This window comes from Oncorhynchus tshawytscha, linkage group LG10 (genome assembly GCF_018296145.1).
Source record: "Oncorhynchus tshawytscha isolate Ot180627B linkage group LG10, Otsh_v2.0, whole genome shotgun sequence".
NCBI classification, from domain to species: Eukaryota; Metazoa; Chordata; class Actinopteri; order Salmoniformes; family Salmonidae; genus Oncorhynchus; species Oncorhynchus tshawytscha.
In genome coordinates, this window is record NC_056438.1 from 75,978,693 (window position 1) to 76,039,640 (window position 60,948).

A 60,948-nucleotide genomic window follows, 5' to 3' on the forward strand; every position below is an offset into this window, starting at 1 on the left:
CCTGTGTGTAATCAAGTCTCCGTATAAATGCACCTGCACTGTGATAGTCTCAGAGGTCCGTTAAAAGTGCAGAGAGCATCATGAAGAACAAGGAACACACCAGGCAGGTCCGAGATACTGTTGTGAAGAAGTTTAAAGCCTGATTTGGATACAAAAAGATTTCCCAAGCTTTAAACATCCCAAGGAGCACTGTGCAAGCGATAATATTGAAATGGAAGGAGTATCAGACCACTGCAAATCTACCAAGACCTGGCCGTCCCTCTAAACTTTCAGCTCATACAAGGAGAAGACTGATCAGAGATGCAGCCAAGAGGCCCATGATCACTCTGGATGAACTGCAGAGATCTACAGCTGAGGTGGGAGACTCTGTCCATAGGACAACAATCAGTTGTATATTGCACAAATCTGGCCTTTATGGAGAGTGGCAAGAAGAAAGCCATTTCTTAAAGATATCCATTAAAAAGTGTTGTTTAAAGTTTGCCACAAGCCACCTGGGAGACACACCAAACATGTGGAAGAAGGTGCTCTGGTCAGATGAAACCAAAATTTAACTTTTTGGCAACAATGCAAAACGTTATGTTTGGCGTAAAAGCAACACAGCTCATCACCCTGAACACACCATCCCCACTGTCAAACATGGTGGTGGCAGCATCATGGTTTGGGCCTGCTTTTCTTCAGCAGGGACAGGGAAGATGGTTAAAATTGATGGGAAGATGAATGGAGCCAAATACAGGACCATTCTGGAAGAAAACCTGATGGAGTCTGCAAAAGACCTGAGACTGGGACGGAGATTTGTCTTCCAACAAGACAATGATCCAAAACATAAAGCAAAATCTACAATGGAATGGTTCAAAAATAAACATATCCAGGTGTTAGAATGGCCAAGTCAAAGTCCAGACCTGAATCCAATCGAGAATCTGTGGAAAGAACTGAAAACTGCTGTTCACAAATGCTCTCCATCCAACCTCACTGAGCTCGAGCTGTTTTGCAAGGAGGAATGGGAAAAAATGTCAGTCTCTCGATGTGCAAAACTGATAGAGACATACCCCAAGCGACTTACAGCTGTAATCGCAGCAAAAGGTGGCGCTACAAAGTATTAACTTAAGGGGGCTGAATAAATTTGCACGCCCAATTTTTCAGTTTTTGATTTGTTAAAAAAGTTTGAAATATCCAATAAATGTCGTTCCACTTCATGATTGTGTCCCACTTGTTGTTGATTCTTCACAAAAAAATAAAATTTTATATCTTTATGTTTGAAGCCTGAAATGTGGCAAAAGGTCGCAAAGTTCAAGGGGGCCGAATACTTTCGCAAGGCACTGTATATTGATGTGTGTAATTTATGTCATTCAGGGCTCATCTATAAAAGAGACCTTGTTCTCAGTATGACTCCCTGATAAAATAAAGGTTAAATAAAATAAATACCTCTTTTTGCACTTGACGCCAACTGTCCTCGTCACTCTGCCTCCCTCTAAATTCAGCTTCTTCTCAACAGTCAACACTGCACCTGCAACCACATCTAATTTATCCTCACTCTCGTCACTCTAAATTTTCTCAAGTTCTTCCAAAAGTTCTGTGAAATGCATGCATATATATATATATATATATATATATATGCATATTCCCTCATAACCATTTCCACGGTTCTCCTTTTTTGTGTGGAGATAAACTACTAGTTAAAGTATTTACAAAATGATGTGCACTCACCTCACCTCAACATTCCCAGAACAACCATATGGAAACCACTGTTATGTAAAAGGTGCAATTCACCCCCCCCCTCCCAAAAAACAACAACATTTTATGAGGTTATTTGAACGTTCTTAGAACAATGTTTTTCTACCTCACCGAAAATAGCAACGCTCCCTAAAGGTTCTCCTTTGTTTCTTAGAACAATAACTTTCCCACAACGTTCCCAGAATGTTCTGTGAAATATATATATTCTCAGGAACCTTTAGGAAACGTTACAGGAACGTTCTGTGCTAGCTGGGTCTGCAGTTTAGTAGAGGAGGAGGAAAGGAGGACTTGTCTGTTACTCTCTGGAGAAGGAAGTAACGGTACACACACACACATACACACAGTGTCTATTTGTACAGTTCCACCACTATAACATTCCCGAATTAAACAATTCTGAGAGATTGCTGTTGAATTTTAAAGCTCTGATGTTAACCATAGTTAACCTCACAACCTAGAGTTTCTTTCTGAAGAGTGGATGAACCGTGATGACCTGTCATTCACACATTGTGAGTGTTAACGTGGTGTGTTTTCATAGAGGTCCCTTTGTCACTGTGTCTCTAGGGATCAATCCCAGTGAGACAGACTCTCCTGCACGGGACATCAAGAGGGATTCAAATAAACAGCAGAGATGAGCTTCCATTCATGTATTGGGATATGCTGCATCATACTGTATGTATACAGTGCTTGACTTGGACTAAAATACATGTTGGTACTCATTTTGAGTGCCGGTACTGTTTATATTTGCGTGCAGCGACTCCACAATACTTAAAGCTAATAGTCAATGAGGTGCAGGAACTCAAGGAGTAGAATAATTTCAGACTTGAGTTGCCCTAATGAAAAATGTATCAACCCCTACAAAAAATGTCCATTACTTAATAATCCACATAATAAATAATCCACAAATGTCCTGTTGTTGCTGTATTATTTTCCTGCTGTAGCAAACTGGCTCAAATTAAGATCCTACATCTGTAAGTCCTCTTCGTCCCGGGGGGACATAAGACAACAACAATCTTTGCAGCATAGGATGGAATATTTACGATAGATTGATATGAGAGATGAAGATGTAGAGAAGAAGGAATCTCCTCCAGTCATCCTGAATAGACTTTAGTCACTGTAATAATCTGCTAGGAATAACCTTGATGCCTGCGCATCATTTAAAAATTAAAAATTAAAAACGGTTGATGAATGTAATCATCCAAACAACAGAAATACATTTTGGTCTCAAATCTTCCCCGGTCATCCTTTCATATGAGTTGAATTAATTGTGCAGACTCTGTTCCAGACACAGTGTTCTGTTCTGTCACTGAAAGCTATCGTGTACCCAGATAATATCTGCGTCCCAACTTGTACCTTATTTCCTACATAGTGCACTACTTTTGACCCTGTGGTTCCTGGTAAAAAAATATCTCTCTACATAGGAAATAGGGTTTCATTTGGGACGCAGGTAATGTGAGCCCTTTACAGAGCGTCGTTATATTTGTGTCTTTGTGTCTCTCAGGCCCTCAAGATGATTCTGGTTCTCATTGTGTTGTGTCCTTGTGTGTCGTTGTCAAATAATTACCCCTCCCACCCCCTTCTCTGGGAAGCTCTTCTTTATGTCTCTCTCACTCTCTCTCTCGCTCTCTCTCTCAGTTCAATTCAATTAAAATGTCATATACGTATATACAGTGTACAGTGTGAAAACAATGTGAAAATGTAACAATGTAGTAATATGTAACAATGTATTTTAATATAATATGGGTTGTATTTACTATGGTGTTTTTTTCTTCACTGGTTGCCCTTCTCTTGCTGCTGTAATGGCACACTGGTTGCCCTTCTCCTGCTGCTGTAATGGCACACTGGTTGCCCTTCTCTTGCTGCTGTAATGGCACACTGGTTGCCCTTCTCCTGCTGCTGTAATGGCACACTGGTTGCCCTTCTCTTGCTGCTGTAATGGCACACTGATGGTGTTTCACCCAATAGATATGGGATTTAATCAAATTTGGATTCGTTTTAGAAATCTATTTTTTGTGTTTAATTTTTTTGAAGGGGGTGATCAGCTTTAATACTGCAGATAGATAGGGGCTTCCGTCAACACAATTGTCTGAATCATTTCCAATACCCCATTTCTTTTGTAAATACTGTATATACAGCGCATTCGGAAAGTTCAGACCCCTTGACTGTTTCCACATTTTGTTATGTTACAGCCTTATTCTAAAATGGATTAAATAGGTTTTTTTCCACCTTCATCAATCTATACACAATACCCATTTAGGTGCCTTTTGGCAAACTCCAAGCGGGCTGTCATATGCCTTTTATTGAGGAGTGTCTTCCTCCTGGCCACTCAATCATAAAGGCCTGATTGGTGGAGTGCTTTTATATATTTTCCTTTATTATTTCCCTGTAACCCTACATGCTGTCATATAATGAAACCGGTATGCTTGTTTATTTATCACAATTTTCTTTAGCCAATGTTGTTGTTTTTTATGCAGGGACATAAAAGTTCCTTACTCTCCCTTTTTCCACTTGCCTCTTCCATTTTTGAGGTAATGCTGCAATTACTGTAGTTTTTTTGTAATTTTGAGTAGAGCAGACATTTCCATATATTTTTGTTAGCTGCATGTGTGCCATAACTCCACCAGTCCTATTTATGATATCATTTACAAAGATTATACTTTTTTTTGTATTCTAAATTTTTTTTTTTTTAATTTAAAAAAAAAAAATCTACTAGTATATTTGAGTTTAACCATAATATTTCTTATAATATTTGTTTAGTCTTTTCTGGTGGATTAAACTGAAATTGCAACCAAATTTCTATGACTTGTTTTAAAAAGAGTGATATTTTGGAGATGATCTCATTTTCAAAACCTGAAAGTGAGAGGTTGTAATCTAAATAAAGGGAAGAGACCATTTTTGAACATGGGCTGAGACATTCATACTAATCTGCTAGAGAACCAGTTCAGATTTAAGTAGAACTGTTGTATGCCTGGAGCCTTTAGTGAGAGGTCCAATACTTTAATATTGAATAATTACTGCCCTCCATATTCATTATATAATAGGCCCGTTTGTCTTGCACGCTGTTCCAAATCAAATGGAATATTTTTAGCTCATATAATGCTCCCCGTGTATCATACAGTCCATCCATACTGCAGAGGGAGACACATTCATAACTAGAGTGCAGAGGCCTGCCCGCTGTCCCACCATAGATGGAGCCCCATCTTGTGCAAAAGTCCACCATTCGATCCCATACGGAATCTGTTTTTTCGACAATATTTCCATGCAGCACACTGAACATTCCCTATGCCGTTCATGCTCAGGAATCGTGAGATAGAACAATATGTCCTTGTGAATAGCATCCCCCGACAAAAGTCAATGCATGGGCATCTCGGCCCTCACAGCTAACGTCCATTTGGAGAGCATCAGCTGGGGAGTTTCTGAGTCGTTCAGTCACAGCATAAATGAGTTGTTTAACATGGTTAGGTATTGATGTGAATTTCTCTGCCTCCCCACACATTGTTTTCACCATATCAATTGCGGCCGGTAACATCAAATTCTCTGCAATAGTATGTGGTTTCATAGCGTAGCAGGCCTAGCCGTTCACTGTGGGAATGATTCAACAGTCAAGTGTGGCCTTTTCCCATGATCTAAGGGAGCTCTCTGCTTAAATTTGATCTTTAAGATTTGAATAACTTCTGTTTCAATTTTTAAAGTTAACCACATTACAATGATTTTAAGATACCAATGATGATATTATAATATACCGTACCAGTCAAAGGTTTGGTCACACCTACTCATGCAAGGGTTTTTCTTTATTTTTTTTATTACTATTTTCTACATTGTAGAATAATAGTGAAGACATCAAAACTATGAAATAACACAGTAACCAAAAAAGTGTTAAACAAATCAAAATGTATTTTCTATTTGAGAATCTTCAAAGTAGCCACCCTTTGCTTTGATGACAGTTTTGCACACTCATGGCTTTCTCTCAACCAGCTTCATGAATAAGTAGTCACCGGGAATACATTTCTATTAACAGGTGTGCCTTGTTAAAGGTTCATTTGTGGAATTTATTTAGTTCTTAATGCGTTTGAGCCAATCAGTTGTGTTGTGACAAGGTAGGGGTGTTATACAGAACATAGCCCTATTTGGTAAAAGACCAAGTCCATATTATGGCAAGAACAGCTCAAATAAGCAAAGAGAAACGACAGTCAATCATTACTTTAAGACATGGTCAGTCAATCTGGAAAATGCCCAAAACTTTTAAAGTGTCTTCAAGTGCAGTCGCAAAAAACATCAAGTAGAGGATAATAATAATAGAGTTAGCAGCCTCAGAAATTGCAGCCCAAATCAATGCTTCACAGAGTTCAAGTAACAGACACATCTCAACATCAACTGTTCAGAAGAGACTGCTTGAATCAGGCCTTTGTGGTCAAATTGCTGCAAAGAAACCACTACTAAAGGACACCAATAATAAGAAGAGACTTGCTTGGGCCAAGAAACACGAGCAATGGACATTAGATCGGTGGAAATCTGTCCTTTGGTCTGATGAGTCCAACTGTTTGATTTTTGGTTCCAACCGCCATGTCTTTGTGAGACACAGAGTAGGTGATTATCTCTGCATGTGTAGTTACCACCGTGAAGCATGGAGGAGGATGTGTGATGGTGTGTGGGTGCTTTGCTCCTGACACTGTCAGTGATTTGTTTAGAATTCAAGGCACACTTAACCAGCATGGCTACCACAGCATTCTGCAGTGATATACCACCCCATTTGGTTTGCGCTTAGTGGGACTATCATTTGTTTTTCAACAGGACAATGACCCAACACTCAACCAGGCTTTGTAAGGGCTATTTGACCAAGAAGGGAGTGATGGAGTGCTACATCAGAGGACCTGACCTCCACAATCACCTGACCTCAACTCATTTGAGATGGTTTAGGATGAGTTGGACCGTAGAGTGAAGGAAAAGCAGCCAACAAGTGCTCAGCATATGTGGGAACTCCTTCAAGCATTCCAGGTGAAGGTGGTTGAGAGAATGCCAAGAGTGTGCAAAGCTGTCATCAATGAAACTCTCTGTTATTATCTATGCATAAGTCACTTTAATAACTCTAACTACATGTATATATTACCTCAATTACCTCAACTAACTGGTGCCCCCGCACATCGACTCTGTACCGGTACCCCCAGTATATAGCCTCACTATTGTTATTTTACTGCTGCTCTTTAATTATTTTTAATTATTTGTTACTTTATTTAATATTTAATATTTTTCTTTAGGTATCTTTAGGTATTTTTCTTAACTGCATTGCTGGTTAAGGGCTTGTAAGTAAGCATTTCACTGTAAGGTAAACACAACACCTGTTGTATTTGGTGCATGTGGCAAATACAATTTGATTTGATTTGAAAGCAAAGGGCGACTACTTTGAAGAATCTCAAATATAAAACACATTTTGAACACTTTTTTGGCAACTACATGGTTCCATATGTGTTATTTCATAGTGTTGATGTCTTCACTATTATTCTACAATGTAGAAAATAGTAAATATAAAAACCCTTGAACGTGTCACGCCCTGATCTGTTTCATCTGTCCTTGTGCTTGTCTCCACCCCCCCCCCTCCAGGTGTCATCCATCTTCCCCATTATCCTGTGTACTTATACCTGTGTTTTCTGTTTGTCTGTTGTCAGTTCGCCTTGTTTGTCAAGCTTACCAGCGTTTGTCCTGTCAGCACCTGTCTATTCCCAGCCTCTCTATTTCTCGTTCTCCTGGTTTTTGATCCCTGCCTGTCCTGACCCTGTACTGACCCGCCTGCCTGACCACTCTGCCTGTACTGACCCTGTCCTGACCCGCCTGACCACCTTTACTCCTACTCTGGATAATCGACCCCTGCAGGCCTTGACCTGTCGTTTGCCTGTCCCTATTGTTATAATAAACATTGTCCCTAAACCAGAATGGAGTGATGACCCTGTACCCGCCCGCTGACCACTCTGCCTGTCACTAACCCTGAGCCTGCCTGCCGTCCTGTACCTTTGCTCCTACTCTGGATAATCGACCCCTGCCGGCCTTGACCTGTCGTTTGCCTGCCCCTGTTACAATAAACATTGTTACTTCACACAGTCTGCACTTGGGTCTTACCTTGATCCCTGATAGAATGAGTAGGTGTGTCCAAACTTTTTACTGGTACTGTATATATCTTTTTTTTCTTCAGGATTTTGAAAATTGTCCAGCAACCCCACATGGCCCCTGGTTTGGGAACCGCTGAACTAAGTACAGGCAAAATCCTAAAGGAAAACCTGGCCCACTCTGCTTTCCAACAGACAAATTCACCTGTCAGAAAAACAAAAACCTAAAACACAAGGCCGAATATACACTGAAGTTGCTTACCAAGAAGACATTGAATGCGCCTGAGTGGCCTAATTAGGTAGCCTAGTGGTTAGAGTGGAGGGGCGGCAGGTAGCCTAGTGGTTAGAGTGGAGGTAGCCTAGTGGTTAGAGTGGAGGGGCGGCAGGTAGCCTAGTGGTTAGAGTGTAGGGGCGGCAGGTAGCATAGTGGTTAGAGTGTAGAGGCGGCAGGTAGCCAGTGGTTAGAGTGGAGGGGTTAGAGTGGTTAGAGTGGAGGGGCGGCAGGTAGCCTAGTGGTTGGTTAGAGTGGTTAGAGTGGAGGGGCGGCAGGTAGCCTAGTGGTTAGAGTGGAGGGGTGGCAGGTAGCCTAGTGGTTAGAGTGGAGGGGTGGCAGGTAGCCTAGTGGTTAGAGGGCGGTGGCCTAGTGGTTAGAGTGGCGGGGCGGCAGGTAGCCTAGTGGTTAGAGTGGAGGGGCGGCAGGTAGCCTAGTGGTTAGAGTGGAGGGGCGGCAGGTAGCCTAGTGGTTAGAGGACTAGTGGTTAGTTGGACTAGTAACCGGAAGGTTGCAAGATTGAATCCCTGAGCTGACAAGGTAAAAATCTGTCGTTCTGCCCCTGAACAAGGCAGTTAACCCACTGTTCCCAGGCCGTCATTGAAAATAAGAATTTGTTCTTAAATGACTTGCCTAGTTAAATAAAGGTAAAATAAAAAAAATATGTAGTATTGTGTGTAGATGGGTGTGATTTTTAAAAAAAGAAGGTTTTTATCCATTTTGAATTCCGCTTGTAATACAACAAAATGTAGGATAATTCAAAATGTATGAATAATATTTGAAATGGTATGATAAATTGTGCCATTGCTCATTATGCAACTTGTTCCCTGGCCTGAATATGGTAATTGCCCATTAATCCCTCTCAGCAACAATCCATTCTACTGTGTTGAAGATGAAGGAACACATTGAGACAGTGATATAGCACGCTACACCATGTGGGTACAGTATATTTGCATTTCAAATGACATTCTATTCTCAATATTGTGCACTACTTTTGACCGGATCTCTATGTTCCATGGTCAAAAAATAGTGCACTATGTAGGGAATAGGGTGCCATTTGGGATGCACGACCTATGTGTCAGATCAACAGCCTAGCTAGACTTGACACATCCTGCTACTCTGACGGCAGTGTAGATTTAAAGGGATTCTACTAGGCTTTGGTTTAGAATCTCAGACAGGTTTCTTTCCAGAATCAGATCCTAGTCAGTTATTATGACTGCCATTCATATTCCGTTCACCTAGCTCAATGTAACAGCGGCAGGTTAGGCTACTATATGATATTTAAAGTTTCCCCTGCTACAACCTAGCCTACGAATGAACGTTTGCAAGGAAGGTGCACAGGTCAAGAGAATTTTGACCTATCAAGGTGACAGACAGTGACACTTTCAATACCACCTTGCACACTCTTGCCTGCATCTAGCTGATCTAGGGTGTAATCATTCCAACAGTTACAAATGAGAGTTTCTAATGGACAAATTCATGTATGTTTTCTCAAGGTTTAGTTCTGTTTAAGAAACATTTTTCAACAGAATCAGTGGAATGAATAAATCAAATCAAATCAAATTTATTTATATAGCCCTTCGTACATCAGCTGATATCTCAAAGTGCTGTACAGAAACCCAGCCTAAAACCCCAAACAGCAAGCAATGCAGGTGTAGAAGCACGGTGGCTAGGAAAAACTCCCTAGAAAGGCCAAAACCTAGGAAGAAACCTAGAGAGGAACCAGGCTATGTGGGGTGGCCAGTCCTCTTCTGGCTGTGCCGGGTGGAGATTATAACAGAACATGGCCAAGATGTTCAAATGTTCATAAATGACCAGCATGGTCGAATAATAATAAGGCAGAACAGTTGAAACTGGAGCAGCAGCACAGTCAGGTGGAAGTTGAAACTGGAGCAGCAGCATGGCCAGGTGGACTGGGGACAGCAAGGAGTCATCATGTCAGGTAGTCCTGGGGCATGGTCCTAGGGCTCAGGTCAGTTGAAACTGGAACAGCAGCATGGCCAGGTGGACTGGGGACAGCAAGGAGTCATCATGTCAGGTAGTCCTGGAGCTCAGGTCCTAGGGCTCAGGTCCTCCGAGAGAGAGAAAGAAAGAGAGAAGGAGAGAATTAGAGAACGCACACTTAGATTCACACAGGACACCGAATAGGACAGGAGAAGTACTCCAGATATAACAAACTGACCCCAGCCCCCGACACATAAACTACTGCAGCATAAATACTGGAGGCTGAGACAGGAGGGGTCAGGAGACACTGTGGCCCCATCCGAGGTCACCCCCGGACAGGGCCAAACAGGAAGGATATAACCCCACCCACTTTGCCAAAGCACAGCCCCCACACCACTAGAGGGATATCTTCAACCACCAACTTACCATCCTGAGACAAGGCTGAGTATAGCCCACAAAGATCTCCGCCACGGCACAACCCAAGGGGGGCGCCAACCCAGACAGGATGACCACAACAGTGAATCAACCCACTCAGGTGACGCACCCCTCCAGGGACGGCATGAGAGAGCCCCAGTAAGCCAGTGACCCAGCCCCTGTAATAGGGTTAGAGGCAGAGAATCCCAGTGGAAAGAGGGGAACCGGCCAGGCAGAGACAGCAAGGGCGGTTCGTTGCTCCAGAGCCTTTCCGTTCACCTTCCCACTCCTGGGCCAGACTACACTCAATCATATGACCCACTGAAGAGATGAGTCTTCAGTAAAGACTTAAAGGTTGAGACCGAGTTTGCGTCTCTGACATGGGTAGGCAGACCGTTCCATAAAAATGGAGCTCTATAGGAGAAAGCCCTGCCTCCAGCTGTTTGCTTAGAAATTCTAGGGACAATTAGGAGGCCTGCGTCTTGTGACCGTAGCGTACGTGTAGGTATGTACGGCAGGACCAAATCAGAGAGATAGGTAGGAGCAAGCCCATGTAATGCTTTGTAGGTTAGCAGTAAAACCTTGAAATCAGCCCTTGCTTTGACAGGAAGCCAGTGTAGAGAGGCTAGCACTGGAGTAATATGATCAAATTTTTGGTTCTAGTCAGGATTCTAGCAGCCGTATTTAGCACTAACTGAAGTTTATTTAGTGCTTTATCCGGGTAGCCGGAAAATAGAGCATTGCAGTAGTCTAACCTAGAAGTGACAAAAGCATGGATTAATTTTTCTGCATCATTTTTGGACAGAAAGTTTCTGATTTTTGCAATGTTACGTAGATGGAAAAAAGATGTCCTTGAAATGGTCTTGATATGTTCTTCAAAAGAGAGATCAGGGTCCAGAGTAACGCCGAGGTCCTTCACAGTTTTATTTGAGACGACTGTACAACCATTAAGATTAATTGTCAGATTCAACAGAATATCTCTTTGTTTCTTGGGACCTAGAACAAGCATCTCTGTTTTGTCCGAGTTTAATAGTAGAAAGTTTGCAGCCATCCACTTCCTTATGTCTGAAACACATGCTTCTAGCGAGGGCAATTTTGGGGCTTCACCATGTTTCATTGAAATGTACAGCTGTGTGTCATCCGCATAGCAGTGAAAGTTTACATTATGTTTTCGAATAACATCCCCAAAAGGTAAAATATATAGTGAGAACAATAGTGGTCCTAAAACGGAACCTTGAGGAACACCGAAATTTACAGTTGATTTGTCAGAGGACAAACCATTCACAGAGACAAACTGATATCTTTCCGACAGATAAGATCTAAACCAGGCCAGAACTTGTCCGTGTAGACCAATTTGGGTTTCCAATCTCTCCAAAAGAATGTGGTGATCGATGGTATCAAAAGCGGCACTAAGGTCTAGGAGCACGAGGACAGATGCAGAGCCTCGGTCCGATGCCATTAAAATGTCATTTACCACCTTCACAAGTGCCGTCTCAGTGCTATGATGGGGTCTAAAACCAGACTGAAGCATTTTGTATACATTGTTTGTCTTCAGGAAGGCAGTGAGTTGCTGAGCAACAGCCTTCTCTAAAATTTTTGAGAGGAATGGAAGATTCGATATAGGCCGATAGTTTTTTATATTTTCTGGGTCAAGGTTTGGCTTTTTCAAGAGAGGCTTTATTACTGCCACTTTTAGTGAGTTTGGTACACATCCAGTGGATAGAGAGCCGTTTATTATGTTCAACATAGGAGGGCCAAGCACAGGAAGCAGCTCTTTCAGTAGTTTAGTTGGAATAGGGTCCAGTATGCAGCTTGAAGGTTTAGAGGCCATGATTATTTTCATCATTGTGTCAAGAGATATAGTACTAAAACACTTGAGCGTCTCTCTTGATCCTAGGTCCTGGCAGAGTTGTGCAGACTCAGGACAACTGAGGTTTGGAGGAATACGCAAGTTTAAAGAAGAGTCCGTAATTTGCTTTCTAATAATCATAATCTTTTCCTCAAAGAAGTTCATGAATTTATCACTGCTAAAGTGAAAGTCATCCTCTCTTGGGGAATGCTGCTTTTTAGTTAGCTTTGCGACAGTATCAAAAAGGAATTTCGGATTGTTCTTATTTTCCTCAATTAAGTTAGAAAAATAGGATGATCGAGCAGCAGTAAGGGCTCTTCGGTACTGCACGGTACTGTCTTTCCAAGCTAGTCGGAAGACTTCCAGTTTGGTGTGGCGCCATTTCCGTTCCAATTTTCTGGAAGCTTGCTTCAGAGCTCGGGTATTTTCTGTGTACCAGGGAGCTAGTTTCTTATGAGAATTTTTTTAGTTTTTAGGGGTGCAACTGCATCTAGGGTATTGCGCAAGGTTAAATTGAGATCCTCAGTTAGGTGGTTAACTGATTTTTGTCCTCTGGCGTCCTTGGGTAGGCAGAGGGAGTCTGGAAGGGCATCAAGGAATCTTTGTGTTGTCTGTGAATTTATAGCACGACTTTTGATGTTCCTTGGTTGGGGTCTGAGCAGATTATTTGTTGCAATTGCAAACGTAATAAAATGGTGGTCCGATAGTCCAGGATTATGAGGAAAAACATTAAGATCCACCACATTTATTCCATGGGACAAAACTAGGTCCAGCATATGACTGTGACAGTGAGTGGGTCCAGAGACATGTTGGACAAAACCCACTGAGTCGATGATGGCTCCGAAAGCCCTTTGGAGTGGGTCTGTGGACTTTTCCATGTGTATATTAAAGTCACCAAAGATTAGAATATTATCTGCTATGACTACAAGGTCCGATAGGAATTCAGGGAACTCAGTGAGAAACGCTGTATATGGCCCAGGAGGCCTGTAAACAGTAGCTATAAAAAGTGATTGAGTAGGCTGCATAGATTTCATGACTAGAAGCTCAAAAGACGAAAACGTCATTTTTTTTTTTGTAAATTGAAATTTGCTATCGTAAATGTTAGCAACCCCTCCGCCTTTGCGGGATGCACGGGGATATGGTCACTAGTGTAGCCAGGAGGTGAGGCCTCATTTAAAACAGTAAATTCATCAGGCTTAAGCCATGTTTCAGTCAGGCCAATCACATCAAGATTATGATCAGTGATTAGTTCATTGACTATAATTGCCTTTGAAGTAAGGGATCTAACATTAAGTAGCCCTATTTTGAGATGTGAGGTATCATGATCTCTTTCAGTAATGACAGGAATGGAGGTGGTCTTTATCCTAGTGAGATTGCTAAGGCGAACACCGCCATGTTTAGTTTTGCCCAACCCAGGTCGAGGCACAGACACGGTCTCAATGGTGATAGCTGAGCTGACTACACTGACTGTGCTAGTGGCAGACTCCACTATGCTGGCAGGCTGGCTAACAGCCTGCTGCCTGGCCTGCACCCTATTTCATTGTGGAGCTAGAGGAGTTAGAGCCCTGTCTATGTTGGTAGATAAGATGAGAGCACCCCTCCAGCTAGGATGGAGTCCGTCACTCCTCAGCAGGTCAGGCTTGGTCCTGTTTGTGGGTGAGTCCCAGAAAGAGGGCCAATTATCTACAAATTCTATCTTTTGGGAGGGGCAGAAAACAGTTTTCAACCAGCGATTGAGTTGTGAGACTCTGCTGTAGAGCTCATCACTCCCCCTAACTGGGAGGGGGCCAGAGACAATTACTCGATGCCGACACATCTTTCTAGCTGATATGCACGCAGAAGCTATGTTGCGCTTGGTGATCTCTGACTGTTTCATCCTAACATCGTTGGTGCCGACGTGGATAACAATATCTCTATACTCTCTACACTCGCCAGTTTTAGCTTTAGCCAGCACCATCTTCAGATTAGCCTTAACGTCGGTAGCCCTGCCCCGGGTAAACAGTGTATGATCGCTGGATGATTCGCTTTAAGTCTAATGCTGCGGGTAATGGAGTCGCCAATGACTAGAGTTTTCAATTTGTCAGAGCTAATGGTGGGAAGCTTCGGCGTCTCAGACCCCGTAACGGGAGGAGTAGAGACCAGAGAAGAATCGGCCTCTGACTCCGACCCGCTGCTTAATGGGGAAAACCGGTTGAAAGTTTCTGTCGGCTGAATGAGCGACACCGGTTGAGCATTCCTACAGCATTTCCTTCCAGAAACCGTGAGAAAGTTGTCCGGCTGCGGGGACTGTGTCAGGGGATTTATACTACTATCTGTACTTACTGGTGGCACAGACGCTGTTTCATCCTTTCCTACACTGAAATTACCCTTGCCTAACGATTGCGTCTGAAGCTGGGCTTGCAGCACAGCTATCCTCGCCGTAAGGCGAGTACAGCGGCTGCAATTAGAAGGCATCATGTTAATGTTACTACTTAGCTTCGGCTGTTGGAGGTCCTGACGAATCGTGTCCAGATAAAGCGTCCGGAGTGAAAAAGTTGAAAAAGTTGAGGAAAAAATAAATAAATATATGAACGGTAATTAAAAAGTGAAAACCGTAAAGTTGTCAGGTAGCAAAACAGGTTGGCAACAAAACGCACAGCAACTCGAAAACAAGCCTGATCACCCCTGATCACACGCAAATACAGTTCACTTTCATAACAGTCACATAAAACAGCATAATCACTTTGCTCATTGTCTATATAATTCCTTCTTGCATCTATCTACGCGCTCTCCTCCTCTCACATTTTCCCTTCGCTTGTGGACTTCACTGCACAACACATCAGCTGTCTGTGACCAGGTGAAAAAACCCTTTCCAAGCCAAACCTTCATATCATGACCGCTAACCGCTACACACAGCCTACATCGTTGTCACGACATAGTCAACTAGAACTACTCGAACTAACGCGTTAGTAAACCTGCTACAATCATGCAGTACAGTTTACCGTCAGAAAGCAGTTTAGCAATAAATTAATAAAACCAAAAGCTTACCTTGACTTGGAAGAGTTCCAGTGTTGGATAGCCATAGCCAGCTAGCTAACATAGCATCCCTCTCTGTTTGAGCCGGGTGTTTGAGTAGGCTAATCTAGCTAGCTGCATTTGCTAGCTAAGTGAAAGTTTTAAAAAATACAACCAAATACAGTTATTTCTCTCTCTCTCTCTCTCTCTCTCTCTCTCTCTCTTCTCTCTGTTTCACTCTCTCTCTCTCTTACTTCTTCATTTTTTAATAAGTTAATTTGTTCAAAACTGTTCAACTGTTGTCTTTCTCTTTGAATCAACTACTCACCACATATTATGCACTGCAGTGCTAGCTAGCTGTAGCTTATGCTGCCAGTACCAGATATTTCGATTGGGTGAACAACATGTTAGTTCATGCTGCAAGAGCTCTGTGGGAGGACATCCTCCGGAAGTTGTCATTATTACTGTGAGTCTATGGAAGGGGTGAACAACTAGGTTTTGTAATGAAGTCCATTCAGCTGTCCTGCTACACCATAGTGCTACCCTACAGACTGCTGCTGAGGCTACTGTAGGGCAAAACAGTGTGTTGTAATCAATCATTTGGTGACTTGCGAATATATTTAGTATAGTTTTAACTAAAAAAAAAAAAAAAAAAAAAGAATTCACTATTTTTATTTTTATGAAATTCACTGAGGAAGATGGTCCTCCCCTTCCTGCTCTGAGGAGCCTCCACCGGTGAATGCTGTAGTTAGTGATTGTTTTATGTATATATATATATTTATTTATTTTATTTGTATTTTTATTATGTTTATTTGGATTTTTGGACAAATTGATAGACTTCCCCCCCTACAATTATCCTGTAAAAGTAAAATAGTTCAGTAAAGTTGGTGGTTGTTGAATGCCATATAGTTGCTCCGTCATGGCTCCTGACTCTGTCTGACTCACCTTTGGAGAGGATGGTTACCATAGGTACCTGATTGTACAGTGTGACACTGATGACTCGCACCTTTACAAATACCTTGAAATAACCACAATGGCCAACTAGGTTATCCTGACCCTAACTAGGACATTGCAGTAGTTAAGTGTTCTTCACATCCATCTCCCCTCTATCTCTCCCAGCAGTTCAGCCATGTGGGAACCGACCGACTCAAAGCACTGTGATGTAAGAGCAGCATACATAGCTTGAGGGGGGACTTTTTCTTTTTGACTCTTTCATGCAAGTGTGTGTGTGCATGTGTGTGTGTGTGTGTGTGTACATGCCCTTTAAGACTAGAGCAGACAGATCCCTTTACAGTGTGTGTGTGTGTATATTAGTTTTAGAGACTAAGAAAATGTGGCTGGGGTTATGGTTGGGCCTGTTTAGTTTAATCTGTGGTTATGCATGGGCCTGTTCAGTTTAATCTGTGGTTATGCACGGGCCTGTTTAGTTTAATCTGTGGTTATGCATGGGCCTGTTTAGTTTAATCTGTGGTTATGCATGGGCCTGTTTAGTTTAATCTGTGGTTATGCATGGGCCTGTTTAGTTTAATCTGTGGTTATGCATGGGCCTGTTTAATCTGTGGTTATTTAGTTTAATCTGTGGTTATGCATGGGCCTGTTTAGTTTAATCTGTGGTTATGCATGGGCCTGTTTAGTTTAATCTGTGGTTATGCATGGGCCTGTTTAGTTTAATCTGTGGTTATGCATGGGCCTGTTTAGTTTAATCTGTGGTTATGCATTAGTTTAATCTGTGGTTATGCATGGGCCTGTTCAGTTTAATCTGTGGTTATGCATGGGCCTGTTCAGTTTAATCTGTGGTTATGCATGGGCCTGTTTAGTTTAATCTGTGGTTATGAATGGGTCTGTTCAGTTTAATCTGTGGTTATGCATGGGCCTGTTTAGTTTAATCTGTGGTTATGCATGGGCCTGTTCAGTTTAATCTGTGGTTATGCATGGGCCTGTTTAGTTTAATCTGTGGTTATGCATGGGCCTGTTTAGTTTAATCTGTGGTTATGCATGGGCCTGTTCAGTTTAATCTGTGGTTATGCATGGGCCTGTTCAATTTAATCTCTGGTTATGCATGGGCCTGTTCAATTTAATCTTTGGTTATGCATGGGCCTGTTTAGTTTAATCTGTGGTTATGCATGGGCCTGTTCAGTCTACTTTTTATTTCCAACAACAGCTGTCACAGACTCCTAGAATGGTTCCTGAATTGTTCCTCTCAGTTTAGAAGGATGAAGCTCCTCTGAGTTCCTTCTGTGTTTATTTTCAGCACAGCTAATTTCAGCCTATTGTCTTTAAAGCTGCAACTGTTTTCTTTGACTCAAATAGCACCCTGTTCCCTATATAGTGCCCTACTTTTGACTAGGGCCCATAGGGGCCCATAGTGCACTATAAAGGGAACAGGGTGCTTTAAAAAAATAAATACCTCAGTCAAAGAGCAGCAACACAATTTAACTATTTTTTTCAGAGCGAACACTCAACATGTTGATCTCATCCTCAGGCTTTCTAAATGTGAAAATATGCAAACTGGAGATGGTTTTTAAGGAATGTTTTTTTTTGTGTCACAAATTATGCATGTCTATACTTACTTATCTTTTAAATTATAATGTCTGTTGCAATGCTGTCTTTCTCCAGTTTTGTTCCGAGAGAGAGAGAGAGAGAGAGACAGAGAGAGAGAGAGAGAGACACAGAGAGAGAGAGAGAGACACACACACACACACACACACAGAGACACACAAAGAGAGAGAGACAGAGAGAGAGAGAGAGAGAGAGAGAGACAGAGAGAGAGAGAGAGAGAGAGAGAGAGAGAGAGAGAGACAGAGACAGAGAGAGAGAGAGAGAGAGACAGAGAGAGAGAGAGAGACACACACAGAGAGAGAGAGAGACACAGAGAGAGAGAGAGACACAGAGAGAGAGAGAGAGAGAGAGAGAGAGAGAGAGACACAGAGAGAGAGAGAGACACACACACACACAGAGAGAGAGAGACAGAGAGAGAGAGAGACACACACACAGAGAGAGAGAGAGAGAGAGACACACACACAGAGAGAGAGATAGAGAGAGAGAGAGAGAAAGAGAGACACACACACAGAGAGAGAGAGAGACACAAAGAGAGAGAGAGAGAGAGAGAGAGAGAGAGAGACACACACACACACACAGAGAGAGAGAGAGAGAGAGAGAGAGAGACACAGAGAGACACAGAGAGAGAGAGGGACACCACACACACAGAGAGAGAGAGAGAGAGAGAGAGAGAGAGAGAGAGAGAGAGAGATCTTCTTGAAAGAATTGTGCGCATAGCTGAACTCAACATTGGGGTTTGGCTCAGCCCCTCAGATTGCATTTGGCCAGAGATTTTGGCCAGAGATGTAATGCCCAAGGTATGTAAGTGAAGTCAAGGGAAATATACTATACTGTCCACACCGTATGTTTCAAACAGAGTTTCATTTAGTTGAACTGTGAAGATGTACATTGTTGCTTTACTGTAAACTCAGACCAGAGAGAGACATCAATAGAAAGAGAGGGGGAAAGAGAAAGAGAGAAGGAAAGAGAGCGAGAGAGAGAGAAAGAGAGAGAGAGAAAAATAGAGAGACAGAGTTGTGTTAAAACCCTCCCTCTACAGGAGTGTGCCTCTGTCTTTCTACTCTGAGGCGTTCAGCCATGCAGTGTGGCTGATGAAACCCCTCCTTTCTCAGCCTCCTCCTCCTCCTCACTTGGCGGAGGATTCCCTGACTGGCTCTAACCAGGCTGCGTTTAATTGACGAGTGCCAGGCTGTAGTCGCCGAGCGAGGAGGATTAATGAGCTTGGAAAGCTCTGACGTTCTGACATTGACGACAGAAACACAGAGAACTGGATCTCAGGTGGAGGAGAGAGACAGAGGTAACATTCAGGTACAGGCGACTGTGTGAGAGAATGAGATAGAGTGAGAAACAGCACTGAGACTCAGAGAGTGAAAGGTGTAAAAATAGGAGAAGGGGAAGGGAGGTAACGAGAAAAGGAGGAGGAGAGGAGGGGAAGGAAACGGGAAATGGACAACCAAGTTAGGGAGAGAGACGGGAAGCCTTCAGCAGCAGATGAGACTGAGGAACGAAACGAGGGAGAGGTAGAGAGAAGGAGAGAGAGCGAGAGAGCGAGAGAGCGGGGAGGGAGGTGGAGAAGAAGGGGCCCCCGAGCAGGAGAGAGGGCTGCAGGGTGAAGAAAGAGTGGGAGAAAAGTTGGAAAAGTAAGAGAGGGGTCAAGGGAAAGAAAGGAAAGAGAAAAACAAGTAGAGGAGAGAAAGAGAAACAACAGGAAGACTAAAGGGGGAGGGGCGTCGTAGGTTAAAAAAAGAGGCAAAGCTGAAGAAAAGTGTGGGGGGCGCGTTTGCGGTGGAGTCAGTCGTAGCTAGATGAGGAAAACAGTTAGAGTGAATGACTAGGTTGGAGTTAGAGAACAGCAGGGAGGAGAAGGAAACCAGTTGTGTTTTTATAGGTATTTTCCACAGCAGTCAGACTCTACTCCGGACGGACCGTTTTAATTCTGAAATGTACTCAGACAGCACACGGACGGGACACTATGGACTCATTCATCAAAACAATAACGACTACTGCTACTGCCGCCACGGTGTCCATTACGGACCCACGTTGTTCCAGGGAGGACCAGGGGGAAACAGACCACCACCCACACGCCCAGACCATCCAGACCACCCAGCATCACTGGACCTCAGGGAAGACTTCCAGCTTCCTCCTTTCCCTGTGGAGACCGAGTATATAGAGCCTGGACTAGAGAATGGTGAGAGAAGTGGAGGAGGAAGAGGTGGTGGAAGAGGAGATGGAGGAAGAGGTGGAGGAGGAGGAGGAGGAGGAGGCAGACAAGAAGGTGAAGGCAGAGGAGGAGGAGGAGGTGGTGGAAGAGGAGATGGAGGAAGAGGTGGAGGAGGAGGAGGAGGCAGACAAGAAGGTGAAGGTAGAGGAGGTGAAGGGAGAGGAGGAGGTGAAGGCAGAGGAGGAGGTGGAAGAGGAGGAGGCATTGAAGCTGAAGCTGGTCACACTCACAGGGCCCCACAGAGGAGGCCAGTGTTCACAGGGCAGGGTCAGAATGCCCAACCTCAGCCAGACCTATTTAGCCCTAGCCAAACCTATGACTACAACCCTGCCCAGTGGAGCTGTCCAATGGAGCCCTCAGGCCCTGGTCTGAGACACTATTCCCCTGTGAGAGAACAATGTGGCTGTGTGGGACAGGGTGGAGGTGACGCTGTTGGGACGGCGACCGGGACACACCCCTTCAACAGCAGCAGACATGCGTCAGCCTTGTCACTCCTGGCGGACCCAGAGCCGGCACACAGACAGACTAGCTACAACTACGATCCAGAGGGGCGCAGGCAGGCTAGTTATGGAGTGGAAGAACAGATCTGGGGTCAGTCAAAACACAGACAGGCCAGCTGCAGTTACAGTACAGAAGACAAACCGATATGCAGGCAGGCTAGTTATGGAGTGGAAGAACAGATCTGGGGTCAGTCAAAACACAGACAGGCCAGCTGCAGTTACAGTACAGAAGACAAACCGATACGCAGGCAGGCTAGTTATGGAGTGGAAGAACAGATCTGGGGTCAGTCAAAACACAGACAGGCCAGCTGCAGCTACAGTTTGAGGCTAGAAAGACAGACTAGCTACGGTCCACAGGGACTACACAGACAGGCTAGCTACAGCTACAGTCCAGAATGCAAGCCAATACATGGACAGACTAGCTACGGTCCAGAAGAACAGATCTGGGATCAGTCGAAACACAGACAGGCTAGTTATAGTCCAGAAGACAAACCGATACACGGACAGACTAGCTATGGTCCAGAAGAACAGATCTGGGATCAGTCGAAACACAGACAGGCTAGTTATAGTCCAGAAGACAAACCGATACACGTACAGACTAGCTACGGTCCAGAAGACAAGATCTGGGATCAGCCGAAACACAGACAGGCTAGCTACAGTTACAGTACAGAAAGGCAGGACTGGAGATTTACTGCTGGTGGTCAACACGATCATTTGGACAGGTGTGTACCACTAGAACAAGGAAATTTACACTCCCACATGCCAAATGGATGCTGTGGCATTGGTGGTCCAAGTCCCAGGCCTGTGTCCTCTCAGGGCAGGGGAGATAGAGCTAACCACCAGGAGAGGACTACTAGATTAAAGGCTGGAGGAGTTGGAGGTGGGATAGGAGAAGACGGCTGTAATGGACGACATGTCCCTGCTGGCTCTAGCTCTGAGGGTTTGGTCAGGAAGAACCAGGGTTTGCTCCAGGAGAAGGAGGGTTCAGTCAGGGAGAAGAAGGGTTCGGTCCTGGAGAACCAGAATTCGATCCGGGAGAATGAGTGTGCGGTCCATGAGAACCGCGGTTCAACCCAGGAGAACCAGGGTTTGATCCAGGAGAAGGAGGATTCAGTCCAGGCGAAGAAGGGTTCGGTCCGGATAAACCAGGGTTCGATCCGGGAGAAGGAGGTTTCAGTCTGTGAGCAGATCAGACAGGTGGTGTCAGACCTGGAGGGGGTCCTGGGTGGTCTCAAACAAGTCCACGTGGAGATGAAGGAGGTAAGAAGCCTCTACTGTATGTTAACCTACAGTGAGCCTGGTCCCAAATCTGTATGTGTTTTAGCCAACTCTGACTGTTGTAGTAATTTTTTATTTTTTATTTTATTGAACATGTATTTATCTAGACAAATCAGTTAAGAACAAATTCTTATTTACAATGACGGCCTACCCCGGCGAAACCCTCCCCTAACTCGGACGACGCTGGGCCAATTGTGCTCCACCCTATGGGACTCCTGATCACGATCTGTTGTGATACAGCCAGGGATCGAACCCGGGTCTGTAGGGACGCCTCTAGCACTGCGCCACTTGTACCTTGGCGAGCCTTGCGAGCCACACTACATAACGCATGTTTATGTAAGCTTGGAAGGTCAGTGTGGCTCGCGAGGCTAACTAGTTGTCATGCTGTTCATGTAGTCTGAGAAGTTGACTAAAGCAAAAAGCTGATGAATCAATAGAAAATGGAATTAAATGGACAGTACTCCATTAAGCTTTGATAATTCATCACTTTACCCTGCATAAATGCAATGAATGATTGAGGCATATCAATCTGAGTTCTGTCCATATCTAATTTTCTATGGAGTGTACTTAGGGGATCATACAACCAATTTTAAGGACAAGTTTTCGAGTGAGTGCCTATTATGAATGGTCATTGATGAATGGTATGACAAAAACAAACATGACAACAATAGTCAGAGGAGTTGGCTGAAACACACACAGTGATCTGAGGACGAGGTCATGTTTGCCTTGAGTCCATGTATATGTTTCAGTAGGGTTGTTTCAGCATGCTTACGTTAACATTTGAAGTAAAGCAGATACTGATGGACCTATGAGTGTCCTCTTTCTGTTTATGGGCAATTCCACAGTAACAGAATGATGCTCAGACTCAGATGATTCTTCACTTTAAAATGGCAAACAAAAACCAATGAAAACACATTTACTTGAAGAACTGGGCAGAGGCAAAGTTTGGTAACAAAACAACGGTTTGTGCTGTTTGTGCTGTCATTCTGTTACCAAACTTGGCATCTGCACAGTTCTTCAAATAAATGTGTTTCCATTGGTATTTGTTTGGCACACTGTACATTATAAAGGGAAAAATCTGAGTCACAGCATTATTCTGTTACGGTGGAATAGCCTTCATGCATTCAGCTCTGTAGAAAAAAGGAATGATGCAGGCTGACATGGAAGGAGATACTGTGGCACTGCTCATAATTTGAGTCATTTCTTGCAGTTGCATTGATTGAAAGCGATTCACATCGACCGTTTGGCTAAAAACCTGCTGCTGGAATTGATAGAGAAGCACATTAAAGAGCCTGTCTTGAGACAGGTTCTTACCTATGCTTAGCTTTAATGGTGTCAATATGCAATATGCATTTTAATATGCTGTAAATTGTAAAACATTGTGAATGGCTCAATTGAAAGACTTGCGTTGTAAAAGAGACATGGTCCAGTATAACATAATGTTGTATAATGTATTAATATACTGTAGTAATGTAGTGGTAACAAATGTAGTAATGTAGTATAATGTATTAATATACTGTGGTAATGTAGTATAATGAATTAATATACTGTAGTATAATGTAGTATAATGAATGAATATACTGTAGTATAATGTAGTGGTAACAAATTTAGTAATGTAGTATAATGTATTATTATACTGTAGTAATGTAGTGTAATGTATCAATATGCTGTAGTAATGTAGTATAATGTATTAATATACTGTAGTAATGTAGTATGATGTATTAATATACTGTAGTATAATGTAGTGGTAACAAATTTAGTAATGTAGTATAATGTATTATTATACTGTAGTAATGTAGTGTCATGTATTAATATACTGTAGTAATGTGGTGTAATGTATCAATATGCTGTAGTAATGTAGTATAATGTATTAGTATACTGTAGTAATGTAGTGTAATGTATCAATATGTTGTAGTAATGTAGTATAATGTATTAATATACTGTAGTAATGTAGTATAATGTAGGGGTAATGCAAGTAGTAATGTAGTATACTGCATGAATGTACTGTGGTAATGTAGTATAATGTAATGCTAACTAATGTAGTAATGTGGTATACTGTATCAATATACTGTAGTGATGTAGTATAATGTATTAATTTACTGCAGTAATGTAGTACAATATAGTGGTAACTAATTTAGTAATGTAGTATAATGTTTTAATATAGTGTAGTAATGTACTATAACGTAGTGGTAACTAACATAGTAATGTAGTATATTGTGTTAATATAGTGTAGTAATGTAGTATGGTATAGTGGTAACTAATGTAGTAATTTACAATAATGTATTAATATACTTTAGTAATGTATTTAATGTTGTGGTAACTAATGTAGTATAACGCAGTGGTAACTCATTTAGTAAGGTAATATAATGTATTAATGTACTGTAGTAATGTAGTATAATGTATTAATATACTGTAGTAATGTAGAATATGTAGTGGTAACGAACGTAATAATGCAGTGTACTGTATTATTATAGTGTAGTAATGTAGTTTGGTATAGTGGTAACTAATGTACTATGTAGTATAATGTTTTAATATACTGTAGTGTACTGTATTAATATAGTGTAGTAATGTAGTATGGTATAGTGGTAACTAATGTACTATGTAGGATAATGTTTTAATATACTGTAGTAATGTAGTATAATGCAGTGGTAACTAATGTAGTATGTAGTATAATGTATTAATATACTGTAGTATAATGTGTAATAGTGGTAACTAATTTAGTAATGTAGTATAATGTATTAATATAGTGTAGTAATGTACAATAATGTAGTAATATACTTTAGTAATGTATTATAATGTTGTGGTAAGTAATGTAGTAGGTAGTATAATGTATTAATGTACTGTAGTAATGTAGTATAATATATTAATATACTGTAGTAATGTAGCATATGTAGTGGTAATGAAAGTAGTAATGTAGTATAATGTATTAATATACTGTAGTAATGTAGTATAATGTATTAATATACTGTAGTAATGTAGTATAATGTATTAATATACTGTAGTAATGTAGTATAACATATTAATATACTGTAGTAATGTAGTATAATGTATTAATATACTGTAGTAATGTAGTATAATGTATTAATATACTGTAGTAATGTAGTATAACATATTAATATACTGTAGTAATGTAGTATAATGTATTAATATACTGTAGTAATGTAGTATAATGTATTAATATACTGTAGTAATGTAGTATAACATATTAATATACTGTAGTAATGTAGTATAATGTATTAATATACTGTAGTAATGTAGTATAATGTATTAATATACTGTAGTAATGTAGTATAATGCATTAATATACTCTAGTAAGTACGGGTTAATCAACGAGGGGCTGTGGAAAATAATGAATGATGTGGAAGGAGTGAAACACTAAGTGCTAGCGGAATGGAATGAACCTTCCACAGAGTTACATTATTTTCCAGAGAACGCATAGAGCCCCAAGTTGTTTATCCCTTTTATACCTTGGCTATAATTGAACACATTTGCTACTAGAAATGTGTTTGTCTGCAGGTAGAAATGTGTTCAAGTAGATAACACGTTTACTCGATAGCTAGATATACAGTCCTTGATAACTAAACAAACAGACCTGCTAGTTTAGCTAACCATAAATAACGCATGCTCTAGAATGCCATTCAAGCCAATCAGAAACATGGTATAATGTAATATAATGTACTGGTAACTTATGTAGTATAATGTATTCATATACTTTAGTAATGTAGTATAATGTATTAATAACCTGTAGTAATGTAGTATAATGTATTAATATACTTTAGTAATGTAGTATAATGTATTAATATACTTTAGTAATGTAGTATAATGTATTAATAACCTGTAGTAATGTAGTATAATGCAGTAATATACTTTAGTAATGTAGTAATATACTGTAGTAATGTAATATATTGACTCACTGTACTGTCCAGTAGATGGTCCAACAGATGTATTGTCTGACACCTAACAAGAGAATTCTGTTCTAAAATATAATAATTTCTACATTGTCAAACAAAATCTAAAATTGCATGACTCTTAAAAAACATATGGTATATGGTGACTATGTTTATTGACTCTGGGTCATCCTTTAGGTGGTCCAACAGATAGATCGTCTGACAGCTAACATTGACCTGGAAGAGAAAGAGGGATCATGTAACAAGTCCCCTAGTCGTGGTGACGGTCACCTCAACCCCAGAGACTGTAAAGGTGGTGACGGTCACCCCAACCCCAGAGACTGTAAAGGTGGTGACGGTCACCTCAACCCCAGAGACTGTAAAGGTGGTGACGGTCACCCCAACCCCAGAGACTGTAAAGGTGGTGACGGTCACCCCAACCCCAGAGACTGTAAAGGTGGTGACGGTCACCCCAACCCCAGAGACTGTAAAGGTGGTGACGGTCACCTCAACCCCAGAGACTGTAAAGGTGGTGACGGTCACCTCAACCCCAGAGACTGTAAAGGTGGTGACGGTCACCCCAACCCCAGAGACTGTAAAGGAGTCCTGATGTTCAACCAGGGAGACCAGAGACCACACTACAGAGACATGGACCGTATCGTCAACCAGAAGACTACTAGGGTCCAGGTACACACCCACTGGACTGGTACAGGGGACCTGGTCCACAACCATAAGACTCCTGGGAACCATGGACCACAGTGCAGCGACATGGATCATACTGTCATCATGCATGACCCTCCTCCCGACCCCAGAGACGTCCCTGGGGTCCTGGTGGACAGACAGAAGACTAGTGGAGATCAGGGAGTCTCCCTACTGTACAGACAACCTGACCATACTGTCACCATACGAACTAACTCCCTGTCTCCTGTCCTCACCGCATCTGTCATCAAGACCAACCGGGTTGGGCTCACAGCCCTGAGCCCCATGGGCCCTCTGAGCACCTCCAAAGACCCCAAACAGGACAGACGGGGACTCAACGGACACCCTCCTCTACCCGGTCCAGGTAGAGAACTGAACCATGTGGCCCCCCAGACCCCCCCAGAGCTAGAAATGACCCCCTCCCTACCCCTGCCCCTATGGACTCAACTGTCTGATCCCACAGCCATGGTCGGATACAGTGTCCCCACTCTTAGGATCCAGAAATCTCCACTGTACCCCCGCCACAACGGACGGGTGGAGAGGCTCAGTAAGAGTCCGGCTCAACCAACCTACCCTGCCCACCCAGCACTGCCGGTCCTGCCCCACCTGGCCCAGCCACCCTACCCTACCCACCCAACCCACCCTGCCCTGCCTCCCAGTGACTTGAAGACACCCCCCTACAACATGGTATGAGGGGACAGCCTCACTGCCATGGGGCCCTGGAACATATAATACAAGGACAGAACTACACCGATAAGTAGTCTGAGAAGGAAAGCTTGCGGTAAGTGTGTGTGTGTGTGTGTGTGTGTGTGTGTGTGTGTGTGTGTGTGTGTGTGTGTGTGTGTGTGCTAATGTTCATGTCACGAGTTCCTTCCTAGCAGTTCTTAGTCATGACTTCAGAGAAATAGAGAATTACATTTACACAGATTGACTCGTGGTTTACACAACCTGACTGCTGATGACGTGCGCGTCATGGTAGTATAACAGTTTGATTATACAAAAATAACATTTCAGCAGCCATATCTGTGAAGATGCAAGATGACTGTGTGTGTGTATCTGTGTGTCTGTGTGTTTCTGTGTGTGTCTGTGTGTGCCTGAATCTGTTTGTCTGTGTGTGTCTGAATCTGTTTGTCTGTGTGTTTGTGTGTCTGTCTGTGTGTTTGTGTGTCTGTTTGTCTGTGTGTGTATCTGTTTGTCTGTGTGTGTTTCTGTGTGTGTCTGTATCTGTTTGTCTGTGTGTTTGTTTGTCTGTGTGTTTGTGTGTGTGTCTGTGTGTGTCTGAATCTGTTTGTCTGTGTGTTTGTGTGTCTGTTTGTCTGTTTGTGTGTCTGTGTGTTTCTGTGTGTCTCTATTTGTCTGTGTGTGTCTGTGTCTCTATTTGTCTGTGTGTGTGTGTCTCTATTTGTCTGTGTGTGTCTGTGTGTTTATTTGTTTGTCTGCTGATGTTTATGTCACATTAGTTTCTGCTTCTTGCTATAACTTAGTCATCATGACTTCAGAGAAATGGAAAGTTTAAAAAAAATAGAGTTTAATCATTTATTGTAATGAGACACCAACCATCTGGGATAGATATTGGATACAACTGCCGCTAGTCTACCCTCTCTTTCGGTAAGTATTTATAGGATAACAGACATGACTATCTATCTGAGTCATTGGCAGGACTACAAAATAACTCCCCCACTCGTTTCTCCAGTTAGGACAAGATAGCGCCGACAGACACGGTCGCACTGTTTCCAGTTCCTAGCCAACTTTGCAGTATTTTTTTTTGCATGTGTTACTTCTTACATTATTTGTTCTTGTATTATTACCTACAGCCCGGGAAATAACATTTGGATATTAGATTGATGGTCACTCACCAGATATTTGAGCAGATATCAGACTTCAAATCAAATCAAATGTTATTGGTCACATACACATGGTTAGTAGAAGTTAATGCGAGTGTAGCGAAATGTTTGTGCTTCTAGTTCCGACAATGCAGTAATAACCAACGAGTAATCTAACCTAACAATTTCACAACAACTACGTTATACACACAGTGTAAAGGAATTAAAGAATATGTACATAAAGATATATGAATGAGTGATGGTACAGAACGGCATAGGCAAGATGCAGTAGATGGTATAGAATACAGCATATACATATGAGATGAGTAATGTAGGGTATGTAAACATTATATGAAGTGGCATTGTTTAAAGTGGCTAGTGATACATTTTTTGCATCAATTTTTACATTATTGAAATGGCTGGAGTTGAGTCAGTGTGTTGGCAGCAGCCACTCAATGTTAGTGGTGGCTGTTTAACAGTCTGATGGCCTTGAGATAGAAGCTGTTTTTCAGTCTCTCAGTCCCTGCTTGAATGCACCTGTACTGACCTCGTCTTCTGGATGATAGCGGGGTGAACAGGCAGTGGCTCGGGTGGTTGTTGTCCCTGATGATTTTTATGGCCTTCCTGTGACATCGGGTGGTGTAGGTGTCCTGGAGGGCAGGTAGTTTGCCCCCGGTGATGCGTTGTGCAGACCTCACTACCCTCTGGAGAGCCTTACGGTTGTGGGCGTAGCAGTTGCCGTACCAGGCGGTGATACAGCCCGACAGGATGCTCTCGATTGTGCATCTGTAAGAGTTTGTGAGTGCTTTTGGTGACAAGCCAAATTTCTTCAGCCTCCTGAGGTTGAAGAGGCACTGCTGCACCTTCTTCACCACACTGTCTGTGTGGGTGGACCAATTCAGTTTGTCCGTGATGTGTACGCCGAGAAACTTAATACTTACTACCCTCTCCACTACTGTCCCGTCGATGTGGATAGGTGGGTGCTCCCTCTGCTGTTTCCTGAAGTCCACGATCATCTCCTTTGTTTTGTTGACGTTGAGCGTGAGGTTGTTTGAACTTCCAGAGTTAGCTCTATTCATCCCGCGGGCTGCACCAATACGCTGACACCGGAGAAGACGAAGAAGAAGTGGGGCCCGAGACTCAGGCGGTGTATTACTCGCTAACGGTCAGTCCCTAGTCGACGAGCTCAGGGCAAAGATCTCCGTCCAGAGAGATATCCGGGACTGTAACGTACTCTGTTTATACAGTGCCTTTGGAAAGTATTCAGACCCCTTTCCACATTTTGTTTGGTTACAGCCTTATTATAAAATTGATTAAATAGCTTTCTTCCCTCAATCTACACAATACCCAATAATGACGAAGCAAAAACATGTTTTTATAAAAAAGAAAAAACTTAAATACTGTATTTACATAATTATTCAGACCCTATTCTCAATATTTTGTTAAAGCACCTTTGGTAGCGATGACAGCATTGAGTCTTCTTGGGTATGACGCTACAAGCTTAGTACACCTGTATTTGTGGAGTTTCTCCCATTCTTCTCTGCAGATCCTCTCAAGCTCTATCAGGTTGGGATGTGAGCGTTTCTGAACAGCTATTTTCAGGTCTCTCCAGAGATGTTCGATCAGGTTTTAGACCGGGCTCTGGCTGGGCCACTCAAGCACATCGGAGACCTGTCCTGAAGCCACTCCTGTGTCGTCTTGGCTGTGTACTTAGGGTCGTTGTCCTTTTGGAAGGTGAACCTTTGGCCCAGTCTGAAGTCCTGAGTGCTCTGGAGTAACTTTTCATCAAGGATCTCTCGGTACTTTGCTCCGTTCACCTTTGCCTCGATCCTGACTAGTCTCCCAGTTCCTGCCGCTGAAAAACATCCCCACAGCATGATTCTGCCACCACCATGCTTCACCGTAAGAATGGTGCCAGGTTTGCTCCAGACGTGACGCTTGGCATTCAGGCCAAAGAGTTCCATCTTGGTTTCCTCAGACCAGATAATCTTGTTTCTCATGGTCTGATAGTCTTTAGGTGCCTTTTGGCAAACTCCAAGTGGGCTGTCATGTGCCGTTAATTGAGAAGTGACTTCTGTCTGGCCACTCTACCATAATGGCCTGATTGGTGGAGTGCTGCAGAGATGGTTGTCCTTTTGGAAGGTTCTCCCATCTCCACAGAGGAACTCTAGAGCTCTGTCAGAGTGACCGTCAGTTATTGGTCACCTCCCTGACCAAGACCCTTCTCCCACGATTGCTCAGTTTGGCCAGGCGGCCAGCTCTAGGAAGGGTCTTGGTGGTTCCAAACTTCTTCCACTTAAGAATGATGGAGGCATCGGGTCTCCCGAATGGCACAGTGGTCTAAGGCACATCGCAGTGCTAGCTGTGTCACTCGAGATCCTGGTTAGAGTCCAGGCTCTGTAGCAGGCGGCCGCGACTGGGAGACCCATGGGTCGGCGCACAATTGTCCCAGTGTCGTCCGGGTTAGGGGAGGGTTTGGCCGGCAGAGATGTTCTTGTCCCATCGAGCACTAGCGACTTCAGTGGTGGGCCGGGCGCACTAAGCTCAGGGTCCTGGGTCTGAACACCTCCCTGTGCAACTGGGTCATGGACTCCTGACGGGAGTGTGAATTTTTGTGTGAATTTTACCCCGTTTTCTCCCCAATTGTTTGTTAGTAGCTACTATCTTGTCTCATCGCTACAACTCCCGTACGGGCTCGGGAGAGACGAAGGTTGAAAGTCATGAGTCCTCCAATACACAACCCAACCAAGCCGCACTGCTTCTTAACACAGCGCGCATCCAACCCGGAAGCCAGCCGCACCAATGTGTCGGAGGAAACACCGTGCACCTGGTAACCTTGGTTAGCACGCACTGCGCCCGGCCCGCCACAGGAGTCGCTGGTGTGCGATGAGACAAGGATATCCCTACCGGCCAAACCCTCCCTAACCCGGACGATGCTAGGCCAATTGTGCATCGCCCCACAGACCTCAGAGTCTCTGGTGGCACAGCCCTTAACCACTGCGCCACCTGGGAGGCCACCACATACTTTCCCCAACCTACACTGTGAATGTTTAAATGATGTCTTCAATATAGACAAGAAAAATGCAATCATTTGTGTGTTCTTAGTTTAAGCACAATATGTTTGTCTATTCTTGATTAAGTTAAAATCAAATTTGATGACCAATTTATGCAGAAATCCAGGCAATTCCAATGGGTTCACATACTTTTTCTTGCCACTGTATATATACATTGCTAATTTTGATCATTTGTATTTTTTTCTTCTAGATTATGTGTGTATTGTTTTTATATTTATTATTACTAGGTATTACTGCACAGTTAACATTAGAAACACAAGCATTTAGCAAGGTATTACTGCACAGTTAACATTAGAAACACAAGCATTTAGCAAGGTATTACTGCACAGTTAACATTGAAAACACAAGCATTTAGCTAGGTATTACTGCACCGTTACGGCTAGAAAAACAAGCATTTAGCTTGGTATTACTACACCGTTAGCATTAGAAACACAATAATTTAGCTAGGTACTACTGCACTGTCAGAGCTAGTAGAAACATAAGCATTTAGCTAGGTATTACTGCACTGTTAGAGCTAGTAGAAACATAAGCATTTAGCTAGGTATTACTGCACTGTTAGAGCTAGAAAAACAAGCATTTCACTAGGTATTACTGCACTGCTAGAGCTAGAAAAACAAGCATTTCACTAGGTATTACTGCACTGCTAGAGCTAGAAAAACAAGCATTTCACTAGGTATTACTGCACTGCTAGAGCTAGAAAAACAAGCATTTCACTAGGTATTACTGCACTGCTAGAGCTAGAAAAACAAGCATTTCACTAGGTATTACTGCACTGCTAGAGCTAGAAAAACAAGCATTTCACTAGGTATTACTGCACTGCTAGAGCTAGTAGAAACAGAAGCATTTCACTAGGTATTACTGCACTGTTAGAGCTAGAAACACAAGCATTTCGCTAGGTATTACTGCACTGTTACGGCTAGAAAAACAAGAATTCAGCTAGGTATTACTGCACTGCTAGAGCTAGTAGAAACAGAAGCATTTAGCTAGGTATTGCTGCACTGTTAGAGCTAGTAGAAACAGAAGCATTTAGCTAGGTATTGCTGCACTGTTAGAGCTAGTAGAAACAGAAGCATTTATCTAGGCATTACTGCACTGTTAGAGCTAGAAACACAAGCATTTCGCACACCTGTGATAAGTTATGAAAGTCTATGTTCGCAACCAATAGACTTTGATTTGATTTAAAGTTTGGTTACGTCCAAAATGGCACCCTATTCCCTTTTTAGTGCACTATTTTTGACCAGGACCATTGTTTTGTAGTCCAAAGTAGTGCACTATATAGGGAAAAGTTTGCAATTTGGCAGGTAGTCTTTGTGTCATTCACAGAGGTCACATTTGTGAAGATAGTGATCTATTTGGCAACAATCAAACATCACTAATTAAAGAATTCTTGCCATTTCAATTAATTGAAGTAATAGAAGTCTCAAAAGTTTTACCTCACAATTGAGAAAAAGGACAAATTATAAAGAGAGAATGTTCCCGTTTGTGTGAAATACCTCCCTCTTGTGCAGAATATGTGTAATTGCAATTTTGTTTTTTCTGGCTTGTGCCTAATTTCTGTGAATTGGGCCAAGCACAATCTGGTTTTAATTATCAAGCCTTTGGACAGATGCCAGAGCAGAGTGAGGCAAACCAAAACGTTAGCTTGTTATATTTCAAATGTTCCCATAAACATGAGCACTTCTAGACATCGTTCAAACATGGCGAGAGCCAAGGCCCGCGGGACTATAGCGAACCACTCCCACAGAGAGAACTCCTGTGGGGGCTATAGCGAACCACTCCCATAGAGAGAACGCCTGTGGGGGCTATAGCGAACCACTCCCACAGAGAGAACTCCTGTGGGGGCTATAGCGAACCACTCCCACAGAGAGAACTCCTGTGGGGGCTATAGCGAACCACTCCCATAGAGAGAACGCCTGTGGGGGCTATAGCGAACCACTCCCATAGAGAGAACGCCTGTGGGGGCTATAGCGAACTCCTCCCAGAGAGAAAAGGCCTGTGACTTCATGTTAAAGCTTTCAAAATAGGCTTTGAAATATCGTAGAAGTATATTAATTCTGTGCAGATATCGTTTATGGTAAATCACTTGTAACTACGCAATTGTGATTTAATTTTATGACAGTGTATTTGGTGTATTCTGAAAACACAGTCTGTTTAGACTATTATCAGTTGAAAAAGGCTACAGTGAAAATATAATTAATTCCATTGATTTTCTTTTCTATTATGTCTTCTCTATTCTTCCCTGCTGTTTTATCCACTTCTCTCCTATTTCTCTCCTGTTTTCTCCTGCTTTCTCCTGTTCTCTCCTCTTCACTCCAGTTCTCCCCCTTTTCTCCTCTTTTCTCAATTTGTCTCCTGTTCTCTCCTCTTCACTCCAGTTCTCCCCCTTTTCTCCTCTTTTCTCAATTTGTCTCCTGTTCTCTCCTCTTCTCTCTAGCTCTCTCCCCTTCTCTCCTCTTCTCTCCTCTACTCTCCTCTTCTCAAGAGTTCTCTCCACTTCTCTCATCTTCTCTGCTCGTCTATCCTCTTCTCTCTTGTTCTCTCCTCTTCTCTCTTGTTCTCTCTTGTTCTCTCCTCTTCTCTCCTCTACTCTCCTCTTCTCAAGAGTTCTCTCCACTTCTCTCATCTTCTCTGCTCGTCTATCCTCTTCTCTCTTGTTCTCTCCTCTTCTCTCTTGTTCTCTCTTGTTCTCTCCTCTCCTCTCCTCTCCTGTTCTCTCCTCTTCTCTCCTCTTCTCTCTTGTTCTCTCCTATTCTCTCTTGTTTTCTCCTCTCCTGTTCTCTTCTCTCCTCTTCTCTCCTCTTCTCACCCCTTCTCTCCCCTCCTCTCCTCTTCTCACCCCTTCTCTCCCCTCCTCTCATCTTCTCCCCTGTTTACTCCTCTTCTTGCCATTTCTCTCCTATCCTCTCCCTTTCTCTCATCTTCTCTCCTGTTCTCTCCTATCCTCTCCCTTTCTCTCATCTTCTCTCATTTTCTCTCCTCTTCTATCCTGTTCTCTCCTATTCTCTCCTGTTCTCTCTTATTCTCTCCTCTTATCTCCTGTTCTCTCCTGTTCTCTCCTGTTCTCTCCTATTCTCTCTTATTCTCTCCTCTTATCTCCTGTTCTCTCCTGTTCTCTCCTGTTCTCTCCTGTTCTCTCCTATTCTCTCTTATTCTCTCCTCTTATCTCCTGTTCTCTCCTATTCTCTCTTATTCTCTCCTCTTATCTCCTGTTCTCTCCTGTTCTCTCTTATTCTCTCCTCTTATCTCCTGTTCTCTCCTGTTCTCTCTTATTCTCTCCTCTTATCTCCTGTTCTCTCCTATTCTCTCTTATTCTCTCCTCTTATCTCCTCTTCTATCTTGTTCTCTCCTGTTCTCTCCTCTTCTCTTCTCTTCTATCTTGTTCTCTCCTGTTCTCTCCTCTTCTCTTCTCTTCTCTTCTATCCTGTTCTCTCCTGTTCTCTCCTCTTCTATCCTGTTCTCTCTTGTTCTCTCCTGTTCTCTCCTCTTATCTCCTATTCTCTCTTATTCTCTCCTCTTATCTCCTGTTCTCTCCTATTCTCTCTTATTCTCTCCTCTTATCTCCTCTTCTATCTTGTTCTCTCCTGTTCTCTCCTCTTCTCTCCTATTCTCTCTTATTCTCTCCTCTTATCTCCTCTTCTCTCTTATTCTCTCCTCTTATCTCCTGTTCTCTCCTATTCTCTCTTATTCTCTCCTCTTATCTCCTCTTCTATCTTGTTCTCTCCTGTTCTCTCCTCTTCTCTTCTCTTCTCTTCTATCCTGTTCTCTCCTGTTCTCTCATGTTCTCTCCTCTTCTATCTTGTTCTCTCATGTTCTCTCCTCTTCTCTTCTCTTCTATCCTGTTCTCTCCTGTTCTCTCTTGTTCTCTCATGTTCTCTCCTCTTCTATCTTGTTCTCTCATGTTCTCTTCTCTTCTCTTCTCTTCTCTCCTGTTCTCTCCTCTTCTATCCTGTTCTCTCTTGTTCTCTCATGTTCTCTCCTCTTCTATCTTGTTCTCTCATGTTCTCTCCTCTTCTCTTCTCTTCTATCCTGTTCTCTCCTGTTCTCTCTTGTTCTCTCATGTTCTCTCCTCTTCTATCTTGTTCTCTCTCTGTTCTCTCCTGTTCTCTCCTCTTCTCTTCTCTTCTCTCCTGTTCTCTCCTGTTCTCTCCTGTTCTCTCCTGTTCTCTCCTGTTCTCTCTCTTCTCTTCTATCCTGTTCTCTCCTGTTCTCTCACTCTTCTCTCCTGTTCTCTCCTGTTCTCTCCTGTTCTCTCCTGTTCTCTCCTCTTCTCTTCTCTTCTATCCTGTTCTCTCCTGTTCTCTCCTCTTCTATCTTGTTCTCTCCTGTTCTCTCCTGTTCTCTCCTCTTCTCTTCTCTTCTCTTCTCTTCTCTTCTCTTCTCTTCTCTTCTCTTCTCTTCTCTTCTCTTCTCTTCTCTTCTCTTCTCTTCTCTTCTCTTCTCTTCTCTTCTCTTCTCTTCTCTTCTATCCTGTTCTCTCATGTTCTCTTCTCTTCTCTTCTCTTCTATCCTGTTCTCTCCTGTTCTCTCTTGTTCTCTCCTGTTCTCTCCTATTCTCTCTTATTCTCTCCTCTTATCTCCTCTTCTATCTTGTTCTCTCCTGTTCTCTCCTCTTCTCTTCTCTTCTCTTCTATCCTGTTCTCTCCTGTTCTCTCCTCTTCTCTCCTCTTATCTCCTCTTCTATCTTGTTCTCTCCTGTTCTCTCCTCTTCTCTTCTCTTCTATCTTGTTCTCTCCTGTTCTCTCTCTTCTCTTCTCTTCTCTTCTCTTCTCTTCTATCCTGTTCTCTCCTGTTCTCTCCTCTTCTATCCTGTTCTCTCTTGTTCTCTCCTGTTCTCTCCTCTTATCTCCTATTCTCTCTTATTCTCTCCTCTTATCTCCTGTTCTCTCCTATTCTCTCTTATTCTCTCCTCTTATCTCCTCTTCTATCTTGTTCTCTCCTGTTCTCTCCTCTTCTCTCCTATTCTCTCTTATTCTCTCCTCTTATCTCCTCTTCTCTCTTATTCTCTCCTCTTATCTCCTGTTCTCTCCTATTCTCTTTTATTCTCTCCTCTTATCTCCTCTTCTATCCTGTTCTCTCTTGTTCTCTCATGTTCTCTCCTCTTCTATCTTGTTCTCTCATGTTCTCTCCTCTTCTCTTCTCTTCTATCCTGTTCTCTCCTGTTCTCTCTTGTTCTCTCATGTTCTCTCCTCTTCTATCTTGTTCTCTCATGTTCTCTTCTCTTCTCTTCTATCCTGTTCTCTCCTGTTCTCTTCTCTTCTCTTCTCTTCTATCCTGTTCTCTCCTGTTCTCTCATGTTCTCTCCTCTTCTATCTTGTTCTCTCCTGTTCTCTCCTCTTCTCTTCTCTTCTATCCTGTTCTCTCCTGTTCTCTCTTGTTCTCTCATGTTCTCTCCTCTTCTATCTTGTTCTCTCATGTTCTCTTCTCTTCTCTTCTCTTCTCTTCTCTTCTCTCCTGTTCTCTCCTCTTCTATCCTGTTCTCTCTTGTTCTCTCCTGTTCTCTCCTCTTATCTCCTATTCTCTCTTATTCTCTCCTCTTATCTCCTGTTCTCTCCTATTCTCTCTTATTCTCTCCTCTTATCTCCTCTTCTATCTTGTTCTCTCCTGTTCTCTCCTCTTCTCTCCTATTCTCTCTTATTCTCTCCTCTTATCTCCTCTTCTCTCTTATTCTCTCCTCTTATCTCCTGTTCTCTCCTATTCTCTCTTATTCTCTCCTCTTATCTCCTCTTCTATCTTGTTCTCTCCTGTTCTCTCCTCTTCTCTTCTCTTCTCTTCTATCCTGTTCTCTCCTGTTCTCTCATGTTCTCTCCTCTTCTATCTTGTTCTCTCATGTTCTCTCCTCTTCTCTTCTCTTCTATCCTGTTCTCTCCTGTTCTCTCTTGTTCTCTCATGTTCTCTCCTCTTCTATCTTGTTCTCTCATGTTCTCTTCTCTTCTCTTCTCTTCTATCCTGTTCTCTCCTGTTCTCTCATGTTCTCTCCTCTTCTATCTTGTTCTCTCCTGTTCTCTCCTGTTCTCTCATGTTCTCTCCTCTTCTATCTTGTTCTCTCCTGTTCTCTCCTGTTCTCTCCTCTTCTATCTTGTTCTCTCCTGTTCTCTCCTGTTCTCTCATGTTCTCTCCTCTTCTATCCTGTTCTCTCCTGTTCTCTCATGTTCTCTCCTCTTCTATCTTGTTCTCTCCTGTTCTCTCCTGTTCTCTCCTCTTCTCTTCTCTTCTATCCTGTTCTCTCCTGTTCTCTCTTGTTCTCTCATGTTCTCTCCTCTTCTATCTTGTTCTCTCATGTTCTCTTCTCTTCTCTTCTCTTCTATCCTGTTCTCTCCTGTTCTCTCATGTTCTCTCCTCTTCTATCTTGTTCTCTCCTGTTCTCTCCTGTTCTCTCATGTTCTCTCCTCTTCTATCTTGTTCTCTCCTGTTCTCTCCTGTTCTCTCCTCTTCTATCTTGTTCTCTCCTGTTCTCTCCTGTTCTCTCATGTTCTCTCCTCTTCTATCCTGTTCTCTCCTGTTCTCTCATGTTCTCTTCTCTTCTATCCTGTTCTCTCCTGTTCTCTCCTCTTCTCTTCTCTTCTATCCTGTTCTCTCCTGTTCTCTCTTGTTCTCTCCTGTTCTCTCCTCTTCTATCTTGTTCTCTCCTGTTCTCTCCTGTTCTCTCATGTTCTCTCCTCTTCTATCTTGTTCTCTCCTGTTCTCTCCTGTTCTCTCCTCTTCTATCTTGTTCTCTCCTGTTCTCTCCTGTTCTCTCATGTTCTCTCCTCTTCTATCTTGTTCTCTCCTGTTCTCTCCTCTTCTCTTCTCTTCTATCCTGTTCTCTCCTGTTCTCTCTTGTTCTCTCCTGTTCTCTCCTATTCTCTCTTATTCTCTCCTCTTCTCTTCTCTTCTATCCTGTTCTCTCCTGTTCTCTCATGTTCTCTCCTATTCTATCTTGTTCTCTCCTGTTCTCTCCTCTTCTCGTCTGTTTTCTCCTTTTCTCTCCCGTTCTCTCATCTCCTTTCATCAAGGTAAGCACAGAAGACAATTACACTACTGTACGGAAGCTTGGCAAAGAAAGTTAGGTGGAAATGTTGTTAACTACAGCAGAGAAGAGATGCAGAGAACAAGAGAGAGAACAAGAGAGAACAAGAGAGAACAAGAGAGAACAAGAGAGAGAACAAGAGAGAACGAGAGAACAAGAGAGAGAACAGGAGAGAACAAGAGAGAACAATTTTCTCTCCTCTTCTCTCTTGTTCTCTCCTGTTCTCCTGTTCTCTCTTGTTCTCTCTTGTTCTCTCCTGTTCGCTCTTGTTCTCTCTTGTTCTCTCTCTTGTTCTCTCCTGTTCTCTCTCTTGTTCTCTCTCTTGTTCTCTCTTGTTCTCTCTCTTGTTCTCTCTCTTGTTCTCTCCTGTTCTCTCTCTTGTTCTCTCTTGTTCTCTCTTGTTCTCTGCATCTCTTCTCTGCTGTAGTTAACAACATTTCCACCTAACTTTCTTTGCCAAGCTTCCGTACAGTAGTGTAATTGTCTTCTGTGCTTACCTTGCCTGTGTCCCAACTGGATCTCTATTCCCTATAGGCACCAGTGGAGGCTGGTCGGAAGGAAATATAAGAGGACGGGCTCTTTGTAATGGCTGGAATGGAATGAATGGAAATGGAAATATGTGGTTTCTATATGTTTGATGAGTTTGATTCCATTCCATTAATTCCATTCCAGCCATTACAATGAGCCTGTCCTCCTATGGCTCCTCCCATCAGCCTCCACTGATAGGCACAACTTTTTCCCCCCCGGCTCATCCAGCTACAGTAGCAAGGCTGAATGAGTCATGATATCCCAAGGACACATAGCTAACCCATGAGTTTATCCTCCTTCACTTCATCTATTCTAAAGTATAAACTGGGTGGTTCAAGACCTGAATGCTGATTGGGTGACAGCTGTGGTATATCAGACCTTATACCACGGGTATGACAAAACAGTTATTTTTAATGCTCAAATTACATTGGTAACCAGTTTATAATAGCAATAATGCACCTCAGGGGTTTGGGCATTGGGCAAATATACCACGGCTAAGGGCTGTGTCCAGGCACTCTGTGTTGTGCCGTGCAGGGGAACAGCCCTTTGCCATTTGTATATTGGCCATATACAACACCCCCTTGGGCCTTATCGCTTAAATATCCATCACTACATTAAGACTGAACAGTACAGAAATACCTCTATGGAATGGAAAATCCAATATATATATATATATATATATATATATATATATATATATATATATATATATATATATATATATATATATATAATATATATAACAACATTTTGAAAATATTGTGTGATATTGTGCTATACGTTGTGCTATATTGTGCTATACGCCGGCTTCACTGTGGACATAGTAGCTCAAAATTGATCAGAAATTAATACTCTGCTTTGCTCTTTGCAATTTTGTTTTTTGTTCTTCCTCCTCCTTGTACCCCTATTTTTACAGTAATGTACCCTGCATCTCACAAACTTGTCCTTTGTCTCTGTGATACTGTAATTCTTGTTCTTTGTTGATATGAACCTGCAACCAGTCAAAATCTATTGAGCAGTCAGTACTGTTAATAAATGGAAAGCACAATGTTCAGGGCCATACAATTTGCCCATTGTACAGTATACAGCCTACAATGCACTGTACTACAGTATCCATTCTCAGACTTTCTCCTTCCCACCTTCAACAACCTGTTTGCTCTCTGAACTGGCTTATATTGGTTGTGTCGCATCATTTGAAACAGGTTAAATCAATGTTGAGTGGTTGTGTTCAATCAATGACATACCTTCTCTATTTGTATTTGATTGTTGCCACTTGTGTTTACCAGTATGGATGACATGTGCATTAGAGTGCAGAATGTGTTTTGAGAATGAGAATGTGTTTAGAGTTTTGCTGAAAAGTCTAAGTGAGATCTGCAAATGGTGTTTTACCATGTGAAATGGTTTAAGGTATTGACAACAGACTGCATAATTAGCTAAATGAGTCCAGGCAACTGAGAACTTTGTTCAGACAATGGGTTTTAGTGTTTTAGCAATTGAGAAAAAGTGTAAGTGCTTTACATCACTGCCCCAAACCTTCTGGGGAGATGCTGTTGTTGCGTCATTTAGCCGCACAGTTTACATCAGTCATTGAAATGACCATTGACCATGGGTTGTACGTATTGCAGATTGGCCTTTTGAATGCTGTGTTTTTCTCTTCCTCAGGAGCCCTGACGTGGTGAAGAGATGTCAGTCAGTGGTGGACACGGTCAGTGGTGGACACGGTCAGTGGTGGACACGGTCAGAGCTCGCCCTGAAGAGGGGGCTATTTCCAAGGGAAAACGCTCCAGACAGACAGGAGGGGAATTCCACATGAAAGCCTGCGATGCACAGGCCTTGAGAGGCACAGTATGAAGCAAGAACTTCAACATACATTAACATGTATGTGTGGTGTCTGGGGGGTTGGCAAAAACTCAAGACAGCAAAAACTGACGGTGTCACATTTCTTACCTTTGTGTATGAAATAAAGATAGCAGTGACCTAATAATTGGTATTAATATTGATTTGAAATGTTTTATGTTCTGTTCTGGCACCGATGCGTGTTTCCATTCTCCTAGCTGTCTCTATTCCATGGTATTCCGTGTCTAAACAGCCTTTTCTGCACCTGAAATTACAAGTTATTCCCTAAATAGTGCATTATGTTTTGATCAGAGCCCTATGGGTCCTGATCAACAGTAGTGGACTAAATATGGAATAGGGTGTCCTTTGGAACCCTGTCTTTATGATATGTAACAAACTACTGCATGTCGGAATCGTCTGCAGGTAGGCCTGCTACCCTCTCTGTCTCTCTGTTTATTAAAAATCGTGTCTGAGAGTTTCACCACTTCTCTCCCAGAGCCCCTACAGATAGGATGAGACACCCCTCTGTCTCTGGCTGCGTTTACACAGGCAGCACAATTCTGTTACTTTTTCCACTAATTGTTATTTTTGACCAATCACATCAGATCTTTTCACATCAAATATATTTTTCTGAGTTGATCTGATTGGTCAAAACACCAATTTGTGAAGAAAAAAAAAGATAGGAATTGGGCTGCCTGTGTAAACGTAGCCCTGTTTCCTCTCTCACCACAGAACAGCTCTGTTTCTCCTCTCTCCTCTGTTGACGTCAAGCCCAGTTTCCTCCCCTCACTCTCGTCTCCTCCACCCTCACTGCAGAACAGCTCTGTTTCTCCTTTCTCCTCTGTTGACGTCAAGCCCAGTTTCCTCCCCTCACTCTCGTCTCCTCCACCCTCACTGCAGAACAGCTCTCTTTCTCCTCCTCAAGCCCGGTTGACTGATAACCAATGTACTGAGTCTGTACCACTACAAACTGTTAGAGAGACTTTATCACGGTGTTACGTAATTCCGGATGGATTCTTGCTTGCTTGATCGCCAATAATTCAGATACACATGAAAACATGAAATGAGCCAGGGAGTCGGTAGAACATCACTCAGAGATGCACAAAAAAACAGTATAACATTCAAAATGGGGTGAACCTTTCCTTTAAGCAAAATCTGAATAAAATGTTTGAAATCTTCCAATTACTAAGAAACCATCTCTCATCGTATTCATTGGTTGAGCCTGTTTGGGAATTAACATGCTCTCATATTTCAAAGTTGTTTGACTGTTCTACTTTTCTAATGTTTTTTGGAACTGTTTTCCCACCGACACATGATTAGGTGTGTGAAGACAGGCCAGACAGGCTCAGGTCAGAATGAAAAGAAAAAGCTTGTCTTCAAAAGCCCAGCTCTACTCAGAGAGTATGTCTGCAGTACAGTGTTGGATGTTGGATGTGCTGAATCTAGTGAACACCACAGACATATAAAGCCCCCGCCCCCGCGGGCTTTGAACGAGTAGCTCGGCTTTGACCTTTCAGCCAAGGCTGTCTGCATATATCTCCTCTATTCATTTCATCAGCCACATGACACTAGCTGGGAGGCTGCAGCCTGTTGACTGTGTCTCCTCTGTAAACAGTGAAAGACTGGTATGTCTGGAACCAAGAACAATACTACGAGATGAACGTCGCACAATTCCCCATGTACACTACATACTGTAGGGACTAGGAATAGGGTACCATTTGGGATGAACTTAGACTTTCTCTATAACAGCTACTGACGTCTGTTGGACTGTTGGTTTCTTCCAGCCAAAACTAACACAGGAGTAGACTGGATATCAGGATACCCTGCTGAAGCTGTTAATACTGCAGATGTGGATGAACGGGAGGATATTCTTACTTACTGTTGGCTGGGTCTGGTGTCTGGGGAGCTTCCAACCAGGGGAAAAGTACAGCTTCCTGGGTAGTTAGATCTGTCTGTATGTCTGTCTCTGGCACTCTGTCTGTACACCAGCCCACATCACTGCACGACACATAACATTGGCAGTACAGTACAGTGTTTCAAAACCATTTCTGTACCAGTGATTGGTCGAGACATGGTCCTCCTCTTTTTGTTAATCAGCTCATGTTTAAAACAAATACAACATGTAAAACCACCACTGGAGATACAACTCACCACTATAACTGTTCCTCTGGAGATACAACTCACCACTATAACTGTCCCTCTGTCTGGAGATACAACTCACCACTATAACTGTTCCTCTGTCTGGAGATACAACTCACCACTATAACTGTTCCTCTGTCTGGAGATACAACTCACCACTATAACTGTTCCTCTGTCTGGAGATACAACTCACCACTATAACTGTTCCTCTGGAGATACAACTCACCACTATAACTGTTCCTCTGGAGATATAACTCACCACTATAACTGTTCCTCTGTCTGGAGATACAACTCACCACTATAACTGTTCCTCTGGAGATACAACTCACCACTATAACTGTTCCTCTGGAGATACAACTCACCACTATAACTGTTCCTCTGTCTGGAGATACAACACACCACTATAACTGTTCCTCTGGAAATACAACTCACCACTATAACTGTTCCTATGGAAATACAACTCACCACTATAACATTTCCTCTGGAAATACAACTCACCACTATAACTGTTCCTCTGTCTGGAGATACAACTCACCACTATAACTGTTCCTCTGTCTGGAGATACAACTCACCACTATAACTGTTCCTCTGTCTGGAGATACAACTCACCACTATAACTGTTCCTCTGGAGATACAACTCACCACTATAACTGTTCCTCTGTCTGGAGATACAACTCACCACTATGACTGATCCTCTGTCTGGAGATGCAACTCACCACTATAACTGTTCCTCTGGAAATACAACTCACCACTATGACTGTTCCTCTGTCTGGAGATACAACTCACCACTATAACTGTTCCTCTGGAGATACAACTCACCACTATAACTGTTCCTCTGGAGATACAACTCACCACTATAACTGTTCCTCTGTCTGGAGATACAACTCACCACTATGACTGTTCCTCTGTCTGGAGATACAACTCACCACTATGACTGTTCCTCTGTCTGGAGATACAACTCACCACTGTAACTGTTCCTCTGTCTGGAGATACAACTCACCACTACAACTGTTCCTCTTCCTTAGCCATTTTGTTTTCCTCCCAGTTGTGCTGTCTATCTGCCTCAGCATCTTCTCTGCTGTCACTGTACTTCTTGTTCTCTGTCTGTCTGCCTGTCTGCTTATAAAGGGCAATTCCACCACTTTCAATCTCATTTTCATTATCCAGTACCATACCAGTGTCTACATACTGTGAAAACGGTACATTTCTTTTGTAGAAAAATAAATAAAGTAATGACATCATGACATAAAGTAATGACGTCATGACATAAAGTAATGACATCATCAAAAGTTTAAACATGTTCAAAAACAGTGATTTTTAAACACTATGAGACTCACAATGATGTGGGGAGCAAGGAAATTCCATCCTTCTGGCTACTAAAAAAAAATCACTGCTTGTGCCTTCCCGAATGGTGAAGCGGTCTAAGGCACTGCATCGCCGTGTAGAAATGTCAATACAGTCTGGGGTGCGATCCCAAGCTGTGTCCCAGCCGACCGTGACTGAGAGTCCCATAGTGCGGTGAACAATTGGCCCAGCGTTTTTCCGGGTTAGCGGAGGGTTTGACCGAGGGGCTTTAATTGGCTCATTGTGCTCTAGTGACTCCTTGTGGTGGGCCGGGCGCCTGCAAGCTGACCTCGGTTTTTTCCTCCAATACATTGGTGCAGCTGGCTTCCGGGTTAAGCAAGCATGTGTTAAGAAGCAGCGTGGCTTGGCAGTCTTGTTCAGAGTACGCACAACTCAACCTTCACCTCTCCCGAGCGTGTTGGGGAGTTACAGCAATGAGACAGGATCGCAATTGGTTCTCACGAAATTGGGGAGAAAAAGAGGGTCAATTATTTAATATATATATATTTTTAAACAACATTAAAACCCCTATGTTTTCCATTTAATCCTACCCTGTGATGTCACAGAGCACTTTTTAACTACAGATCATAGAAACAGACACTGGTATTGTGCTGGAGATAATGAATATGAGGTTGAAAAGTGGTGGAATTGCCATTTGGCCCTTATATGTTATAAAAACCAAGCTAACGACTTAGAGCCTGTCATATGTGTTCCCTTAAATCAGCACCTACCCTAAGTGTTCATTACTATTACAGGTGTCCAGTCTATCATATTGTGCTGAATTATCACCTACCCTATTAATCACTATTACAGGGCTCCAGACTAACATGTACCCCTGAATCATCACCTACCCTAAGTGTTCATTACTATTACAAGGCTCCAGACTAACATGTACCCCTGAATCATCACCTACCCTAAGTGTTCATCACTATTACAGGGCTCCAGACTAACATGTACCCCTGAATCATCACCTACCCTAAGTGTTCATTAAATCAAATCAAACTTTATTTGTCACATGCGCCGAATACAACAAGTGTAGACCTTACTGTGTAATGTTTACTTACTTTTTTGGGGTGGTAGGTAGCCTAGTGGTTAGAGCATTGGGCCAGTAACCAACAGGTGGCTGCATCAAATCCCCGACCTGACAAGGTAGAAATCTGTTATTCTGCCCCTCAACAAGGCAGTTAAACCCACTGTTTACCGGTAGGCCGTCATTGTAAATGTAAGTTAAATAAAGGGTAAATTAAAAAATTCAAGCCCTTAACCAACAGTGCCGTTCAAGAAGAGTTGAGGAAATATTTGCCAACTAATGTAAAAAAGATATATATAAAAAAGTAACACAATAACAGCTGCTACAGACCGGCTTCGTGAGACGCACTTAACTCTCTTTCTGATGTCCTGCACAAGCTAAATGACTCTGAATTCATTATTTTAGGTAGATTTGAACTGGGACATGCTTACATCTGTATCGGACTCTTTTAAATAACTGTGTGACTCTCTGAATCTTACACAATTAATTAATGCCCCTTCAAGATCAAATCCCAAAGCACCTAACAAATCAACGCTACTGGACATTCTTCTAACGAATCCCCCTCACAAATACACAGTTCCCAAAGAAGGGCCAGATGTATACAGAATGGTGTCGTCTGCGTAGAGGTGGATCAGGGAATCATGTTGCAAGAGCGACATTGTTGATATATACAGAGAAAAGAGTCGGTACGAGAACTGAACCCTCTGGAACCCCCAAAGAGACTGCCAAAGGTCCAGACAACATGCCCTCCGATTTGACACAAGTAGATGGTGAACCAGGCGAGGCAGTCATTTGAGAAACCAAGGCTGTTGAGTCTGCCGATAAGAATACGGTGATTGACAGTCGAAAGCCTTGGCCAGGTCAATGAAGACGGCTGCACAGTACTGTTTGCCGGGGTTGGGGTAGCCAGGAGGAAAGCATGGCCAGCCGTAGAGAAATGCTTATTGAAATTCTCGATTATTGTGGATTTATCGGTGGTGACAGTGTTACCTAGCCTCAGTGCAGTGGGCAGCTGGGAGGAGGTGCTCTTATTCTCCATGGACTTTACAGTGTCCCAAAACCTTTTGGAGTTAGAGCTACAGGAGGCATTTTCTGTTTGAAAAAGCTAGCCTTAGCTTTTCTGACTGACTGCATGTATTGGTTCCTGACTTCCCTGAAAAGTTACATATCGCAGGGACTATTCGATGCTAGTGCGTTCCGCCACAGGATGTTTTTGTGCTGGTCGAGGGTAGTCAGGTCTGGAGTGGACCAAGGGCTATATCTGCTCTTAGTTCTACATTTATTTTGTAAGGGGCATACTTATTTAAGATGGTGAGGAAATTACTTTTAAAGAACGACCAGGCATACTCGACTGAAGGGATGAGGTCAATATCCTTCCAGGATACCAGGGCCAGGTCGATTAGAAAGGCCTGCTCCCAGAAGTGTTTTAGGGAGCGTTTGACAGTGATGCGGGGTGGTCGTTTGACCGTGGACCCATAGAGGATGCAGGCAATGAGGCAGTGATCACAGAGATTCTGATTGAATAGAGCAGAGGTGTATTTGGAGAGCAAGTTGGTCAGGATAATATCTATGAGAGTGCCCATGTTTACGGATTTCGGGTTGTACCTGTTGGGTTCCTTGATAATTTGTGTGAGATTGAGGGCATCTAGCTTAGAATGTAGGACTGCCAGGGTGTTAAGCATATCCCAGTTTAGGTCACTTAACAGAACAAACTCTGAAGATAGATGGGGGGCAATCAATTCACATATGGTGTCCAGGGCACAGCTGGGAGCTGAGGGGTGTCTATAACAGGAAACAACAGTGAGAGTTCTGGAGAGATTCATTTTTTAAATTAACTCGAACTGTTTGGGCATAGACCTGGAATGTATGACGGAACTTTGCAGACTATCTCTGGAGTAGATGTCAACTCCTCCCCCTTTGGCAGTTCTATCTTGATGGAAAATGTTGTAGTTGGGTTTGGAAATCTCAGAATTTTTGGTGGCCTTCCTAAGCCAGGATTCAGACATGGAAAGGACATCAGGGTTGGCGGAGTGTGCTAAAGCAGTGAGCAAAACAAACTTAGGGAAACTTTCGGGTTACAGAAGTCAACAAATGAGAGTGCCTGGGGACACGCAGGGCCTGGGTTAACCTCTACATCACCAGGGGAACAGAGGAGGAGTAGGATAAGGGTACAGCTAAAGGCTATCAAAACTGGTCGTCTAGTGCGTTGGGGACAGAGACTAAAATGAGCAGATTTCTGGGCGTGGAAGAATAGATTCAGGGCTGATGGAGGTTCTGGCTAAAAGGTCTAAAAAATAGCGGATCCGTGTCACATTGGGTGAGGCGGGTTACCGGAAGGTATATTTAATTTAAAAATGGAAAAGAGATTGAAAATAAATTGAAATACATACAAAAAAGACGAAAAATACAAAAAGTAAATGAGAGGACAACAAACCACATCTACACTGCTACGCCATCTTGGGTTTGAGTTCAGGGCTTTGTGATGGACACTCCAATACCTTGACTTTGTTGTCCTTCAGCCATTTTGCCACAACTTTGGAAGTATGCTTGGGATCATTGTCCATTTGGAAGACCCATTTGCGACCAAGTTTTAACTTCCTGACTGATGTCTTGAGATGTTGCTTCAATGTATCCACATAATTTTCCTCCCTCATGAAGCCATCTATTTTGTGAAGTGCACCAGACCCTCCTGCAGCAAAGCCTCCCCTCAACATGATGCTGCCACCCCCATGCTTCACGGTTGGAATGGTGTTCTTTGGCTTGCAAGCATCCCCCTTTTTCCTCCTAACACAATGATGGTCATTATGGCCAAACAGTTCTATTTTTGTTTCATCAGACCAGAGGACATTTCTCCAAAAAGTACAATCTTTGTCCCCATGTGCAGTCTGGCTTTTATGGCGGTTTTGGAGCAGTGGCTTCTTCCTTGCTGAATGGCCTTTCAGATTATGTCGATATAGGACTCGTTTTACTGTGGATATAGATACTTTTGTACCTGTTTCCTCCAGCATTTTCACAAGGTCCTTTGCTGTTGTTCTGGGATTGATTTGCACCTTTTGCACCAAAGTACATTCATCTCTAGGAGACAGAGCATGTCTCCTTTCTGAGCGGTATGACGGCTGCGTGGTCCCATGGTGTTTATACTTGCAAACTATTGTTTGTACAGATGAACGTGGTACCTTCAGGCATTTGGAAATTGCTCTAAAGGATGAACCAGAATTTTGGAGGTCTACAATTTTTTCCTGAGGTCTTGGCTGATTTCTTTTGATTTTCCCATGATGTCAAGCAAAGAGGCACTGAGTTTGAAGGTAGGCCTTGAAATATATCCACAGGTACACCTCCAATTGATTCAAATTATGTCAATTAGCCTATCAGAAGCTTCTAAAGCCATGACATAATTTCCTGGAATTTTCCAAGCTGTTTAAATGCACAGTCAACTTAGTGTATGTATACTTCTGACCCACTGGAATTGTGATACAGTGAATTAGAAGTGAAATCATCTGTCTGTAAACAATTGTTGGAAAAATTACTCGTGTCACAAAGTAGAAGTCCTAAACGACTTGCAAGTCCTAACCAACTTGCCAAAACTATAGTTTGTTAGCAAGAAATTTGAGGAGTGGTTGAAAAACGTGTTTTAATGACTCCAACCTAAGTGTATGTAAACTTCCGACCCAACTAAAAGTATAGTATAGTCCAGCCGACCTCGCCCCTGCAGCCTCTGTTTGCCTGCCTGCCTGCCTGCCTGCCTGCCTGCCTGCCTGCCTGCCTGCCTGCATGCCTGCATGCTTGCCTGCCTGCCTTGCCTTCCTGCCTCTGCCTGCCTGCCTTCTGTCTGTCTGTCTGTCTGTCTGTCTGTCTGTCTGTCTGTCTGTCTGTCTGTCTGTCTGTCTGTCTGTCTGTCTGTCTGTCTGTCTGTCTGTCTGTCCGCCGTCCGCCCGCCTGCCTGCCTCTGTCTACCTGTCTGTCTGTCCTGAACAGCAGCTGGGTGTTAACACACTGGGTTTGATAATAGATGTGTTGTTTGTTTCTCCTTACCCCTGGGCATTCAGTTCTGGAAAACTAACACCATGATGCTATGTAATAATGGTTCAAGTCACAGCTTAGAATGTGTGCAACATACAACAAATTGTTTTGGGATTTTGATAAGTTAAGGGAGGGTTCAATCAAATCAAACTGTATTTGTCACATGCGCCGAATACAACAGGTAGACCTTACCATGAAATGCTTACTTACAGGCTCTAACCAACAGTGCAGTTCAAGAAATAGTGTTAAGAAAACATTTACTAAATAAAATAAAGTGAAATTAAAAAGTAACACAGTAGAATGACATAACAATAACGAGGCTACTATATACAGGGAGCCCGGTACCGAGTAAATGTGTGGGGGTACAGGTTAGTGAGGTAATTTGTACATGTTGGTAAGGGTAATGGGTAAATACATAGATGATCAACAGCGAGTAGCAGCAGTGTAAAAACAAAGTGTGGGAGGGGGGGCAATGTAAATAGTTTGGGTGGCCAGCAGTCTTATAGCTTGGGGGTAGAAGCCTTTTGGACCTAGACTTAGCGCTCCGGTACCGCTTGCCGTGCGGCAGCAGAGAGAACAGTCTATGACTTGGGTGACTGGAGAAGAGGTCATTATACAGATGTGTAGGTGTATTCACCACTCATACACCACCAGACTAACACACAGACCAAATTCCTGACCGGTCCTCCTCACTCATGATTTATTTCATCTGCCGTATGGGGCAGCAGGGTAGCCTAGTGGTTAGAGTGTGGAGGCGGCAGGGTAGCTTAGTGGTTAGAGTGTAGAGGCAGCAGGGTAGCCTAGTGGTTAGAGTGTAGAGGCGGCAGGGTAGCCTAGTGGTTAGAGCGTTGGACTAGTAGCCGGAAGGTTGCAAGTTCAAACCACCGAGCTAACAAGGTACAAATTGATCGTTCTGCCCCTGAACAAGGCAGTTAACCCACTGTTCCTAGGCTGTCATTGAAAATAAGAATTTGTTCTTAACTGACTTGCCTGGTTAAATAATGGTAAAAAAAAGTGTGTGTGTGTGTGTGTGTGTGTGTGTGTGTGTTTATTGTGTCTGTGTGTGTGTGTGTGTGTGTGTGTTGTGTGTGTGTGTGTGTGTGTGCCAGGTGGACATTTCCTCTGTGTGTGTGTGTGTGTGTGTGTGACTTGTGTGTAGGTGTGGTGTGTGTGTGTGTGTGTGTGGTGTTTGTGTTTGTGTGTGTGTATATATAGTCTCCTGTTTATTAAATTCTGTATGTTGGTCGAGGTCTCTGCCTGCCAGTTCTATAAGTCTGCCAGGTGGACATTTCCTCTCACTCTCCCTGTGTCGTGCTCTCTCTCTATCCTGACTTAGCTGTAGGCTGCTGGCCCATAGTTGTAGCCGTAATGTATGAACTGGACCCTCTTTCTGTTTGTCTGAGCTGTAGGATACCGGCCGTAGCTCTGATGTATATTATGGGGGAACTGGACCCTCTCTCTGTTTGTCTGAGCTGTAGGATGCCGGCCGTAGCTCTGATGTATATTATGTCTGAACTGGACCCTCTCTCTGTTTGTCTGAGCTGTAGGATACCGGCCGTAGCTCTGATGTATATTATGTCTGAACTGGACCCTCTCTCTGTTTGTCTGAGCTGTAGGATACCGGCCGTAGCTCTGATGTATATTATGTCTGAACTGGACCCTCTCTCTGTTTGTCTGAGCTGTAGGATACCGGCCGTAGCTCTGATGTATATTATGTCTGAACTGGACCCTCTCTCTGTTTGTCTGAGCTGTAGGATGCCGGCCGTAGCTCTGATGTATATTATGTCTGAACTGGACCCTCTCTCTGTTTGTCTGAGCTGTAGGATACCGGCCGTAGCTCTGATGTATATTATGGCTGAACTCAGCAATATTTCTCATCTCAATGAGATGACAGAGTAACTGTGGAATTTCTCTTCTCAGTGCCTAAACCAACCTGCCTGGGGAGGCCAACCCCGAGCCCCGGTTTCCTGGCCCCAGGTATGCACAGCACATCGCAGTCCAGCGCACTCTCCCTCTACAGCTGCCTCAGCCCATGCTCACGTGGCCCAAATATCTCGCCATACCTTAACACCCGTTCCCCACACTACCCACCTACGTGCAGATGCAGCGGAAGGAATGTCTGTGTTTACCAGAGCATTTCTACTGGATCAGTAGCATGACTCAGAGAGGAGCTAGCAGAGAACTTACTCTGAAACATCAAGCTGCCAGTTAGCTAGGCTACGGGCTGTTCCTCATTGGAATTTGCTAAGCAACAGCAACAGTTACTAACCACACTACAGTATAACAAGTAGAATGAGCTTTGGGCTTCTCAATGTTCTTCTCTCTGTCTGTTCTACCTGTATTTGGCCCAATATGGCATTATGTCTCAGAGTCTGTGTCCCAGACGGCATCCTATTTCCTATACAGTGAGTGGACAAAACATTAGGAACACCTTCCAAATATTGAAATGGACCCTCTTCTGCCCTCAGAACAGCCTCAATTCGTCAAGGCATGGACTCTACGAGGTGTCGAAAGCGTTCCACAGTGATGCTGGCCCATGTTGACTCCAATGCTTCCCACAGTTGTCTCAAGTTTGCTGGATGTCCTTTGGGTGGTGGACCATTCTGATACACACAGGAAACTGTTGAGCGTGAAAAATCCTGCAGCATTGCAGTCCTTGACACACTAAAACTAGTACTCCTGGCACCTACTACCATATCCCGTTCAAAGGCACTTAAATCTTTGGTCTGGCCCATTCACTCTCTGAACGGCACACATACGTAATCCATGTCTCAGTTGTCTCAAGGCTTAAAAATCCTTATTTAACCCCTTCATCTATACTGATTGAATTTGATATATCAGGTGACATCAGTAATGGGTCACAGCTTATACATGGATTCACTTGGTCAGTCTATGTCATGGAAATAACAGGTGTTCCTAAAGTTTTGACAACTCCCTATTGGCCCTAGTTAAAAGTAGTTCACTATATAGGGAATAAGATCGCATATCAGAGACTGATATCCTTCCTGCCAACAACATCTGGGTTGATGTAATGATGTCTGAGTGATGTTAAGCAGAAGGAGCCAACCTGGTGTTTCCATCTCCATCTACTGTAGTAGCTCTGAAGTCCCTGGCCAGGAGGAGCTGGACGCTCCTGATGTCTGAACTAGCTGCTACCGTCCGTATGCATGCTGCATGGCTCACAGCTGAGCAAACAGCCACTGTCTTCTCTTCTACATGGCATGTTTGAAATCACAGGGCCTTTCTAGAAGATCTGGGTAGAGTAGGAAACAAAGCTTTGTAGCATCTAATGTTTTTGTTCAAACAGTTGGTATGTTCAATGGTTGATTCTCTAGTCCTACTGACTAGTCCTGTTTCTGTTGACCACAAAAGTAGAAAGTCTGTACCTCCACAACAGAGTGGAGCTTTGACTTAGATTGTCACTGACTGTCTGTAAATATTGGGCTGGAATTCCTAGACAGACGGGATGGAATGGAGTTGAATAAAGAGGAAGAGGATTTTCCAGTCAGACTCTTTCAATAACATAGACAATCTATTCTGGCATAGACACACATTAGAGGCTTCCAGTGTAAACCAGTTCATCTTAGATGTTTGCTGTTCTTTTACAACAGAGTCTATGTCTTCTGGTGGCTTCATATATATTTATCTTATTGAATGCAGGTAGTGTTCTCAAATCTTGATTCAACATTCAAAAACTTTTCAGTGACAAAATGTGTTATAAATAGCTTTGTACATAATGACTTTCCAACTCAAACCAACCCATGGCTGTATAACAACCTCTGACCTCCGTCTCCACATAGGCCTGTCAGCAAACAAACTGTCACGTCACAGCAGCTCTCCTCTGTGTTTGTGAAATCTGGTGTTCTTGGGCTCAGCCTCTCTTAAGACCAGGCACAATCTGCACCACACGTACTCCACTCCCAGCAGTCTTCATTCAAAAGGTGGGTTGAGTCAAATTGAGGAGATACTCTCAAAAATCAGTTCATCCAAAATTGCATTGCAGTATTTAGGAAGCAACATTAAGTGTTTTTTCCTCCACTTGTCCAACTGGAACACACAAATAGTTTTGATGTAGTGTGAAAATAACCATTAAAAAAAAACCAGGAAAGATTTTCTGTGCAAAATGTCCAAATGACATCAGTTTGACCGGTTGTAAGGAAATAGGAAAGCTGTGAAAACAACCCAAAGTGTTTCTGATAAGATTTCAGTTCGGCTTGGATGCATATTTTATGTGGTTAAAATACTATTTGCTTTTATGATGCTGATAAAGACAGCACCTCTACAGACGGTAGCCTATCTAACTGCTCATTCTCATTCGCTCAAGATGCTGAAAGAAAGAAATCCTGTTTCTCCACTGTTCTCCACTCCACCCTGTTCCCGAGTCAAAATGTTGCCTACATTTGATGTATCATTTTTACTGCAGGAATTGCGTAATTCTGCTGGAGGACAAAGGAAAACTCCACCCCAAAAAACGTTATTTTGGTATTTGTTTCATTATAGATCCATTGCTGTTTTGCATCATGTGATTCAGAATGCATCATATGGGGATGATTTCTGTATTTTGAAAGCGACATATCTTGAAAACTTGATTGTTGACAAACAAAACATTTTGGGACTATGACAACAATGGGCTAATGAAACAAATACCAAACGATAGTTTTTTTGGGGGGGTTGGAATTTTCCTTTGAATGTTTTAGGCTATGTGAGAGGTTATATATAGACCGACAGTCAGTTTCCATTTAAACCATCTCAACAGTATGCTACAGTTCCCTTGATGTGCTATAGGCCTATTTGAAGTCCCCGTCTTGTAACTTGAGAATTTGTTTCGTGTATCTCAATCATCACACATAACCTAGCTATCATCCTCTTCTACCACTTCACTTAATAGTTCCCAAACGTTACTCGTCTGGTCCTCCCTTCTCTTTATTTTCAACTCTCCATTTCGCAGCCTTTCCCTTATTGAATTCAACTCTGACATTTTCCTTTTTTTTGCCTCAGTGGATCAACGCTAAACTTTTGCTGCCTGTTCCCAAAAGCATTTGTTGAGTAGCGTGTAGGCTATTTGGAGCGTGTACAGTTAGGTCCGTAAGCTTTGGCTTACGCACTAGTGCCTTTAATAATGAAATTAAAACCTACATGTAGCCTATAGATATAAATTGCACAAGAAGTATACATTTACGGATTTTTTAAGATATTGTTTTCTCCTAATTCAACCCGCCCGCCACCCACCCGGATTTCATCCACACAATATTTCACGATCAACCCTAAACCCATCGTCCCTCAGATATAGGCCTAACCAGAAAATAATAATTTGTTCTTAACTGACTTGCCTAGTTAAATAAAGGTACAATTAAAACATTTAAAATATAGGCCTAACCGCGGGGACTGCGGGTGCTTCACTAGTGTGAGCTCTATTTTCCATGTGACAAAAGAAAAGAATAGTCGGAGGTGAATTTATTTTTAATACACCCACTCTTCACCATGCTTATTGTATCTAGAACAACACCCTCAACAAAAACAACACCAATTGTAAAATGTAGGTTTGAGCGGCATATAAACAATTTTACATTACAATGTAAAATAAAATAAAATAACATTCGCTCACACATGCATACATACTTACAAAGTAAAAGAAAATCTATTATTACATTGATACTTAGCACATACAAGACCAGGCGTTTGCAACTTATTAATTATGGCCACGAAGTGGTTATTAAAGATGTACTCAACTGCATCTAACGATACTACAAGTGCAGATCAAACATCAAAGCATACAAATAATATTATTCAGGCATAATGTCTAATTCAAGCACAGGCACTTTTTCCATTCTATTCTCCAAGATCATGCTAAATAATACAAAAATATCCCTCTTCTTCAATGGATTTGTTATATCGATAAAAATACACAATGTCATGTCATCTCATAATCCTAGGTATTTAGTAACAAAATGCCTTCTTTAGTACAGATTTCCAAACATATAACACAGTAAAGAATTGAAGGAATGTCATCAACAGAGGAATGTAAAAAAACAAAAAAAATCTATCTACAACATCTATTGGCCACAACAACTGGTTGAGATTGTTGCTGTTTACAGTACTTAAAGGGACAAGAGGAAAAATACCTCAGAATCCATGGGATGCTTTAACCCCTGTGGAGAGAGGAAGAAAGAGATCACTTTAAGAAATAGTGGTATGTAGTGTATCAAATCAAATGTATTCTGTTATATTTCCAAGTGTGCTCCTGAGTGGAGGTGCGGTCTAAAAGCACTGCCTCTCAGTGTAAGAGGAATCACTACAGTCCCTGGTTTGAATCCAGGCTGTGTCACATCCGGAGTCCCATAGGGCGGTGCACAATCGGCCCAGTCTCGTCCGGGTATGGCCGGGTTTGGTCGTCATTGTAAATAAGAATTTGTTCTTAACTGACTTGCCTAGTTAAATAAAATATATCTAATATATATATACAATATACACAATATATATATTAATGTTTATGCTATTACCATTACCAAAAACATCTATATTTGCCACCCAGCCTCTATTTTTTGCACTTACATGGCCTTTGGGGTGGAAAAACCTACACAGGGCTGAGACCTTCTTATGTATGGCATCATGGCCAATTACAGAGAGTCCATGATATATTGGTCAATCACAAAGAATCTCATATCGTGGCCAACCAATCACAGAGCATCTCTTACCTGGTTACCCGACAGTTCCGTGTCTGAACCTGAGTACCCGTGTACGTGATATCACACCGCACCACATTGTTGGAATAATCCGACTCTTGAACATGATAACTGGGATTCACTATGACCTGAACAATGAAAAGATTTGTGAGTAAACAACGCTGCTTAGAGGAGATGGTCAGACCTCATTCAGATTGCACTGGGCAGAACTGTTTTACCATTAAGGAATAGACCATTACCAAGTTGCTGTTGTAAATACAATAATAATTGAATGACATTACCCTCAGGAAGTAGTTTCCTGCAGGAACATCAGTGATGTCGATCCACTGACAGTCAATATTGGCAGCATAGGTGTCATGGCAGCCTGGACTCAGCCCCTGTCAACGCAAAACAACACACAGCCACAGCTCAATATGCAAAAAATAATAAAGTGAAAAGAGTTCGAAGGTAACCCAGTAATGAGACATCATCACATTTATCTGGCTCTATTGTTCTATAGTGAAAGGAGGGAGAAAAACTCTTGACCCAGAGTTTTTCCTCTGTACGAGCGTTGCAGAACTAACCTGTGTATGGGTGGTGCAGAACTAACCTGTGTATGGGCGGTGCAGAACTAACCTGTGTATGGGCGGTGCAGAACTAACCTGTGTATGGGCGGTGAGAACTAACCTGTGTATGGGCGGTGCAGAACTAACCTGTGTATGGGCGGTGCAGAACTAACCTGTGTATGGGCGGTGCAGAACTAATCTGTGTATGAGCGGTGCAGAACTAACCTGTGTATGATCGGTGCAGAACTAACCTGTGTATGATCGGTGCAGAACTAACCTGTGTATGGGCGGTGCAGAACTAACCTGTGTATGATCGGTGCAGAACTAACCTGTGTATGGGCGGTGCAGAACTAACCTGTGTATGATCGGTGCAGAACTAACCTGTGTATGGGCGGTGCAGAACTAACCTGTGTATGAGCGGTGCAGAACTAACCTGTGTATGATCGGTGCAGAACTAACCTGTGTATGAGCGGTGCAGAACTAACCTGTGTATGATCGGTGCAGAACTAACCTGTGTATGAGCGGTGCAGAACTAACCTGTGTATGGGCGGTGCAGAACTAACCTGTGTATGATCGGTGCAGAACTAACCTGTGTATGGGCGGTGCAGAACTAACCTGTGTATGATCGGTGCAGAACTAACCTGTGTATGGGCGGTGCAGAACTAACCTGTGTATGATCGGTGCAGAACTAACCTGTGTATGATCGGTGCAGAACTAACCTGTGTATGGGCGGTGCAGAACTAACCTGTGTATGATCGGTGCAGAACTAACCTGTGTATGGGCGGTGCAGAACTAACCTGTGTATGATCGGTGCAGAACTAACCTGTGTATGATCGGTGCAGAACTAACCTGTGTATGATCGGTGCAGAACTAACCTGTGTATGATCGGTGCAGAACTAACCTGTGTATGATCGGTGCAGAACTAACCTGTGTATGATCGGTGCAGAACTAACCTGTATATGATCGGTGCAGAACTAACCTGTGTATGATCGGTGCAGAACTAACCTGTGTATGGGCGGTGCAGAACTAACCTGTGTATGGGCGGTGCAGAACTAACCTGTGTATGGGCGGTGCAGAACTAACCTGTGTATGGGCGGTGCAGGCATATCTGCGTCTAAATCCAGCATCACAACCTGTGTCCTCCAGACAGAAGCTAGCCTTGTGTCCCTCAGCTACCTTCCTTCCTGTTGTCACATCTAGCAGGTCATAGCTACTGAAGGCATCCATACTGTGGTAGTGTCTGGGGGAGGACATAGAGGGGGAGACCGAAGAGAGAGAGAGAGAGAGAGAGAGAGAGAGAGAGGGGAGGAGAGGAGAGAGAGAGAGAGAAGAGAGGAGAAAGGAGACAGAAAGAGACATGAGAGAGTGGAGAGGAGAGACAGGAGAGAGGAGACCGAGAGCGAGGGGCGAGTGACAGGAGAGAGAGAGAGAGAGAGAGAGAGAGAGAGAGAGAGAGAGAGAGAGAGAGAGAGAGAGAGAGAGAGAGAGAGAGAGGGGAGGAGAGAGAGAGAGAGAAGAGAGGAGAAAGGAGACAGAAAGAGACATGAGAGAGGAGAGGAGAGACAGGAGAGAGGAGACCGAGAGCGAGGGGCGAGTGACAAGAGAGAGGAGAGAGACAGGAGAGAGGAGAGAGACAGGAGAGAGGAGAGAGAGGGGAGAGAGACAGGAGAGAGGAGAGGAGCGATAAAGGAGAGTGACAGGAGAGAGGAGAGAGAGGGGAGGGTGACAGGAGAGAGGAGAGAGGGGAGAGTGACAGGAGAGAGGAGAGAGGAGAGAGACAGGAGAGAGGAGAGAGAGGGGAGAGAGACAGGAGAGAGGAGAGAGGAGAGAGACAGGAGAGAGGAGAGAGAGAGGAGAGAGACAGGAGAGAGGAGAGAGGAGAGAGACAGGAGAGAGGAGAGAGAGGGGAGAGAGACAGGAGAGAGGAGAGGAGCGATAAAGGTGAGAGGAGAGTGACAGGAGAGAGGAGAGAAACAGGAGAGAGGAGTGATAAAGGAGAGAGGAGAGAGAGGGGAGAGAGGAGAGGAGCGATAAAGGAGAGGGGAGAGAGACAGGGTACAGGAGTAAATGATGTACAATGATCTGGATTATGTAAAAATTCAGATTCTACAAAAAAAGGAACTGGTCTAATCTATCCTCTGAAGTTTCCCCATACATACATATACAGTTGTTATAAGTGCGTCTGGCCAGCTGCCATTGCCTGTCACGAGTGAGGAAGACCTGAGACAAATAGAGCTAGTTATTTCTACTTCCTATATGCAATGGGAATATATTTACTCACTGGTGACAGCTGTGCCATTCCCACTGGTGTCTTGGTTTAACAGGAAGGAAGTCAGTGGTGCCCTGGTTCTTGACCTTCTGGGGGAAGCGGAGCAGTACTCTGTAGTCTATGTCCCTTGCTGTGCTTGCTGACCTGGGACAGACCATACAGGGAAAGATACATTAACTGTCATATTATATCTGATAAGGTAATCGTTTACAATTGTAAAAATGAGTATGTTTTAAGTTTATTGGCAGTGCAAAACGGAAGTACCTAAGTGACATCCTGTTTATGTTGCCTATTGAGTGGCAAACTACCAATTGAAGGCATTATGTACAGTAGCCACACATTTCAGGAATTGAAGAGACAATGGGATAATGCAGACTTTTTTTTCTCAAAGTGTTTCGCGGATGAAGACAAATAGAGAATATATGCTGTGAAAAAATTGCGCACAAAGCCAGTTGGGCAACTAGAGTATAACGTACCTCGCCAAACAGTTCTCCTCAGCCGCACAGCGCAGCGAGTACATCTGCATCCGCTGGATGTATGCACCTGCCTGGATGGCATACGGGTCTGGGACGAGATCTGGGAGCCCTAAAGAGAGACAATGCCATCACATATATAAGCGCATATAACGGTTGTCACTGGAGCGTTTACACTTTTATGCGCCAATTACATACCATTCTGAAAATATCTAGTGCCGGGGACGGACGCCGGGGGACGCGGCCGCCGCGTGCGTGCTACGGGCGTTCTGCCTCTGGAGGAATACATGTTGTAGAAGACGGAATTCCGGTGGTTTTTAAACGGGTTCCGAGGGTCGTCCGAGACCATGTCCTCGCCATTACTTGCTGCCTCATTCGATGTCTCAGCAGCGTTAACGGGTCCGGGTCCTGGAGGAGTACCCCTCCGGTTAGGGATGACATAACGTGCGTTGGAATTATCCGTTAGTGCGGGTTGCCTGGAGATGGATGCACCGGGCTCCGCGCGCATCTCTTGGTATTCTACGCCCGGTACATGCACTACCTCCCTGCCTCGGGATGAAGAAGCGGGAAGCCCCGAGAGAGCATCCCAGGTAACATCCTGGGTGACAGGGGCTCCTCTCCTCGGTACGCCGCTACCGGAGAACTCGGGGAGCAGCCCAGGGACGGAGGCGTTTCCACGGTAAGTGTACTCTGGTGAGTAGCGCCGTGCGCCAGGGGACCCCGCCACTCCCGCTCGGTATGGCACCTCGGGCTGCGACCTGGACCCTGACTGGCGAGCATTGGGTACCAGATACTGTCTACTATCATGTCCTAAATGTGCTGATCCAGGATCTAGAACGTTGTTGGTTTGGTCCCGTAAATGTCCACCTACGTTCGATTCGATTGGTCCAGGTCTTCTGTGCGCCATTGTGCCTTCCCGCGTTCCAGGCTGCGTCTGACCGGTGCCATCCCTCCCAGTGCTCATGTAGACTCTGGATTGGCTTCTCGGCCGCGCCGGTGGTTGATACTCTGACCCGGTGCTCATCAAACTGTACACCTTACCGTTATTCTCCCACTGAATCCTCTGCCGCCAAGGCCCCAGTCGTTCGCGTGGCGGCTGCTGCTGCCCGGTAATGAGATGAACCAGTCCTTGGAGGAGGTAGAAGAGTAAAACCGACCACTTCGCCATAACTGATAATTTAAACGTACTAAACCCTCTCTAGAACTCATTAACTACAACATTAATCAATAGGCCTACGTATATGACATTTGTATTGCACAGAATAGGCTAAGATGGTTCTGTGGAGGAGTTCAAAGTTCGAAGGAGGAGCGCGTGCACTTTCCGTTCCAGTGAATATGCGGCATAGCCTGCCTGTTTTCTCTGTGTGCGGCACTACTGATGGTTGGAGAGGACAGGAAGCTTGAATTTCTCAGCCATTTATCAAAACGGGCTAGTTTACTTAAGCATGCACAGAAAGCCTGAGGTTCGAGAGAAAATACTTAACTCTTTCCTCCCTGTGCAGTTCAGTTACACAAGCCTTATAACGTAGCTTACACAAGCCTAGAGTTTACTTAGCAAACTTTACGCACTGGTGTCATCTAGGGTCATCTGAATAGCAACGCCACTTTTGTGTGTTTCTCATGATCAACTTGGGCATTATTTCAATGCAAGTATTCTATATAAAAGGCAGTAATTTATTTGACACTTATTTTCTCTTATCATGTTGGCAATTTTTTTCTTAAAAGTCATCAAAGTT

General features: G+C 43.3%; 2 protein-coding genes across 4 annotated transcripts; one reads left to right on the forward strand and one right to left on the reverse strand.

The window, feature by feature from the left end:
* The first annotated feature begins 20,197 nt into the window (after positions 1–20,197).
* On the forward strand, positions 20,198–41,902 carry LOC112255693. Of its 3 annotated transcripts, none has more exons than XM_042329097.1 (4): positions 20,198–20,785; positions 20,882–21,838; positions 25,942–27,223; positions 40,536–41,902. In XM_042329097.1, the coding sequence occupies exons 1-3, from the start codon at positions 20,426–20,428 to the stop codon at positions 27,133–27,135; spliced, it is 2,511 nt and encodes an 836-aa protein (XP_042185031.1). In that variant the 5' UTR covers positions 20,198–20,425; the 3' UTR covers positions 27,136–27,223; positions 40,536–41,902. The 3 variants fall into 3 exon arrangements, with proteins under 3 accessions (XP_042185031.1, XP_042185030.1, XP_042185029.1); XM_042329096.1 differs by having other exon boundaries at positions 20,198–20,634; positions 20,731–21,838; XM_042329095.1 differs by having other exon boundaries at positions 20,198–21,838.
* A 12,784-nt stretch (positions 41,903–54,686) lies between these two features.
* Positions 54,687–60,738, reverse strand: LOC112238492 (protein-lysine 6-oxidase-like). The gene is made up of 7 exons (XM_042329098.1): positions 59,411–60,738; positions 59,216–59,324; positions 58,752–58,883; positions 57,554–57,710; positions 56,207–56,302; positions 55,938–56,053; positions 54,687–55,391 (listed from the first exon to the last, which is right to left on the reverse strand). The coding sequence occupies exons 1-7, from the start codon at positions 60,378–60,380 to the stop codon at positions 55,385–55,387; spliced, it is 1,587 nt and encodes a 528-aa protein (XP_042185032.1). The 5' UTR covers positions 60,381–60,738; the 3' UTR covers positions 54,687–55,384.
* Between the last annotated feature and the right edge of the window lie 210 nt (positions 60,739–60,948).

Coding starts and splice junctions, on each gene's coding strand:
- LOC112238492 (XM_042329098.1), bottom strand. CDS start 60,380: ATGGCGAAGTGGTCGGTTTTACTCTTCTACCTCCTCCAAGGACTGGTT. Junction 57,711..58,751: donor GAATGGCACAGCTGTCACCA/GTGAGTAAATAT, acceptor GTCCTCCCCCAG/ACACTACCACAGTATGGATG. Junction 56,303..57,553: donor CCTGCACCGCCCATACACAG/GTTAGTTCTGCA, acceptor TTGCGTTGACAG/GGGCTGAGTCCAGGCTGCCA.
- LOC112255693 (XM_042329095.1), top strand. CDS start 20,426: ATGGAGCCCTCAGGCCCTGGTCTGAGACACTATTCCCCTGTGAGAGAA. Junction 21,839..25,941: donor TCCACGTGGAGATGAAGGAG/GTAAGAAGCCTC, acceptor GTCATCCTTTAG/GTGGTCCAACAGATAGATCG.